This window comes from Carassius carassius, chromosome 47, assembly GCF_963082965.1.
Source record: "Carassius carassius chromosome 47, fCarCar2.1, whole genome shotgun sequence".
Taxonomy (NCBI): Eukaryota; Metazoa; Chordata; class Actinopteri; order Cypriniformes; family Cyprinidae; genus Carassius; species Carassius carassius.
The window spans coordinates 22,450,130-22,522,218 of NC_081801.1; the positions used below are offsets into that span (position 1 = coordinate 22,450,130).

General features: G+C 39.5%; 1 protein-coding gene across 1 annotated transcript; it reads left to right on the forward strand.

The window, feature by feature from the left end:
- The first annotated feature begins 7,978 nt into the window (after positions 1-7,978).
- LOC132130789 (neuronal vesicle trafficking-associated protein 2-like) lies at positions 7,979-37,700 on the forward strand. Its single transcript, XM_059542599.1, has 5 exons — positions 7,979-8,223; positions 8,661-8,819; positions 11,793-11,912; positions 33,950-34,060; positions 36,571-37,700. Exons 2-5 carry the CDS (start codon positions 8,691-8,693, stop codon positions 36,760-36,762), a joined length of 552 nt encoding a protein of 183 aa, XP_059398582.1. The 5' UTR covers positions 7,979-8,223; positions 8,661-8,690; the 3' UTR covers positions 36,763-37,700.
- The last annotated feature ends 34,389 nt before the right edge of the window (positions 37,701-72,089 follow it).

Below are 72,089 nucleotides of genomic sequence, written 5' to 3' on the forward strand. Positions count from 1 at the left end.
AGTTAGGACAGGTATCTCACGTGAAACCCCTTTAAATACACACAGGTTTCTGATGCACATGTTACTCAGTTAGGACAGGTATCTTGCATGAAGCCCCTGTAAACACACACACAGGTATCTGACGCACATGTTACTCAGTTAGGACAGGTATCTCACGTGAAACCCCTTTAAATACACACAGGTATCTGATGCACATGTTACTCAGTTAGGACAGGTATCTCGCATGAAGCCCCTGTAAACACACACACAGGTATCGGATGCACATGTAACTCAGTTAGGACAGGTATCTCGCATGAAGCCCCTGTAAACACACACACACACACAGGTATCTGATGCACGTTACTCAGTTAGGACAGGTATCTCGCATGAAGCCCCTGTAAACACACACACACACACACACAGGTATCTGATGCACATGTTACTCAGTTAGGACAGGTATCTCGCATGAAGCCCCTGTAAACACACACACACACACACACACACAGGTATCTGATGCACATGTTACTCAGTTAGGACAGGTATCTCGCATGAAGCCCCTGTAAACACACACACACACACACACACACACACACACACACAGGTATCTGATGCACATGTTACTCAGTTAGGACAGGTATCTCGCATGAAGTCCCTGTAAACACACACAGGTATCTGACGCACATGTTACTCAGTTAGGACAGGTATCTCGCATGAAGCCCCTGTAAACACACACAGGTATCTGATGCACATGTTACTCAGTTAGGACAGGTATCTCGCATGAAGCCCCTGTAAACACACACACACACACACACACACACAGGTATCTGACGCACATGTTACTCAGTTAGGACAGGTATCTCGCATGAAGCCCCTGTAAACACACACACAGGTATCGGATGCACATGTAACTCAGTTAGGACAGGTATCTTGCATGAAGCCCCTGTAAACACACACACAGGTATCTGACGCACATGTTACTCAGTTAGGACAGGTATCTTGCATGAAGCCCCTGTAAACACACACACACACACACACACAGGTATCGGATGCACATGTAACTCAGTTAGGACAGGTATCTCGCATGAAGCCCCTGTAAACACACACACAGGTATCTGATGCACATGTTACTCAGTTAGGACAGGTATCTCGCATGAAGCCCCTGTAAACACACACACAGGTATCTGATGCACATGTTACTCAGTTAGGACAGGTATCTCGCATGAAGCCCCTGTAAACACACACACAGGTATCGGATGCACATGTAACTCAGTTAGGACAGGTATCTTGCATGAAGCCCCTGTAAACACACACACAGGTATCTGACGCACATGTTACTCAGTTAGGACAGGTATCTCACGTGAAACCCCTTTAAATACACACAGGTTTCTGATGCACATGTTACTCAGTTAGGACAGGTATCTTGCATGAAGCCCCTGTAAACACACACACACACACACACACACAGGTATCTGACGCACATGTAACTCAGTTAGGACAGGTATCTTGCATGAAGCCCCTGTAAACACACACACAGGTATCTGACGCACATGTTACTCAGTTAGGACAGGTATCTCACGTGAAACCCCTTTAAATACACACAGGTATCTGATGCACATGTTACTCAGTTAGGACAGGTATCTCGCATGAAGCCCCTGTAAACACACACACAGGTATCGGATGCACATGTAACTCAGTTAGGACAGGTATCTCGCATGAAGCCCCTGTAAACACACACACACACACACACACACAGGTATCTGTTGCACATGTTACTCAGTTAGGACAGGTATCTTGCATGAAGCCCCTGTAAACACACACACAGGTATCTGTTGCACATGTAACTCAGTTAGGACAGGTATCTCGCATGAAGCCCCTGTAAACACACACACACACACACACACACACAGGTATCTGACGCACATGTTACTCAGTTAGGACAGGTATCTCACGTGAAACCCCTTTAAATACACACAGGTTTCTGATGCACATGTATGACATTTTAATAACTGACAGTAGCCTACATTATAGGCTTATAAGAATCATGCAATGGTGTAAACAAGTGCAGCGCTTTTATTCATATTGTTAATAGGTGGGTTGACAAATATTTCTGGTCAGTAGAGAAAGGTTAAGTTCATCCACTTTTCCTTTACTATAAGTTACAAAACAGTTTATTTTATATTTTTGTTAAAAGTGTGACCGGGGATTTTGTTAAAAGTGTGACCATGGTGTATTCCAATATTTCAGATTGATTTAATGGCGCGATTGTGTAATATATTAGTGTGTGACTTAGAAATAATTCACTTCGACATGACATACATACTCAATTTGAACCTTGTTTCTATTAGCGGCAAAAAAGAAAACACCGACCGTTGGTGTATCCATAGAGACAGTATATAAACAATGTATCCTCGTACACTTAGTGCGCATGACCGGTGACCTATGCAAATTTGGAATAAGAGGAACGCCTACTTTACAACGTCACAATTTTTACGCTGTACTGAAACCCCTGGAAATAAGTGAATCCCTGTTTGCATCCCTGAATATAATTAAGTTCCTAAGTGTTTGGGTGCGCTGCACTAATTTACCCGTGTAGAACGTTGCGTCACATTAGTTCCGCGTTTGGCGCTCGCGTGTAAAATCATATAACTTTTTTTTTTCCAGCACAGGGGTGGCCACAGCGGTGGCCAGGGACATGTCTACAGAGGCACGGGTCTCCCTAGGCCTCCGTGTAGAACCGCCACTGCTGGCAACAGCAAAAAAACTTATAGGCTAACTAGGCTATATTACTTGGTAGATTAATTTATTATTGATAAGACATGCAATTGTTTAATTAGCATTGGTGTCTTTTACTGTAATGTAAACAAGACATTACATAATAATAATAATAATAATAATAATAATAATAATAATAATAATTAGAGAATAAAGAAATAGATGAGGATAAAGAATAGAATCCTCATATACCTTACAAAAACCATGGTTTTAATAAAAATATATCACTGAATCTGATTAGACCGTTAGACCGTACTATGGGTTCAGCTGGCGCAGTGATATTACGCAGCACCTGAAAATAGGCCCCAGCAAACTAGCTGGGGACTATTTTCAGTTGCTGTGTAATATCACTGCTGCTAAATGCGGGTGGATTTCCGCTGTAGCGCTAATTGAGTTCTGTTACTGTATTTATAGACAGCAACAGAACTCAACATTAATGTTTGTCTGGGTCAAGTGGATTTTTTCCAAATAAAAGGGAATGGTTATAAATAAGTAAAAGGGAATTGTACTTGCCCAGTCGGACAATTAACCTGATTAAAACATCTAACTAGGGAAGCCCTGAAATTTCAGCAAGAATGAGTCTTTATTTTATTACATTTGTTAACGGCAATTGATAATAATATATTGTCAGTAAGTCGCGGCAGTTGAGGTGCAGCCTGTCCATGTGTGAGACAATATTGTGGAAAAAAAAATAAATAAAAAATAAATAAATAACACAACTGCACACAGAAGAAACATACTATGCTAAAAATTTTGGTTTTATATTTTTAAGCAACATGACATGACCAAGAGAGTTCTCCATGAAAACCAGTATGGTTGAAAATTTTACATTGATTTTATGCAAGAGTTCAAATGAGTATATTAAGTGACTTACATTTTTTTGCTCGATTTTTTTAATTAAAATAATTCAAAACAAAGGTCACAGCAGAACATTTGTGCATCTCCGAGCAACACACAGTGGGGTTTACTTACTGAAGGATTCAGCACTTTTGAATTGATCATTTGGGTCAATGATTCAATGAGCCATTCATAATAGTGATGGGATTTATGGCTCTTTGAGGGGATCCGGATCTTCGCGATCCGTTCCTTTCAAAGAGCCGTTCAAAAGAACGGCTCTTTTGGCTCTTTTAAATATTTAGTCAGTTTTAAGAAGCCAGCTTGGAGCCATCTCAGTTTATCCTGGACATAATCACTGGGAAGAATGATGAGGTGAGATTTGTAGTCAAATAATTAAAACTCAGATATCACACACCAATATCTGAGTTTGAATTATTCTGAAATATTGATTATTACCTCATTTGTCATGTGTGGACTATATTCCATAGGGTTGCACAAATCCCTCTGCTTAGACAGTGACATCACTATTTTGGATTTACCTTTAGTACAAAGTGTGTGTGTGTAAAGCTACGTTGACTTATGTTATTCATACAATACCTACTCACGAATAAACATCAAAAAGAAAGCCGGCTGCAATGAATTTATGTGCAAAACAGCTTTTACTACAAACACTTCCACACAAGAACATTGTTATCACACATCAGAACATTTTGATAGAAAACAAAAAATATTTAAAGTTAGAATAAATAAAATGGAAATGTCTACATACAATTACTACTGTAAACTTTGCAAAAATTAGCCCCTTCAAGTCAATGAACAATAACAAAGTGGGCTGCAATAAATGTCTGTGCAAAACAGCTTTTTTTCAACGCTCCTACCCAATGACAGAGGCACGCAGGATGTGAAGGACGTGAAGGATGCGTGCACAACTAATAACTAATATCATCACGCTATAAAGGGTTGGCCTGCGCTAGGTGCGCCCCTCCCCCTACAACTGTTCTGTCTCGCGGAGGAGCTCATTTGTGTGCATCTGTGTGAAACACGCATAGGATAAAAGAACGACAGAAAGAACGGCTCCCCTCCAGCCGCGACTCGGCTCCCATCGTTCATGTTTATGAGCCGTTCAAAAGAATCGGTTCGTTCGCGAACGTCACAACTCTAATTCATAAAGACAACTTGCTGCCACCTATTGGCGGTTTTCTTTCATATTTAAAAGTAGCTTATCGTTGTATTTTTTTCCCAACATTTCATATACAGGTGCTTCTCGATAAATTAGAATGTCGGGAAAAAGTTCACAAGGAATGCACTGAGGCTGGGGTCAAGGCATCAAGAGCCACCACACACAGACGTGTCAAGGAATTTGGCTACAGTTGTTGTATTCCTCTTGTTAAGCCACAGAAAACATCAGTGGCATCTTACATGGGTTAAAGAGAAGAAGAACTGGACTGCTGCCCAGTGGACCAAAGTCCTTTTTTTTCAGATGAGAGCAAGTTTTGTATTTCATTTGGAAACCAAGGTCCTAGACTTTGGAAGTAGGGTGAAGAAGCTCATAGCCCAAGTTGCTTGAAGTCCAGTGTTGAGTTTCCACAGTCTGTGATGATTTGAGTTGCAATGTCATCTGCTGGTGTTGGTCCATTGTGTTTTTTAAAAAGCCAAAGTCACTGCACCCGTTTACCAACAAATATTGGAGAACTTCATGCTTCCTTTTGCTGACCGGTTTTTGAAGATACTGATTTTATTTTCCAGCAGGATTTGGCACCTGCCCACACTGTGTTGGTGTGCTTAACTGCCAGCAAACTCACCAGACCTGAACCCCATAGAGAATCTATGGGCTATTGTCAAGAAGAAAATAAGAAACAAGAGACCCAAAAATGCAGATGAGCTGAAGGTCACTGTCAAAGAAATCTGGGCTTCCATACCACCTCAGCAGTGCCACAAACTGATCACCTCCATGCAACGCCGAATATAGATATATAGATCAAATGTATGTAATGTATGTGTGCGTGTATAAATGTATATATTAAATCAGCCTTTACTCCAATTTATGTAATTTATTATAAAACCCTGTCTGTTTACTTAAGTAACAGATATAGGTGTCATGCCATAACATATTTTTAATACGACTGACTTCATATTAAATGTGAATTTAACATTGAAAGTTAATGTGATATAAATAATGCTGCTAATCTTTCATTGTTCAGAAAGAGAGCAAATAACATTTAAATTATTAAAGATCATTTTCACTGACAGTCTAGATTTCAATCACTCTCAGAAACTCCCATTAAAATCACTGAAACTGTAAACACTTTGAAATCAATATCTAAATTAAAGATTCGTACACACACATCTGCACTTTGTTGTTTCTGAAGAGAGAATTCGCCAGAAAGAGGTATTCAGTCAGTGAGCGAGTGAAGGAAGCACCGGCATTTCAGCGATGACTCATCGGAACACCTCTGATTGGCCAATGCTTTAATAAGCTCAAAAGAATCATGTGTGATTGGTTATAATGCGCAGTGCTGTAAAAACACATCTATCTCTAGCTCAGCGCCAGCAAGCGATCACAGATCTGAATTTAGCAGCTGATGATATGACTTGCTGAACGTTCTCACGCCGGTGTGATTGTATTAAAATTAATAAAATCTTAATCAGCTATTTTTTGTCTTTTGGAAGCTGCATTCAACTTGACTCCCCTCTGTTATAAGCCACACGCGTACAACAAACTAATGTCACAGTGGTATCGTGTACTGTAATCGAATGTAGCCCAAGTTATTACCTGTTAAACAGTAGACAGCACACGCGGTGTTCATCTAATAAGGATCTCCATCGCTAGCAAATAATAGCCTTTGCAGATTTGCTTTCAATTCAGTGCAGTTCCAGCCACGTTTTCAACGCTGCTGAATGTGCTGATGTTAAACGTTACAACTCCGAGTGAACCACTTCAGACGCTCAGCGCGTGCGGCAGGGAACTGAACGACTTATTCAAACTGATTCATGAACCAATTCACTCGTTTGCCAATTGGTTTGATCAAGCCTTTGAACAGAATTGACTCAAAAGAATGAATCATTCGCGAATGGGCATCGCTCATTGCCCAGAGAAAAGTAGACGGCGCGTTTGGAATAAACTGAAGCATTTATAACATTTGCATTAAGATAAAGTAACGAGAGGAGCGTCGCCCACAGTAACGAAGTAAAAGTACAGATTTTCCCCAAAAAATTTACTCAAGTAAGAGTATAAAGTACCCATCTTTAAATATACTCCGAAAAGTATTAGTTACCCCAAAAAATTACTCAAGTAAATGTAACGAAGTAAATGTAACTCGTTACTACCCACCTCTGGAATTGAGGCAGTAATTAAAGCAAAATGAGCCCCTACCAAGTATTGAGTACATGTACAGTAAATTAACATACTTTCCAGAAGACCAACAATTCACTAAAAAATGTTTTTTTAATTGTATTTTTTTTTTTAATTGGTTTTATGAAGTATTCTTATTTGCTGAGATGAATTGGTGGGTTTTTGTTTAAATTTGAGCCAAAATCATCACAATTAAAAGAACCAAAGACTTCAGCTACTTCAGTCTGTGTGCATTGAATCTATTTATTACATGAGTTTCACTATTTGAGTTGAATTACTGAAATAAATTAACTTTTTCCATGACATTCTAATTTATTGAGAAGCACCTGTAAACAAATACAAGAGTGGGGTGATTTGAGTCTGAGGGGATTTCTAGACAACCTTAAACAAAGTTGGTGACATGACCACACATATCTGAAGACTAAAGCATTTACTGTGATGGAGAGAGAGCCAAAAACGTGCTTGTGCTTTAAGAGGTTATAATACAAGGCTATAAGGTCAACATGAATGTTAGCTCTAAATTTATGGAAAATACAATTTTACAGTTACAAGCAAAAATGTTAATGTCCTGATAGAGTGATTATTTGTATTTATCGCAGTTTTAAAATGTGGTGTTTAACCGGAGTAAGTTGGTGGGGGTGCATCACGTGTCAAACACCAGAAAGGGGAGCATGCTGCAAAAAGTTTGGGGACCAATGTGATACACTAACCATAGTTTAACATACTATTTGTAGCAAAACTGTGGTTATACAAATGGTAATCAATGCGCCAATATATATATATATATATATATATATATATATATATATATATATATATATATTAATTAGACATGTTAAAAATTGAGAACTAGCCTGTTATAAAGATTGTTCTAGTCATAATGTTTTATTTGACAAATAAAATTTTTGAAAATGCTCATAAATGCTTCATAAATGAAAATGCTACCGCACTTCTCTCAGTTTTTCACTAGATGGCAAACAAGTCAGCTAGCGCTAGTGGTATATTGCGCTTCAGGGTTGGTAAAGGTCGGGCAAAACAAATGTAGGGTTTCTTTTAGATCCCCCCAGTGGCTTGAGTGTAGGTGAGGGTTTGGATGCTGCATTAGGCCACCAGTATCTGCATTTCTCGCACCAGCGCCACGCATACATACACACTCACTCACTTACACACACACACACGCACACATACAGCATCTCCATCTCGACGCTCCACCTGCCTTCATCAACAAGCCGAATTTAAACTGTCTTTGAGGCCGTTTAAAGCGTGAAAATTGACCGCGTTCGGTGAGTACGTGTTTAAAAACATCTTTTCGTCTTTGGCGTTTTGTGTTTGGGTGGGAGATAAATTGTTGTGACTGGTAATCCAGCCATAAAAGGGGCGCGGATGCTTTATTTGCTCTGTGGCTGATGTTTCAGCACCTGGATTTTACACAATATACTTAAATGGTGCAGCGTTTTTTCCTCTTTCATTTTAAAGATCAATGCATAATATTTTACTTTTATTTACAAGCGCAGCGTTTGTGTCTTTCAAAGCATTCGTGTTCGGGTTGACATCACACAGAGACGCGATTGATTTATAAGGTGTGAAGTGGATTTGCATTGTTTATTGATGTGTTAGATGTGTCTAGATTTTTTGTTTTATTATTAAATGTGATCAATATTTGACTTGGAGCCAGGCTGGAATATTTTAAAACTATTTATAAAATCCTGTACATTTATAGGCTGGTGAAAAGTGTAATAATCCTTTAAAGATGGTTAAACTGGGGAGTAATCTACAAGACAAAGGAGCAAAAGCTGTGAGCATAGAGGATGGCTTTCAGAATGTCCCTCTCATCACGCCCTTGGATGTTACTAATCTTCAGTACCAAGCCCCAGACAAGGTAAGGAAAATTTTTCTTTTGATCTTATATAACAGGACATTACCATGCCACTTGTCAGGTCAGAAAAAAAATATAACCTTCATCTATTGTCACATAGCAAAATTTCAAACAGTACTTATGCCTAGAAAGCACAATGATGGATTGACCCTGTGTGTTTAAATTGTTAGGCTGTGTTTTTTTAATTGCATTATCCTTTGATTTTATATTTTGAACATGTAAATAAAGTGCTTGTTATATTTATTATTATAAGATTTCACAGTTTTCTCCAAACATGCCACACACATTCCTCTGCTTTTAAGGTTGGTTTGCCAACCAGAGTGCAAGTGTGCAAGCTGTGACACTTTCTGTGTGTGGTGCTTCAGCCCTCATTTGGGAAGGTGCAATCATTCTTTGCACCTGCTAACTGAAGTGGCCTGTCACTCTGCCCGAACCTGTGCACAAGCCAGCCACTAATGCGAACAGCGTCATATTTTAAGGAGCACACAACCCTCCCCCGGTACTTTGGGACTCTGAGGCTTTATTGGCCTGCATGACAAAGAGAAAAAGACATTTTATCTTTTATCTCAGATGTCATATGGAGGCTTCATGCTCTGTTTAATGCCAGCTCAGAGGTGAAGAGGATGTGTTGGATTATTAACGTCTATATCACCTGGTGAGCCTTTTTTCTTCTTGTGAGAAAGCTAGTGGCTCTCAGAGACTATACATTAATAAACAGACAAAAAAAAATAATAATAATAATATTGGTGGTTTTATGTATATTTGATCACTATTGTGGTCAAAAAATGTCATGCGCAGTGAACACGTTGTAAATATAATTTTTATATTTATCTCACTGTTTTGTTTTTTAGCTTCAATTGTGAGTGGTAGGCAATAATAACTATATGAAGAGGATTAAAGCAAAAAATACTGGTTTTAATTATTATTATTATTTTTCCCTAAACGCCAATATATTTAAAGTTTGCTGAAGAGATCTTGGATAAGGCCTTGCAGGACAATGATCCCACCCTGCTTACTCAACGTAATACTTTAATATAATTCTTATATAATTAACAAAAACTAGATGGTAATTGTGAAATTTTCTTATAAATCAGATGAAAGAGAAGAGTAATTTAACAGAATAATAGCCCTGAGCCTCAGTTGAAAAGATGACAGAATTTGTCCATTTTGTTCAATCTAATGTGCCCAATTATATTTTGAAAAGAAGATCACTAATCATAGCTTCCTGTAAAAAGTCTGTCAGTAGTTCAGTAGTATACAGATGCAAAGGCTGTTGATAAATCTAATGATAAGAATGATATATATATTACTAATTAATAATGCTGAAGCCAGTGGTATTTAAATGACGACTGTAATGCTTTTGAGATTTAATAATCAAGAGTAAAAAAAAAAAAAAAGAAAAAGAAATTATTTTTAGCATCTGAGGTTGCTGTAATGCATGCACTTGATGCAGTTCTGCCACCTCGACCAACTTATGCTGACACTGAAATTTTTAAGCAGGACAAGGATCAGCCCTGCGGGAAATCATTATCTTTCTCTAGAGGTCTGCAGATAGCAATCAGGCAGTAATGACTATAAATTATTTGAAAGCTGTCTTAACATTATTTATTTTACATGAGCCAACTTAAGAACAAAGAACACAGTTTATTTACTGTAATGAGGTGTGTAAATTCATTAAATGGATAGAATAATGAATTTTTGTCAGTTATTTTGACACCATAACTGAAGAACATTTTTAATATTTGAGATATAATGTTGCAAGGATGCGTTTAGTTTTGGGACCACCACAGATGCTCTTTTTTCAGCTTTTAAAACTGTTTACCAATGGGACTTGCTTAGGGAAACATTTGGCCAAATTGTCTTGTTGTTTTCCAGAATCTCGAAACCATTCCATTATCATCAGACTACCAAATTCATCATATGCTAATTGCATGCAAATAACAAGCTGCATCTCATCACAATCTCATCATTATTCAGAGCATTTTACACTCAAATACGTTGTCATATTAGCATATCAGTACAACACTTAAATTGTAGAGAATCAATCCAGTCCAATCCACAGTAGTCCCTGGTGTTGACATGATGGCTTGAATCAGCAGCAAAAAAGACAATGGTCAACCTTGCCTGGAGGCAGAGGTTGCATTCTGGGTGAGTGCAAAAACGGAATAAAAATCCCAGCGATACCAGAGTGCCTCTTTTAGAAGGAGAGAGAAATGGAAGCAGACAAGATGGTTATTCAGGGGGAAAATGAAATGTCAGAGGGTTTAGAAAGGAGACAGATAAGCAGTAATTGCAGAGTTCATGACTTGAAGTGGTTGAGCTTCATCCAGTGGTCTACAGGGCACTAGAACTGATCAATCTCAGGGTTTGTAGAAATCAAGGAAGCAAGAACCAAGGTCAACACTGAGATGTAATCATCTAGAGGTGTCATCCCTCCATCTGTCACCACACATCTAACCTTCAGCGAGTGTTGGGAAAAATTCACATTTGCTCCCTATATGTTCATTAGAAATTTAATTGAATGACAGGATAAGGAATTCACTAAATTGCAATTCAAACTCTTGAAATTCTTTTTTTAATTTTTTTTATTTTATCTAAACCACATTCTCATGTGGTTTGAAACCAGATTCAAATGAGATTTTTGTTGATCAGTTAGTATTGGTGTTTTTTTGTTTTGTGTTTTTTTTTTTTTTTTTACATCTGGCACGTAGTGTGATTTACCCAGTCTGATTTGTCATGACTGAGTGCTTTTGTGGGAATACGCTATGATTTTGGTAAGGCCAATTATGACAACGTTACAGGAAGTCCTGGCTATCTCAGAGTGTCTGTGAGTTCAGTGGTTTTGAGCAATTTAAGAACCAGCATGAAGTGGCATTAAGGTCATTATCGATCGGAAGTTACTGGCATTATGCTACAGTTATCACTGTTTATATTAAGCCAAACTATTGTTTTGATGGAGAAACTCTCTCTTTGCAGGTGGTGGTGAAGACACGAACTGAGTATCAGACAGAACAAAAGTACAAGGCCAAGATGAAGGTTCCAAAGGTGGAGGAGTTCACCATAAGTGTGACTGATGGAGTTTCTGAAAGACTGAAGGTATGGCTGGACTTCCTTTGGTGTGAATTCAGAGAAAGAAATTGAATGTTGAACAATCGGTGTGCAATGATATGTTTGCCATCAGCTCTGTCAATATTTAAATTGGCTTTGGTGGCTTTGCTCTCCATTCACTTGTAGAAGAAACATCATGGCTGGTCTGCAAATGTTATGGGTGCCAGTCTCCAGAATGGGATATATTGAAAAACTGGATTCACCAGTAAGACTGGTGGTGAACCTGTAAAAAAAACAATCTGTAAAAGCATGGATATTCTTGCTGGTCTAAGAATTTTTTCCAGGTTGTATTCCATCTTGTTTTTTTAGAATTTTCTCCAGAACTACAAGAGGATGATAATACAATTATGTTCTAAATCTATTCTTTTCAAGTGGCACTAGTGCTCTCTCTCTCTCTCTCTCTCTCTCTCTCTCTCTCTCTCTCTCTCTCACACGCACACACACACACACACACACACACACACACACACACTAGGGCTGTCAACGAATATTCTAAATTCGAATATATATTCGAATAGTTTTTAAAAAACGAATTTCGAAGGTGAAAATTAATATTCGAATAAAAAAAAAATGTGGAAAAAACGCCCGCGGTAGTAGAGGCGTGGCTGTCTGCTTTATAAGTGGGCGCGCTAGCGCGCCTGAGGGTTCAGGGACAGGTCACAGGAGTCGCACTGTCTGGCACAGCATCACTGCTGAAAGTTGACGCGTCTTCATGGAAGATGACAGCAAGTGCAGAGCGCAACTCGACCGCAGCAGAGAAAATGAGGTAAAATTGTTGACCCGTGAGATAAAGTTGTGTGCAAGCTATTCAAGATACAGTTAGCATACCATTCAACCATGAGGTCACATCTCAAAAATGTGCACCCAAATGAGCATGGCATAATTTGTGGAACTCCAGCTAAACAGTCACGTCTTGACACTTAACGTTACTTTACATCGCTTGCCGCAAGCACTTTGTCTGCAACACGACAAGAGGCCATAACGGATAAAATAATTTTGTTCATTTGTAAGGACATGAGTACGATCAGTGTTGTGGATGGGGCAGGCTTCGGGGAGTTCTGTCAAGCAATGGATCCGAGGTTTGATTATTTATCGTTTCATGTCAAGGAAAAGTTCCATGTTTACCACAGCACAGCTCGCTCGGAGCATTCAATGCCAGTTCTATATGCTGTAAAACTTCAATTAATATTAATAATATTTGTTTCAATCACTGAATGAAGCCTGCTATATTTGGGACAGAATTCGCGACCTTAAATTGCTTGCACAAAACTCTTGATCAGCACTGAAAAATGTGTTTGTTCATTTAAACTGTTATGCGCAGAGAGGGTGAGAGAGCGTGAGGTCTGCAGTCTTGGCCATTAGTTGATTTCCTTGTTTTTGTGTAGGTAATACGTTGTCAAATATGTTTAAACTTAAATAGACTACCTATACAAGTAGTTACGTCTCTTTGTATTATTTTGTCCTGTTATTGACGTAATGCGCGTCATTGACAACATGCGCCACCAGATGTTCGAATAGTTCGAATATTCGTGTTTTTTTTAGAGGGAATATTTGAACGTCATTTTTGAGTAATTTTGACAGCCCTAACACACACACACACACACACACACACAAATAAACGTAGCCTTTGTTTCAAACACTCTTTGCTTCTGCTACTTGGATTGAATCCTGGAAGCAGTACTAGAGACAGTTCTGTTGATAGAATTGATGGCAGTGTGAACTGTTTTCATTAATGCAGAGTTGGAGAATCTGGAGGGACATTTTACCATAGCAGTGAAGGTCATTGGAGAGGCAGGTGAAGAAGACAGCAAACATTGGTATAAAGATTGACTTGCTTCTAAAATGACACTGAATGAACCTGTCAGCTGCCTCAGAACCACAAGGCACTATGAAAACAATAACTTTTACATACACTGTATATTTTCCACAGACACAATCAAGATGTTCTAGTCTGAGATCATCCTTCAACTTTCTGCTTGTTATTTTTAAGCTACCTAACTGGAGCATTCTTGTAAGAGCTTGTTGTAGGAAACTCTTTTTGAGGTTGTTGTCTAGAACAAGTCATTTGGAGTACAGAAAGCTAACTGCAGGGTTATCTCTGCTGTGTGAAAACTTGCAGTTGGATTTTTATCCTATTCCCCCGCTGCACTCCACCAGCTAGTAAAGAAAGAATGTTCCCCCTTATTAAATGTTCAAAACAAAAGAGAGTTGTGGTCTCTTGATGTTTTATGCAGCCAAGTGGAACATATAACCATATCATGTTAAAATAAATGTGCTATTAAGACAACTTAGTTATGAAAAGAGGAGGTCTTATGATTTCTCTTTGATATTAGTGGAGTTGACTGAGAAGTTTGGCAGAGAAAATGTGGGGAAAATTATGAGTTTGGCTCTGATCTCCCAACTATACTAAGTGTCACACATATTTACTAAACACAATATGTTTTTTATTGTTGTTAAAATAATGACATAACTACTAATCTTAGATTTGTTACACTGTTAGTTTTACATTATATTTGTGTTGCATAGCAAAAAATTGTATTCAGTGGGGGAAAAAAGTTGGATTTCAGTGGATAGTGAGAATAGGCAGGGGTAGTTATTTTTAGAGCTTGCTAAGTGTAATCCCTTATTCTAGGTATTTAATTAAGACTTACTTAGAAATCAGTAAGAATTATTAAAGATTTTAACATGGTAAACATGAGTTAACATTTTAAAGGGGTCCCATTATGCTCTTTTACAAAGTCTTGATTTAGTTTTGGGAGTGTACTAAAACAAGTTCTCATACTAGGTTGTTAAAAAAAACATATTATTTTTCACATATTTTACATTATTACACTTCTCTTCCCAGTCTGGCATGAACAACATGAATAGTTCCTGTGTCAAATGAAAGCCCACTTTCTGAAATACGAAATGTGCTGTGATTGGTTAGCTGGGCCAGTGTGTGTTTTCAAGTCAAGTCACCTTTATTTATATAGTGCTTTAAACAAAAAAGATTGTGTCAAAGCAACTGAACAACATTAATTAGGAAAACAGTTTGTCAATAATGCAAAATGACAGTTAAAGGCAGTTCATCATTGAATTCATTGATGTCATCATCTCAGTTTAGTTTAAATAGTATCCATGAAATCATTTGCAATCAAGTCAACGATATCGCTGTAAATGAAGTGTCCCCAACTAAGCAAGCCAGAGGTGACAGGGGCAAGGAAAAAAAACTCCATCGGTGACAGAATGGAGAAAATACCTTGGGAGAAACCAGGCTCAGTCGGGGCGACAGTTTTCCTCTGGCCAGATGAAACCAGCAGTTAAATTCCAGGCTGCAGCAAAGTCAGATTGTGCAGAAGAATCATCTGTTTCCTGTGGTCTTGTTCCGGTGGTCGTCTGAGACAAGGTCTTTAGAGGAGATCTGTATCTGGGGCTCTAGTTTGTCTAGTTTCTAAATTGGTATGTTTCGCCGGGGCGCAAAGAAATATAGAGCTGAGTATCATCAGCATAACAGTGAAAGCTAACACCGTGTTTCCTGATGATATCTCCCAAGGGTAACATGTAAAGTGTGAAGAGTAACGTCCCTAGTACTGAGCCTTGAGGTACTCCATATTGCACTTGTGATCGATATGATACCTCTTCATTCACTGCTACGAATTGATGGCGGTCATATACGTACGATTTAAGCCATGCTAATGCACTTTCATTAATGCCCACAAAGTGTTCTAGTCTATGAAATAGAATAGAAAAGAATGTTGTGGTCAATAGTGTTGAATGCAGCACTAAGATCCAATAGCACAAATAGAGAGATACAACCATGATCAGATGATAAGAGCAGGTCATTTGTAACTCTAAGGAGAGCAGTCTCAGTACTATGGAGACCATAGAGCCATTATATTCAAAGAGGGAACTAAACTTTTTTTTGTGAATTTGCTCAGCTCTTTTGGCTTGGGGCAATAGGCAACCACCTAAGCTCCTAACAACTGAATTTCAACATGCTAACAACCACAGACACAAGCTAGCAACAACATAGCAACAAAAATCTTGCTGGTTAATATTATTTTTCCATGTCCTTGTAGCATTGCTTGCAAAAGTAGAAACATTGTTACCAAAATGGCTTGCTTTTACATTCAGATTTACATTTAGATTTTTACATTTGTCCTAAATAAGATTTTAAAAGACTGATGTAACAGAAAGACAAGCACACACGTTCTTATAAAAGATATCTTGTCCATCTCCAGGAACACAGCCCTGCCGAACCTTCAGGCAGTGTTGCAAACCAATTAATAATCTGTCTGAAAATAATAAAGCTTCTTAATTATTGGACAGTGTCTGCACACACAAAGACACAAATTCTCACGCACAGTGCAAAACAGATATCCAGCTAATCCTTAGACATGGCTGCACAATCCTCAGTTCAGACACACATCCCATAGCTGAATGGATGTCAATCCGATAACAGACATGAGGGACGGGAAGAGAGGATAGGAAAAATAGAGGACATTGAGCTGAAGTGCTGCCCTGTCAGTCTTGGTATCTCTGGGAGAGAAGCAGAATAAAAATGAAAGAGAGGGGTTGGGTGAGCGGGAGACGTGTTAGCTTGAAGGACCACTCACATCCTGGCACACCTACACCACTGCACTGCCTAGACCCTTTGGTTGTTGTTTAGCCTACCATTTTACCCTCTCCAGAGAGAAAATGGGAGGGAACAATAAATAAAAAAGAGGGTAAAAAATAATGCTTCACTGGAGGCAGCTAGTCGGATTTACATGGTAATACCATGATGCAATGTCCAAAAAACATGGTGTGAAGACAATTGCTTGCCATTTTCATATCCATGAAATTTGCATGGAACTCCAAAATAATTCAAATAATACTACTGTTACCATAATACATACCCAAAAGTCCATGGTAATAACTTGGTACTTTTTGTTACCTTTTGGTTAGTGTGAAGCCAGTTGTTTGCCTATTTATGTACCATTGTACTCCAATAATGCCATGGTGGTACATGTGCAACCAGGTAATATTTACTGGAATTTTTATTCAGTTCAGTGCTTTCATTAAAGAACATGTAGCAAATGTATTCTGTCCCTTTAAATAACGTTTTTAATGTGAAATTCTGCAAGTGTTCAAGATGGAATGCTTTGTAGGTGCAGCGTAACTCATCTTGTCATTGACAGAAAGGAGACTGCCATGCAGAGAGATGCATTTGATGGCACACAGTTCCCTTTTGTATAACGCTGCCAATCCATTCTCCCTAGTAATGCAGTAAATTGTCACTGGCCATTCGCTCGATAACAAAGTACCCAATCATGTGGGAGTGCCAGGAGACATAGACGATCGTCACCTACCCTGAATTCAGGAGACCATGCTATACTCCGTTATGCTGAATTGCTTGTTTTGTCCCCCTACAGATGATGGCCATTCATTGAATTTGACAAATAGTTTGCTTGGGCAAAACCATATGTTGTCAAGCAGCGACCCAGGGTAACGCAGAGGGCAGTCACTGTCAGAGTGATTGATCGCGTGGAGTGATGGTGATTGTAGTCTACAAAGACAAGCTGGAAACACTAAACCCAATTATGAATTACAATTATGAATACCACAATTACGTAATCATTCAAATTGGCAATTAATCGTTCAAAGTCCATTTATGTTATTCTGCATGCTTAAGATGCATTTTATTTCTTTCTACATGTTATCTTAAGGGTTTTTCCCATTATTTTACATTTAGTTTTAGTATAACATTATAATACCATTCATATTTTTACTTTTTTATAATATAAAGAAAAAAAAACAATCCGCTGTATAGTTGACATTTGAGGCTTAAAGGGTTAGTTCACCCAAAAAGGAAAATTATGTCATTAATAACTCACCCTCATGTCGTTCCAAACCCATAAGACTTCATCTTGAGAACACAGTTTAAGATATTTTTGATTTAGTCCGAGTGCTTTCTGTCCCTCCAAAATCTATGTACGGTATACTGTCCATGACCAGAAAGGTAATAAAAACATCATCAAAGTAGTCCATGTGACATCAGAGGGTCAGTTAGAATTTTTTGAAGCAACGAAAATACATTTTGGTCCAAAAATAGCAAAAACTATGACTTTATTCAGCATTGGCTTCTCTTCCGTGTCTGTTGTGATAGAGTTAAAAACAAAGCAGTTTGTGATATCCGGTTCGCGAACGAATCATTCGATGTAACCGGATCTTCTTGAACCAATTCACCAAATCGAATTTAATCGTTTTAAACGGTTCGCGTCTCCAATACGCATTAATCCACAAAAGACTTAAGCTGTTAACTTTTTAATGTGGCTGACACTCCCTCGGAGTTAAAATAAACCAATATCCCGGAGTAATTCATTTACTCAAACAGTACACTGACTGAACTGCTGTGAATAGAGTACTGAAATTGAAAAAACCGAGCCGAACAAGATAAAGAACAAAAGATTGACTCGTTCAAGTTTTGGTTTGTAACGACATGAGGGTGAGTCATTAATGACATAATTTTCCTTCTTGGGTGAACTAACCCTTTAATACTATAGAAAAGCACCAAAGGTTGTTTTCAGCTTGTTTATTTTCCTAAAAATATGGCATGCAGTTGCATCAAACAATTGTATAAACATCATTCACTGTAAATTGTGATAATCGTAATTAGTAATCGCAGTTACAATTTCAAGGGAATAATCCACAATTATGATTTTTTTTGTCATATTCACCATATTGATTTTGGACACTTTCTCTAGAATTCTCTGCATCAACCAGTTAATGTCATAAAATGGCCAGTATTACATCACACATATCTTGTATCTGCTGTTGTCATATTCTGTGAAGTCAGAAACGTCGTTAGCATTGAATTAAAAGCTTTACTGGAGTAATTTTTCATGTTAAAATGTGACACTGTATTTGAACTCCTGCGGGACGCACTGTTTTCTGTTCACAACGACAGAGAAGATTTATGACACCAGATGGCTTTTCCTCTGTTTGAACTCTGATTAATCTCACCTTCCACCACTGTTGTAGAATCACATTCATCTTTTTTTTTTTCTATAGCTTTGCAGATAGAAATATCACCTACTTATTGGCGTAGACAGTTAGCATGTTTACATGCTTGGCCTAATAACTCAGCAATAACTCACAAATTTTAATGGTTACAGACTATAAGGTTATAAATGTGTACACCAAAAACTGTTTGGAACACCTAGAGTTTTGTCCATTACCTTTACTTTGCTCTGCATGTAAAGATCTATTTCTGGGTGCTGATGGATTTTTCAGTGTGTTCATGTTGGGATGTAAACTGTGGAAAAATCTTTTATATCTTAACTCAGTTTTGCATAGCATTTTTCAGGTTTTTAGAATAATATGTATTTGGCAGTTGGTAGTGTGTTGTTTTGCATGAGAGCTGTAAGAAATGTTTTTTGGCCCATGGTGCCTGGTGTCATAGGTGTGGTTAAGGTTGGGCAAGATGCTCCGCCCAATAGGAATTTAGTAAAACTGAATTATTAAATTAGAGCATTACAAAAAAAATTAATAAAATAAAATACAATAAAAACAAACCTTCTTGATAAATATAAGCAATTCCAGTGTCTACATGCCTGTCAATGTAAAAAAATAAATAATTATATATGTATATATATATATATATATATATATATATAATATTTAAAATAAATTACTTTTGTATTACTTAATAATTTCAGTGACATTTGTTTTGTTATAATATATAAGTTGTTGTTGTAGACATGAAAATTATGAAATGTACCACCACTTTTTGCAATGGCTGATTTTGTCTTCACATTATGAAAATATTTTGTTCATATCAAGACAACAGGGATATATTCAATGTATCTCTAAAGATGAACTGTAGAGTAGAATTACACACACACACGCACACACACACGCACACACACTTCAGCAACAGAGTTTTACTCACCAGATGAGCAAGTTCAGCTTGTTTCAGCTTAGTTAATTAATAGACGAGAGAGTGAATCTTGCCTAAACAGTCAAGAAAATTTCCTTGTCAAATTTCACTCTAAAATCAAAAGGAAGTTTTGATAAAAAAAGACTATATTCTCTGAAGCCATATGACATTATACATTTTGAGAGCCTTCATTTATTATCTGTTATGATACAAATTTACAGGACATGTCCAGAAAATTTGCCAATACTGGTAAATTTCCAGCAGAATGGCAAAGCATGAATTTCACTGTATATGACTACATAGCAAAATGAGTTCACTTTATTCTATGAAACTGCTGCCTCTCTTGAGCAAAAGCCTCTTACCTATGCACCTATAGGGTGCTTGGGGAGCAATTAGTAATGTGGCACAGCTCTCCCTACTGCAAATTTCCTCTCTCTTTCTCTGTCTTTCAGCTCACACTGTTAGCAGGGCTAATGGCCAAAATGCCCACAGGCTCACTGGTGTGAGATACATGGCCCTAGAGAGGCAGTCTTGTTATTCTGCCATATTGTTGATTCCCCTACAGAAGCCTTCTAGCACTTTGGTAGATCTGAGAAGCAGTTAGCACATCGCAAGTAGACTACACTTGAGAGGAAGTTAGATTAACACTTCAGTACTACTGACAAATACAACTTACCTGTTAAAAAAAGATGCATAGGGCATAATTTTTTGTTTTGTGTTCTCTCTGCAAATTGAACCATGACTTTAAGACTGAGGCACATATACCGAACAGTCATTTGCTAAACCCCTTATCATAAATAGATTTGGATGTCTTGCTACGAGTTGAAAACCTAGTGAAGCTGGTTCAGGATTCAGCATTTTCAGTCATATTTAGTTTAGAAAGTAAAACATTTTATTGCCAGAGCTCCTTTTAGAGTAGTACATTAACATAATAACTTTGAGCAGTAGTGTATATGAGTGATATGATATGCATATACATATACTGTAAGTACCTTATTAAGTGTTCATTTCACATTATGACTGTCAATATGACCTCAAGTTTACTCTAAATAATGAACAATTGCCATAAAATACCTTCTTTCACCCAGCCATGATAAACCCTCTTTGGTACAATTAAAACACTGGAACAACCAAAATGAAAATCAGTGATCTGAAAAGAGCTCTGAAAGACCAAATATGTTTTGTAGTTTTTTGGTAGAGCTGTTTCCTCTGTATCAGTTAAACCAAAAATATCTTTAGAATTCTAAAATAAAAGAGTACTTCAAAAGAGTTTTTTTCTTCTCTCAGCAGCTCTTTTTTCTTTTGCCTTTAACATTCTGATGGTTTCTCAGATTAAATAGTTTTTGTCATTTAGATTGTTCTTTGTCCCCTTCAATTTGGGTATCTCCGAAGAGACCCAGCCTAATTGGCTCATAGTAAGATACAGTAATTGGAGCTGAACATGACATTTCTGTCTTACCCCGAGGAGAATTATTTAATTTGTGTCACTTCTCCTTTAATGAATTGGAAAGAGATTTCTAGCCGTCTAGAGAGCCAGATTGCCAAACAGTGTTTCTGTGTTAATAGTTGTCGAGATCTTTTTGCCATTTTCAAGAACATTTGTTATGAATATTAATTATTCAGGGTAATTAGGCCATAATTAGATTGAACAATTAGCTTCATGGACCAAAGCATAGTTTTGATTTGGGAAAAAAATAGGAAATAAGACAATATTTTATCATTTAATAAATTATTTTAATATGTGAATTAATCTGCATAAATATATTTGTCAACCACTTGTAAACAGTTTTACAACACTTGCCCCACCCCTTTGCTCCTACTAATTGGTCAAGGCACAGTATTTTTAATTATATTCTAGTAAGTGAGAAATAATTGCATTGATTTGGTCAGCCACTGTAGAGCTAGCACCACTATAACGTCAGAAATGGTGAATGTGTTTTACAGAATTCATATGTTTTATACCTTGTAAAAAAAGTATGCTTAAAGTCTGCATGAAATCAAAGCTTAGTTTATTTGCTTTACTGGCTCACATTGCTAGTTTTGATGTAAAATATTAATCCGTGCAAGTTAATCCACTGAAAAAAATAGTTTGTCTTCATAATCTTTAATCAAAATCTGAACATTTACTTCTGTCTGGGATGGCATTCCTTTTCTGACATCCGTTTTACAGCTTGGGCAGAATCCCCTTAAACACACTACTCCCACCATTAGATTGCTATGAGTGAGAGACAGAGAGGAGGAGCGCAAACATAAAACCATGCCCCCTATTCAATATTCCATTTCAGCTGGATATATGTCACTACACTGAAATAAATTCGGCAGCAACTTCCGGTTCACGCAGACTTTAATTCTATTGTTAACTGTAAAAAAAACTGTAATTGCAGATCATAAAATATTAATGAAATAAATGGCCACTTAAGTGCACATAAAGAAGGTAAATTGTCATGATTGTTTCATATAAAGTGCACTTTATGTAAATACAGGTGCATTTCAATAAATTAGAATGTAGTGGAGTTATTCTAATTCTATTCTTATTCTAAAAGTTAATTCATTTAAGTAATTCAACTCAAATTGTGAAGCTTGTGTATTAAATAAATTCAATGCACACAGACTGAAGTAGTTTAAGTGTTTGGTTCTTTTAATTGTGATGATTTTGAAAAAAAAACCACCAATTCACCATCTCAAAAAAATAGAATAATTTGACATGCCAATCAGCTATTCAACTCAAAACACCTGCAAAGGTTTGCTGAGCCTTCAAAATGGTCTCTCAGTTTGGTTCACTAGGCTACACAATCATAGGGAAGACTGCTGATCTGACAGTTGTCCAGAAGACAATCATTGACACCCTTCACAAGGAGGGTAAGCCACAAACATTCATTGCCAAATAAGCTGACTGTTCACAGAGTGCTGTATCCAAGCATGTTAACAGAAAGTTGAGTGGAAGGAAAAAGTGTGGAAGAAAAAGATGCACAACCAACCAAGAGAACCGCTGCCTTATGAGGATTTTAAAGCAAAATCGATTCAAGAATTTGAGTGAACTTCACAAGGAATGCACTGAGGCTGGGGTCAAGGCATCAAGAGCCACCACACACAGACGTGTCAAGGAATTTTGCTACAGTTGTTGTATTCCTCTTGTTAAGCCACTCCTGAACCACAGACAATGTCAGACGCATCGTACCTGGGCTAAGGAGAAGAAGAACTGGACTGCTGCCCAGTGGTCCAAAGTCCTCTTTTCAGATGAGACCAAGTTTTGTATTTCATTTGGAAACCAAGGGCCTAGAGTTTGGAGGAAGGGTGGAGAAGCTCATAGCCCAAGTTGCTTTGAAGTCCAGTGTTAAGTTTCCACAGTCTGTGATGATTTTGGGTGCAATGTCATCTGCTGGTGTTGGTTCATTGTAGGGCTGCAACTAACGATTATTTTGATAATCGATTAACCGGTTGATTCTTTTTACGATTAATCGGTTTATGTACAGTACAGACCAAAAGTTTGGAAACATTACTATTTTTAATGTTTTTGAAGAAGTTTCTTCTGCTCATCAAGCCTGCATTTATTTGATCAAAAATACAGAAAAAAATGTAATATTGTGATATATTATTACAATTTAAAATAATTGTTTTTAAATATATTATACTTTAAATTATCATTTATTTCTGTGATGCAAAGCTGAATTTTTAGGATCATTATCACATGATCCTTTAGAAATCATTCTAATATGATGATTCACTATCAAAGTTGGAAACAGTTCTGCTGCTTAATATTTTTTCAGAACATGTGATACTTTTTTAGGATACTTTGATGAATAAAAAGTAAAAAAAAAAAAAAAAAAAAAAAAAAAAAAAGAAGCTATGTTTTTAAAATATAAATATTTAGTAATAACAATATACACTACTGGTCAGTAATTTGGGGTCAGTATTTTTTTTTTTCTCTTTTTAAATAAAATCAATACTTTTATTCAGCAAGGATGTGTTAAATTGATAAAAAGTGATAGTAAAGAAAATATATTATTAGAATATATATTATTAGAATTTTTTTTTTTATTTTGAATAAATGCAGTTCTTTTAAACCTTTTATTCATCAAATATATAAGACAGCAGAACTGTTTCCAACACTCATAATAAATCAGAATATTAGAATGATTTCTAAATGATCATGTGATAGACTGGATGTTACATGTGACACTGAAGGCTGGAGTAATGATGCTGAAAATTCAGCTTTGCATCACAGGAATAATTTTTTTTTAAGTATATTCAAATAGAAAACTATAATTTTAAGTTGTAATAATATTTCACAATATTAATGTTTTTTTCTGTATTTTGATCAAATAAATGCAGGCTTGATGAGCAGAAGAAAAATAGTAATGTTTCCAAACTTTTGGTCTGTACTGTACTTAAATTTTAGTTTTGCCCATTTTTTTCTCCAAGTAAATTATTAACAAAGGGTCTTTATCATTCAACAGAGACTTTTTGGAGATTTTAACCATTTTGCATTGTCATATCCTCATCAAAAACATACTTGGAGTTGTGTTTTATTATGTGTTAGTAATCCTTTGTCGAACTCTTCTGCAATCAAAAAACTGACGCATATGTACTCTAGCAAATTTCACAAGGAGATTTCAAATAATGTTTTCACCATGGCAGTCTTTAGGGCTCCTAAAGAAGTTTAACATCCCGAACAAAGCTTATTAAGGAATCTTTCAGAACATATTTTCATGAAGAATAAGAATAAAACAGAATAAAATGGAAGTAAATTGCATTTTATTATTATTTTTTTCCTGTAAACACACAGCTTATACCTGGGAAACAGCTTTATAGCTTTTGCTGTGAAATTGTAAACAATCATTCGAATAAAGTGGCAATTGCATGAAACCTGAATGGAACTCACATTTTAAAGTAAAATCCATCACAAGGTTGTCCAGAAAAAAAATGGACAAACAAAAAACCTGCTGTGTGAAAAAGAGCAGTGAATACTTAGAAACAAAGTTCATTTCAAATAGATTTAAACATTTACCTCTCTCATTCAGTCATAATTAGGCTGCAAGACTGAATTATGAACTGGTAAACGACAAACTGATCACAGAACATGTTTATAAAGCTTTAAATGTTTATTGTTAAAAAGCAATGTAATCAGCTTTTACGACTAAACATTTGCAAACAACATCGTACTGGAGAATCTGCACAAATAAAGTCATAAACAATAAAGTACTGCATAGTTTACAGGTTACTCTTCTTTTTTGAAGGCTCAAAGTAAAGTGCTCCCACACTTTGGATGACTTTGATTAGTTTTATCTTCCGCTTTTTTTCTTTTTCTTTTTCTTTCTCAAGCTTACTCCACTGCCGCCTGCCTCAGCCATCTCGTTGAATGATGCAGAGACACTGTGTGGGAAGCATGTGACATGGCTCATTACTGCCACACTTTGGTCACCGCAGATTTAAAATATGCACGAAATAAGCTGCTTATGGCAAATAAGTTATTTAGCAACTAATCGATGACTAAATTAGTTGACAACTATTTTAATAATCGATTTTAATCGATTAAATCGATTAGTTGTTAAAGCTCTAGTTCATTGTGTTTTTTGAAAACCAAAGTCACTGCACCCATTTACCAGAAATTTTGGAGCACTTCATGCTTCCTTCTGCTGACCAGCTTTTTGAAGATTCTGATTTCCTTTTCCAGCAGGATTTGGCACCTGCCCACACTGCCAAAAGCACCCAAAGCTGGTTAAATTACCACGGTGTGCTTGACTGGCCAGCAAACTCAACAGACCTGAACCCCATAGAGAATCTACTTCAGTCTGTGTGCATTGAATTTAACTAACACACGAGTTTCACAATTTGAGTTGAATTACTGAAATAAATGAACTTTTCAACAACATTCTAATTTATTGAGATGCACCTGTAATTTTTTGTCATGCTTTAAATAAGCAGTGTTGATTTAACTTGAACTTTTTTGTGTTATTCAATATTACATTTAAAGTTAATATACACTGAACAAAATTATAAACGCAACACTTTTTTGTTTTTGCCCCCATTTTTCATGAGTTGATCTAAGATCTAAGACTTTTTCTATGTACACGAAAAGCCCATTTCTCTGAAATATTGTTCACAAATCTGTCTAAATCTGTGTTAGTGAGCACTTTTCCTTTGCAAGATAATCCATCCACCTCACAGGTGTGGTATATTAAGATGCTGATTAGACAGAATGATTATTGCACAGGTATGACTTAGGCTGGCCACAATAAAAGGCCACCAAAAATGTGCAGTTTTACTGTATTTAGGGTTCTGGGGGTGTCCGAAAACCAGACAGTATTTGGTCTGACCACCATTTGCCTCACGCAGTGCAACACATCTCCTTCACATTGAGTTGATCAAGTTGTTGATTGTGGCCTGTGGATTGTTTGTCCACTCCTCTTCAATGGCTGTGCAAAGTTGCTGGATATTGTCAAGAACTGGAACACGCTGTCGTATACACTGATCCAGAGCATCCCAAACATGCTCAATGGGTGACATGTCTGGTGAGAATGCTGGCCATGCAAGAACCGTTCAGCTTCCAGGAATTGTGTACAGGTCCTTGCAACATTATCATGTGATGGTCGTGGACATTATCAGGTGATGGCCGTGGATGAATGGCACAACAATGGGCCTCAGGATCTCATCACGGTATCTTTGTACATTCAAAATGCCATCAATAAAATGCACCTGTGTTCGTTGTCTATAACATATGCCTGGCCTTGCCATAACCCCAATGCCACCATGGGCCACTCGATCCACAACACTGACATCAGCAAACCGCTCACCCACACGACGCCATACACGTTTTATTTAACGTTGTTTGTTTGATTGACTCTATATTATTCTGATAATGAACAGGCTGCAACATTTGCAGTGCTGTATTGTGTGTGCCTGAGGCACCTTCGAGATCGAACAGTGGAAAATACACCGTAATTTTTCATCATACAGATCATTTGAAATTGCAGTGTGTTGACTTATTTTAGAATGAGCATTTGTCATCTTGGTTTCGTTTCTGTGAAATTTTTGTAAAGCACTGCACCACACATAAATTAAACCAACTTGGTAGCATATACTCAGTCTTTCCCTCTTGTTTTGTTAATCTTTTAATTAAGTTAAATATATTTTGCATATTCATTCTTTTTATATATCGACTATAATTTAATAAAAAACAAACAGCTTTTCTTATTTTTAGTTAAGCTTAATTTCTGTTGCTTGTCCGCGCTTGTCTGCTACATTCATTCTCTCCTCCGACCTTGAAGCTCTCGCGGTTAGTGTTCATGGCACCAGTCCCGGTGTTTTTCTTCAGTTACTCATGCTATTTCTTGATGTTGAGAGTCCAGTGTCACACAAAGATTGCACTTGACCATGCCTTCTTGTCATTTTCTCTGCTGAATTGAAAATAACGGGATTGTGTCCATGTCACTGATGTAAAATATGTCTCTGCAGTTATATCAACCATGGAATTCCACCAGCAGGAAATAGACAAAATATTTTACTCAGGGAATTTTTTCTCTGGTGCTGTTTGGTAAATTCACTTCTTAATTTTGATTTAAAATGTTGTTGTAAAGTGCATTATTGAGATTGTAACGAGTATAATATTCCACAATTTGTATTAGTAATGTGTTATATTACTGCATTACAGGAAAAAGTAATATACTACTGTAGTGTGGTTACTTTTGTAACTCATTACTCCAAACACTGATAGTGAGAGAGAGAGTGACAGATAGATAGATAGATTTTTAATTATATAAATCAGTTTTCATTGTTAACTTTCAGAATTGAATATATACAGTATACTTTTTACCTATCCGCCATCTTGTATTTAATTTATGCAGTGGCATTCTGGCTTGTCTTTGTGAAGGACATGTTATTTTTCCTTTACATTTCTAAAACAAGCTATCTGCTGTCTAACTTATGGAACCACATTCGCATTCAGGTATGTCCTTAAGATGCTGCCTTAGGCAATGAACAGAGTGAGGCCATATTTTCTTATGAGGGAACAGACTGGCATTGACACTTAACAAATACTAAATAAACACCCTAGTCTTTTCTGTTCCTTTGTTGTCTAATGTGTCACTGTGATTTCCCTCAGCCTCTCCTCACAGTGTTTCACCACTGTGTGTCTGTAGTAAGTGTGTCTGTAGTAAGTGCTTAGGAACAGATGAAGCGTAAGATTACAAAAATTCCACAAGGTTTTTTCAGTTAATCTTAGACACTCTGAAATTCTGGGCAGGAGGAGAGGGTCATTTGGAAAACAGATGTCTGAAATATTATTTATCTATTTAAAATAAAAGCTTGATATCTTTTTTTAATAGTCTGTGGTTAGTCTTGGCACTCGTCTCATAACAGAGTTGCTCTGAGAAAATGAGTCTTCCGCAATCTGAAGCTCAGGGATGCATTGATTTACTTATTGACTGACATCATACTGCTTTGTGAGAACCATTGTTATGCAGCAAGAGTAGATGAAACTGAGAATCTCAGAACCCCTGAGGAAACTGTGACGGATGGGCTGCTCACACATATGGAGTGGAAAGTGGTCTGGCTGTGTTTGTAGGCAATTGTTGCAGTTGCGGAGGCAGCAGGACAATGCTAGGAACACAGCAGTCTCATTGGACCACAGTATCACAGAATACTCATAATGAAAGCACAGGGATGCTAAGACAGATTCCTTTTAGGTTGTTTTGCTTTTATGCAAAAAAAAAGACAATTTAGAATTTTATTTATACTAAACTGCATCGACATTGGGGAAAAAGTGGCATTGTCCAGCTCAAGTCTTATAGTCTTTAGATTTTGACCTTGGTCACATATTGAAAGTGCCTTTTAACGCCACTCACTGGACATTTTACTTTGAAACTGCCGTGATTTGCGCAGTAAGATATGCAATATTAGTGTTGCAGAAACATAGCCCCAGGCACATATTTCCAAAGAGCTGAGATTTATTGTCACTATATGGTTAGAAAAGGTGAATTTATTTTACTGGGTTCATAGGTTATATCCCCTAAAATAGGTGTCCTTAATTGTATTTAATAAGTGTACTGTACGCCAAATGTTTTAAAAGTATATTTTTAAAAAAAGTTTTAGGGTTATGTAAATAATCCAGTTCCTTGAGATGGGAATGAGTCACGGGTGGCCAACGTAGGTCCTGGAAAGCCACAGTCCTGCAGAGTTCAGCTCCAACTCAATCAAACTCACATGAACAAGTTAATCAAGGTCTAAGGATTACTAGAAAGCTACAGGACTGTGGCTCTCCAGGACATGTATTTGAATGTACATTGTGCTCCATCCATTTATTTTTGGGCCTTCCTCGCAGTCGCTTGCCAGGCGGGCTGAGGCGGGAGGCAGTCTTGGCCACCGAGTCATCATGGCTCCGCATGACATGGCTGTACCATCACAGGCGCTTTGTAATTGGGTCTTCTCTGTAATTGGGGCAATGCCAATGGCCCGTCTGAATTCCTCGTTCTGCACATGGTCGAGCAGGGTCAAGCTGAACGCCCATCGGAGCATGCGCATCGCCATGGCGTGCATAGTGTTTATCATGCTTGGGGCGCACGACCATTTTGTATATCTTCGACTTCAGGTGGATCGGCATCTTCCTATCACAAAGCAAACCCGTCACTTGCCGCCATTTGAGCCACACAGCATTCACGTGGCTCGTGCATCAGGCAGTGAGTCGCAATCTGCGGAGATCAGCGAGCCGAGATATTTAAATTTGCCACTTTTCTTAAGGGTGTGGCCATTAACCCTCTCAAGGCAGGCGTTGCTGATTTGCAACAGTTAAAATCTAAAAACCTTATTACTCCAGATACATATTTTATGTATCTGGAGTACTAAAAACTACTACTAAAAGTACTAAAAGTACTAAAAGAGCAGGGGCGAGAGGGCAGATCCCTGGTGGACGCAGATGGAGCTATCGAATCACCCAATCGATGTAGGCCTTGGGGACTCCATGGGACCGAAGTGAGTGCCAGATCAGGTCGTGTGGGATACGATCGAATGCCTTCTCCAGATCGAGGAAGGAAAGGTGGACAGTCTTGTCCTTTTCACAATGTCGCTTCATGAGAAGATGCGGTGCATAGATGGTGTCCACCATACTACAGCCATTGATGAAGCCACAATGGTTCGGCGAGATTGTGATAATGTCCCACAGGCGCTGATCGATGACACACTCAAAGATCTTCATTGCGTGGCAGAGGAGGCGAATTGGCTGGTAGTTGGTGCACTCAGCGACGTCGCCCTTGGCTTTCCAGATGGGCACTGTGGTGCTTGTCCTCCAGCCTTTGGGAACGGCACCGTCGTGATGCCACTTTTGAACAAGTCAGCAAGCAGTTCCACGCCTCGACTGGAATATCGTTCTGTTCTTAATTTTCTCAATCGCTCTCGCCACCAGCAATGGGGCTGGGCAATGGTTCCACACTTGGTATGGGTGGGTGCGGAAATTCGACATTGCTGATATTCCTAAAGTATGCGCTCCAATGACGGAGGATGGGGAGTGGATCGCAGAGGACCTGATGGTTGGCATCCCTGATTTGGATGACCTGGCCGATATCTTGGGTGGCTTGGTTGTGTGCTTGTGCGAGATGATAGATATTGTTGGTGCCTCCAGAGGTGTCCAACTTTTTGTATAGCCGCACATAGTAAGCGGCCCGCTTGGCCATGGATTTCCGCATTTGATATTCACGTCGGTAGGCATCATGCCTGGTCACCCGCCATTGCTTTTAAGCATGTTTCTTCTTGGAAATTGTCTTCCTAAAACTCTCTGTCTGCTATTAATTGTCAAACTCAAATCACTGGTTAAATACCAATGTCATGGTGTCATCTTGTTGTTGTTACTTATAGATATTTCTGGATATTAAGATACATTTGACTAACATTTTAGATTATTCAGGTCAAGACCCATTTGTACATAATTTTTATTATAATTTTTATACATTATTTTATTAATTTATTACATTATTTAACTAATGGCTTTTTTCTGATGAAATGTATTTACATAATATCACATTTGTTCTTGTGAATGATTGTACAGAAAACACTGAAGAATAATGAAAGATAAGTGTAGACATTGTTATCAGAATCTTTGTCCATCCAGCAGTAATAAGTACAGACTTTTACTCAGTCATAACTTTTATAGAAAACAAAGTGGAATATAGACTTCTGCTTGTGAATGTCTAACACTGGATACTAAGTGCTTTAAACAAAGCATAGAATGTCTTTTAATTAATTTGACTAGGTAAACTCTGGTGAAACCTGGAATTATTTAATCCATTATATAATATTAACCTGATACAGTTCTGAATCTTGTTTTTAGGCAGACTTATTTAAAAATCTAGTGTATCCTTACTCTAGACTGGAGCTTGCCAGATAAAGTACTTCTACATTTTGCATGCAGTATACAGCACATTAGACATTCAGTGGAGTGAGACAAAGATGGAAAATTGAAAAGTATTTTAGTATTTTAGTTTATTTTATCTATTGGTGTAATATTTTTTCCATCTGTACACCCATCTCTACATCTTTGGATGCTATGATTTTATTTATAATAAACATCTATTGCCTCTATACATGCAGAATCAGCATAAAGCATTAATACTCCAAGCACTCCAAAGAAAATGAGCCTATTGAATAAATCCACCCTGGGGATTATGGTTTTCTGAACATAGATTAATCTGACCAAACAAAAAAGCAACACTGGGGACCTAGAAAAACTTTGTGGTGGTGACAAACAGGAAAACAGCTGGTGGTATGTCTTGTGTGACACAAAAACATTGACATTGGAGTATGAAAAGAACCTAATTTGATCTAAATTTTGGGCATTCTTTTATTGTGGATGGGGATGAATTTTTATTTTTTTTATGACAGACTATTTTAATGGAGACAGATTAATAATAGCATTAATGCCAGTATTAATAATTATTAATGAATAATTATTATTTTATTTATCCTGCAAACAACAGCAGGTGCTCAGAGTGAAATGAAAAAGTTATATTTAAATACTTTTCCCATGAAACCATAACCAAATTTCATGCAAAAAAAAAAAAAAAAACCCTTGAAAATGTCCCATCGGGGGGTGGCTTAAAACACTAAAGTGGTTCAAATCTAGATGCTACTCAGAGCGTGAAAGGCACCCAGCCATTTTGGCTCTTGTCCCACCGCTTAGCAACATGGTACAAATTGGGCCAATTTTGACCAAGGACATCAGACTGTACACTTGTTTAATCTGTGATAAAAGAATTAATAAATGGAGAGAGAAAAAAACAGATAACAGTTGTATGATTCTAAAATTAATCCAGTTGATATTATGACATTTTACCTCACTTTTCGTTTCCATCAGTCATCTCTAGTAATGTTGTTCTTAACTAGTGATCTGCTTAACTGTGTGCTTCCATATCCTAAAAAGAAATAGATCCTCAGAAGTAACAGATCTGAAATGCTCTTATAGCCACCCTGTGAAGTGCATGTACAGTTGATTTCCATAGGGTTTGACATTAGCATGATGATAAGCTAACAACATGAAAATCGAATAATGTGACAAAACACATATATAACACATATACACTCATCTAAAGGATTAATTGAACAGGTGTTCCTATTAATCCTTTAGATGAGTGTATATGTGTTATATATGTGTTATTTATAATTCCATTAGCTTTCCATTTGTTCCTTTAGAACTAGAGTAGTTTTATTTATATGCAGAGTAATCTATTTATTGGCTGATTCCCATGTTTTTTTTTTTTTTTTCAATATTGTTCTATTCTCATGACTGTCTTTTCAATTATGACCTTTTTGCAAATTCAGCTGTAGTTCCTTATGTCACTGACCATTTGATCCTAGATTTAGATTTATGTATTTGGCAGATGCTTTTTTACAAAGCGACTTACATTGGATTTAAAGATAACATTTACATTTTATTGGTTTCTTGCTTTTCGGGAATTGAACTCATGACCTTAACATGTTCTAATTTTTGAGCTACAGGAAAGTGTAAGTTTTTCTCAGTCGCTTTGGTACATTTCTCGAATCATCCTTGAGATTTGCAAAACAGTAAGTGCATAACTCAAAACAACTCATACAAATAGCAAAACGCAATGGATTACCTGCAAAAGCCAATCTCTTGCTCAAATTCCTCAGTTTGTCTCTCAAAAATAAATATCTGTGTCAATGAACATGTCAGTGCCATCAGAATGACAAGTCCTTGTGTCATAGTTTATGGATAAAACAGTCAAATTGCTTAGTCATGTTGTCAATATAACAGTGTACTCTGGAGGGATGTTCTGATGTAAACTACTGTATTGAACAGTATGCCATATGCTTATGTATGCCATATATCCATTTCAAAAGTACAAATTTACACATTACTGTATGTGGGATATTGATTGAAAGAGACTTCCCAGTTACACTTTTACTTGTGGTCTGACCCCAAAAAAAAAAAAAACTTCACAATGCCATTGTGATATAGAAAAGGAAAAAGAAATATGGGCACAAAGATGAAAATAAGTCAATTTTTAGAATTTGTAACTCTTGTGTTGTCCTCTGTCTATACAGTATAAGCTTTCTAACTGAAGATTCATGAGATGAACCTTTGAGCTATTTCAGAGAAATGGTTTATCACTGGTTGATCTACATCCTCTTCATTAGTCAAGATTCACTTGCACAATTCATGCCAAATTGACACAAAGTCTAATAATAATGTGTAAAAATAAAAAGTTTGCTTTGCAGTTTATGACAACTAGATGAACCATTTTGCATTTAATGACTTATACAATGAACTAAAGAGTAGATGTTTTGAGCGGTAAGACTGTTGCACAGAAAACTGTATTATAAATTTTGAGCGACATGACATTAGCAACTGATAATGTAGGAAACCGCAGATAAATGTGTGTAATCAATTGCATGAATGTACAAAAGCAATCAAAACTTGTTTAAAAGAATGAGAAACTGGTTTTATGATGTGTATAAATTACTAGATGATTTGGGGGTTGTACAAGTAGTTTTGAGAATTTCATTTCTGATTTGAGAAATGCACCAAAGTGACTGAGAAAAACTGTAATCTTGACTACTTGCTAGAAGGGCACAGTAATGAACTTTGTCTTTTTTTATTACTTTTTTTATACATATACAGGTGAGCATCCTCATCATACTGGCCTTGGCCTTCCTGGCCTGTATAGTGTTTCTGGTAGTGTACAAAGCCTTTACCTATGACCACACCTGCCCTGATGGCTTTGTGTATAAGGTAAGTAGATGAACACAACATTTCTTCATGTTCTTCATTTATTAACCTGTTAACTGTCACTCAGATTTTTGAACATAGGTTTGAAAACCTAATTTGGAAGATGTATGCAAGCAAAAAATAATTAATGAATGAATAAGGGGCCGTTCACATATCGTTCCTAAAAACGCGTGAAAAACGCTAGGCGTGCCGCAATCCATATACAGCTATGATCAGCTGTTCCTTCATCTTGGCTGAACTTTCAACATTGTTACGGGAAAGGATGAAGCTGAATGTTTAGTTCTTGTCACATGACCCGCAGTGCACTTGCGGCATTCAGAAAAGTTGAGATGTTTTTAACTCGATGCAGTGCGGACGCGCCTGGAAAAAAACGGGCGCGTCGCACCCACTGATATATAGATCAGTGGTCGCACCACGTCGCTTCCATTATGAACGTGCATACCGCGCGCCTACATTGGAAAAACGAACTTGAGCACGCAAAAGATGCGATATGTGAACGGCCCCTATGAACTGCAGTCTTTTACAGTACTTCAAATATGCCTTGGAGAATCACAGAAAGTGACCGAATTCAAGAACATTGTTACAGCATCTCTCAAGCAATGAATAAACACCACTAACTTGGAGAATGCACTGAAAACTCCTCTTCTAGCGTCTGCCCTAGACCCACGGTAAAAACATCTGAGGTTTCTCGATGAAAACTTGAGAGAAGTAAGAAAAAAAAAACTTTTTTGAACATTATCAGAACATTTTCCCTGATGCGAGTGGTGCGGATGCAGCCGCCGCCACCAACGATGAAGAGGATGCAATGCCCACTCATCGGCGATGATTACAGAGAGTCCAGCCGAAACGAGTGGGAACAGTTCTTGCTGGAGCCATGTATTCCACCAGATGAGGATCCCATTCAGTGGTGAAACGAAAACACGAAGCGATTCACAAAACTTATTCGCTTAGCACACCGTTATTTGTGAGTCCCGCCAACGTCTGTGCCGTCAGAGCACGTTTTCTCCGCGGCCGGCCTTATTATTAACAGACTAAGGAGCCGACTTTCCCCCGATCATGTTTACATGCCCGTATTTCTTAACAAGAACATGTAAAACAATAGAAAAAAAGCAAAAAAGATTTGCTGACAGTTTCAAAGTTTCAAAGTTAAGTGTAGGCTACGTTCTACAATAGCCTAATTGCTGCAGGCTGCTTTACGTTTTTTCTTTGGTCACCTTTTTTTTGTTTTTTCTTTTTGCTTTTAATCTGTACTTTTGTTTGTTTGCACGCATTGTTAAAGGTTTTCAGCTACAAAACACGATGTGTAATGTTCAAGCTTATTGTGTGTAAGCTTGTTCAAAATTACGGAAACAATAAATGTTTCTGAAAAATAACGTCTGTCTCATTAAACTTAAAACAAATATTCGAATATTCGTTTTTTGTGAGCTCAAATATTCAAATGTGATATTTGCAGAAAACGCCCATCCCTAAATTGTAATATAGTGAAGTAAATCGAGGGGCCCAGTGACAGTTAACAGGTTAAACTACAACATGTCAGCACTAAATAAAACACTTCACCTGTGCAACAAATATCTTTGGAAAATATTTTTACAGCCGTTAGCCAATTATACACTCATTATTCCACTCATTATTTCAAAACTGTTTAAGCAATTAGTTAAATTAAATAGCTTCTGTAATGATTACTTAATTTAACTAAACTATTAATGTCTGAAAATAAGGCAAACTTGAATTCTCATATGTTATGAATAATAGCAGTCACTTATAGATAAATACTGCATACATACACTGATGATAAATTCATATAAATGTTACAAATAGTACAAATGCTTACTTTGTTTTCAGACTAATTCCAAATTTAAGGCCACAATGTACACTTTCATGACTATAGGTACACAGCGTGTCATTCAACTGTCATTTTGCATTATTGGCACACTGTTTTCCTAATGAATGTTGTTCAGTTGCTTTGACGCAATGTATTTTGTTTAAAGCGCTATATAAATAAAGGTGACTCGACTTTACTTGTCAAAACTTTTTAAAAGTGTGCATTGTCAAATTACAATTTTTACTTTTAAGTTAATTTAAAATAATTTTTCAATAATCATTGTTCTTGAATATAGTTTTAACTGTAGTAGGTTACTCGATGTTGCTTTTATAGTTCATATTTTCAAATGTACTAAATTGTAACTTCCTCATTACAGATGTATAATTACAGTACAGTTTCAGTAGAAAAAACTCTTAAGTATATTTTAGTTTACCATAAATATAGTGCATTTTAACCATATTTCAAACACATCTGAAGTAATTATGAGATTACATATAAAGATCATTTGTATATCTGCTTAAATTATTACTACATTAATGTATAAAGAATAATAGATGTGTGTGATGCACATTTGCCACGTTGACGCATTGAAATAATACAACTGAATTAATAATACTGATCATATGCTGACATCAAATTTTGAGTCAACATTCATAGCTCTAATGTTACATATTCCCGACTTTTCCTACAGCACAAGCGCTGCATCCCTGCCTCACTGGAGGCCTACTACACCGCCCAGGACACCAATAGCCGTGGCCGCTTTTACACCGTCATCAGCCACTACAGCATGGCCAAGCAGACCACCTCCCGCTCCGTTTCTCCATGGCTTCCCGCTGGAAGTTCCCAGCATGATGTCAAGCCTCCCAAAACAGACAGCCAATGAGATTCCCCACACTGCTTTTTAAAGAGTTGTTATTATGTTCACCTGCATCATGCAATTCCCTAATTCCACAGTATTTCCACCAGCTCATTTGTTTCTTTTATGACCTGTGTTTAATTTTTAACTGCACAGTTTCAATCTTATATGAATTTATTTATTTGTATTTATTATTATTTAATTTTGTTGTATTTAATACTTAACTATTGTTTGTACAAAGGCATGACTCTGAAATCTTGTCGAGCAGTTTTCCCACAATGTCTGTGAGTGTTAATGACCCATTTTGAATACAGAATACCCATAAGCCCCTTATGTAGGTAACAGCAATTTTGAAAGGCATGATAAAACAGGGAGTTTTGTGCTTTTATTTCTGAAATGGCAGAAAATATACATACGTGCTCACATTAGATTATGAAAACAGACAGCCTACTTGTTAGAATCATTCTTATGTACAACCTATTACAACATGTTAATAAAATATTGATATAGGCCATCAATAAAATGGCAAAAGAACAAATTGTACTGTACAGAATGTTATGGTTCCTACTTTGAACCTCAATGTAAATAACTCATGAGAGCAATTACCTATGATGTGTATGTTCATCAGACACAATGTAATAATCTCACGGTTTCTCAATGGATGGAGCTGTTCAGAGCTTTGCGACTTGCTTTAGCTAGTGTCTATGCTTGCATTTAACCAGAGGCGAAACCTTGGACTCCTGAGATGATTTGGTGAAATGTCTCATCTGAATTTCTGCCAAAGCTTGATTTTCTGCTATGTTTGGTCACAAGTGTGCTCTTTTTCCATTTTTATATTTGTTGTCAGAAAAAAAATTGATTTTTGAAATCTTGTGCTGTTGTTTGTTGAGATGTAGCAAAGCCTTGAGTATTTTTGATTGTGTATCCTTTAGGTTCAAACTAATAAAGATATACAAGGTGTCCAATTGTTGAATCGTTTGGCTCTTATTGCATCTTTTGGTTCTTGTTGAATAGTAGATTAGCACTGTGTGTGTGTATAATAAAATCAAGGTTTAATGTTGTATTTATTGTCTTCCTTAGGAGAAATTAGTTTTGGATAAGAGAACGTCTTAGTTACGTATGTAACCCTCGTTCCCTGAAGGAGGGAATGGAGACGTTACGAATGGGATCTCGCCCGAGAGCCCAATCACCTTTGAGTGGTACAAAATGAGCCAATGGTACACAAAGTACCTTGGTCTGCGGGATTTGCATCGCGAGCTCCGCCCCGCAGAGCGGGAATATAAGGAGCAACGCGAGCAACTCGCATTCAAGTCTTCCCTGAGGAGACGAGCCAGTGACCCGGCCGTTCAGCGGAACAGCAATGTGGCAAGGGGACGTAACGTCTCCGTTCCGTCCTTCAGGGAACGAGGGTTACATACGTAACCAAGACGTTCCCTTTCAGTCGGTCACGTTCGACGTTATGAATGGGGTCCCTTACAAAACGCCACATGGCTGTCTTCCAGCGAACCGTGTGAGTGATAGCAACTGTCGTTTGTGGCCTCTAGGGACCCGGAGGTAGAGGAAACAGCTCTTTTAGTGAAGGTTTGGGTACCACCGTCCGCAGGGCCAGTGGCGGAACAAAAAGAAAACGAGAACAAAGGATTCTCCTCCGGGGGAAGGAGTGGTCCTGCTACCATCTCCTGACGAGCTGACGTCTCCAACTCTGGGTCGCCCGTCTTAGAAACGCCGCTTGGCCTGGCGTTTGGCAGGCTTAGGGGCAAAGATGGGTTGCGCTGCCCTTCTGCAGCCATCTCCTCACTGCGGCCGGGGTGAAGGCTGCTGCTGTGGCCGAGCGGGAGTGGAGGAGGCCGCAGGGGGGTTCCCTCGGCGACGAGCAGGCTGAGGCGGCTGCGCCGGCAGCGGGGTGGAGGCAGCAGTGGGCTGCCGGGGCAGGATGTGTCTGATGGCTCTCTACCATGTCGCCGAAGAGGCCATCCTGGGAGACAGGGGAGTTGAGGAGCTGAGCCGGATCAGACTCCCTCATGTCTGCCAGGTTTAGCCATAGGTGGCGCTCCTGGACCACCAAAGTGGACATCACCTGACCCAAGGAGCGCGCAGTGACCTTTGTCGCCTGGAGAGTGAGGTTGGAAGCAGTGCGCGCCTCCTGCAAAACCCCTGGGTCAGCACTGCCCTTGTGCAGCTGCCGGAGCAGCTTGGCCTGATAGACCTGAAGTGAGGCCATGGCATGCAGGGCAGAAGCAGCCTGGCCCGCAGCTCTGTAAGCCTTAGCCACAAGCGTGGATGATAACTTACAGGCCTTGGAGGGCAGCTTGGGACCACCAGGCCAAGCGGAGGCGCTCTGTGGACACAGTTGCATAGCAATAGAACGCTCCACCGGGGGAATCCCAGCATACCCCTTGGCTGCCCCGCCATCAAGTACCAGAAGTACCAGAACGGTTTCGGGCAGTTAAAGGTGCCTTCCATGAACTGGTTACCTCCTGGTGCACTTCCGGGAAGAAAGGAACCAGAGGGGGTTGCTGGCGATCCGCATGAGCAGCCCCCAGGAACCAATCATCCAGCCTCGAGCGCTCGGGACAGGGTGGAGGATTCCACTCAAGCCCGATGCTCTCTGCTGCCCGGGAAAGCACGGATGTCAGATCGGGATCGGATTAGGACAACGCTGGCACTCCTGAGGGAGGCAACGCAGCTGAATCCTCATCTCCCGAGGACTCAAGCCCGCCTTGTGCTGCGGCGATCGACATACGGTCCTCTACATGAGCCCTGAATGAGATGTCAGGAGCCTGAGAGGGTCCAGCAAACTCATGCGGAAACTCAACCTTCTGCGGCGTATGTGAGGGGGGTGTGGCCCGATGAGGTTGGCTCGTCGGGGAAGCCCACACAGTAACCCTCAGATCACCCTGGCCACCAGCCGAAGTAGCCCTCTTATGAGAAGAAGAGCTAGAACGGGTTGTTGCAGAGGGGACTTATATGTTTTAAGGTAATCGAATCTCGATCTCAACGCCGAGATGGTCATGTCCCCGCAATGAGAACATGAGCCATCCTCGAACGCAGTCTCAGCATGCTGGAAGCACAGACACGTGACACAGCGATCGTGGCCGTCACAAGGAGCAATGTATCGACCGCACCCAGAAACACACGGGCGAAATGACATCTTTAAAAAGACGAAAATGGGTCCGTATCTCTTTTGTGAAAGAAATTTGCTCTTTCAGAGGTGTTGAAGTGCTCAGGGGAACGCGGTAGCTGTCGCAGTAAACCCAGATGAACCGTTGAATCGCGCCGTCACATCAACACCAACACCAGCTCTTGCTTGTAGCACTCCGGTGAAAGCAGCTTATGATGTGCTTGGCTCCGAAGCAAAAGCTTGAATGTGAGTTGCTCGCATTGCTCCTTATATACCCGCTCTGCGTAACGTCGAACGTGACCGACTGAAAGGGAACTGCTGCAACATACACACACGACATTAACAACCATTTTAATCCTATAATCCTACATCATAAAAACAATACCATTTAAATAAAAAATTAACTAGGTTAAAACACACACCAACATTCAGCAAACTTTATTTAATATACATTAAACTGTAAAACATTTTATTTAGTTGCATTAAATTAACATGGAATTAAGTGTCCAAAATCAGTTAGTATAGTAAGTGTACTTTTTTTCACTAGGGCAAGTCATCAAATAAATTTGAGGAAAAACACAGACATCTTATAAGAAATAATAAAAGACCATAATTTGCTGTCATAATGGCTTTATTTGGTATGGTCTGTTTGATTTCACACATCACATACTACAGTGGTCCAAAAGTGCCCTACTGTTATGCTATTTGTTCATTCTGAGATAGTCCTATATTCTGTTCAGTTTTACTGTATATAAAGGAACAACATGGATATTTAGCTAATTATCTCCTTTTGTGTCGCACAGACAAAACATATAAATAAATAAATAAATTTTAAGGTTTCAAAACAACATGTCTTTAAGTCGTCTGAGCTTTAAAAGAGCAATATAATTTACTTGATTTACTTGAAAATAACTGATACCTGAGTAATTCATTAATCATAATAGCAACACAGCAATATCCCTGTAAACTATGTATCAGAAATACAACATTTAACTGCTGAAAACAATGTCCAGTGACTTGACAAATCTATCATAACTCATTCCACTGACTCAAGATCCTAACAATTTCTCTCCTGGGTGGGTTGGAGTCTCATATGTGTGAAGCACAGCAGTCATACATTAGACTGACAGCTGGTTTATTTCTGCTTGGCTAATTAGCAGCCCTGTTCATCTTGTCTGTTCATAGCTCTCCTTCACCTCACATTCTGTCATGCTGAGAAGACTGAGCCACATCCTGAATGTCAAGATAAAGATCGAAAAACAGATGCCAAAGATGCACCCAATCTGTTATTAATTGACTATAGATACTAAACGAGGATAAAATTAGATGATTTGTTTCTCCTAGACAGCAACAATATTAAAACGAGAAATTGAATACTTCTGCATAAATTAAACATGAAATAAAATCAATTCCTTCCTATTTCTGCAGTCATAAAAATGGTTAGATATCTTAACCCAGCTATTTTAAACTGTTTGATCACATTCTAGGGTTACTTTTATGCATAAAAAGCTTATGCAACATTGATAGGAACACTGAGATTAAAAAAAAATAAAAAATTAAAATGTTTACTTTTTTTTGTAAAATATAAAAAATAATTATATTAATGCTTAGAGTATTACAACATCATCATTGTAAATTTTTTGTAACATTAGAATTTTTTATTTAGTGCAATATTTTGTCACTGAAACATTTTATTGTCATTTTCACTATCAACTGCAATTAGATTTATATTGTATATCTAAGTTCACTGTTATCCCACTGGTCACTATTGTGACCATCAGCATGTTTACTCATTCTATGTCCACACTCAACAAAACTAAATATATGTGAATGCATATATTTATACTAGGCACCCTAAAGATCACGTGTACGAAACATCTTTGTCATATATTTATGTTAAGACACTTTACTAGCCTTTAGTTTTGGAGCTTTGATGCAGCCATCATCTTCTCTAGGTGCAAACAGGAAGTAAACTGCTCTGGTCATGTGACAATTTGCACTAATCACGTGAAACTGCGCATATTTAATTGAGACCCTTTATTTTTTCCATTATTGCAGGAAGGTTTTTAGAGCTTTATAAATGAAAACCTTTTTTTTTTTTCACAGTCACTATTGTGACTGGTGGGATTAAACTGGTTAAAGACAAAAAAATTCCACAAAGAGCGAACTGCTTATAGGATCATATAACTTGTTTAAAACAGCTTGTGGTGGTAACTGGTGTAGCCGCATTGTCTCCCAGCTTGGCTATATATATAATAACATATGCAATTATATATATTTTATATATTATTTCAGAAAAATCTCTAATAAGTATTTACCATGTCTGACCTTTAATGCATCACAAATCTGAACTGATTTCTAAAATGAAAAAAAAAAAAATTGGTTGGGGGTGTCTGTATTGTTAATTTTATCATAATCATAGGTCTTCATTATTTCATTGCATATGCATATTTTTAAGTTAATTAAGTAGGACCTGAGTATATATTTAAATTTATTGCCAATTCTATTGACCAGCATTTTTGGTAAACTAAATATACATTGATGTCATTGAAACTTGTATGTCATTTATTTAAATATATTTATAATTACAAATTATAATGATTATAATTGTAATGAAGTTGTGAAATCAAAATATATTTATTTTAAATGTAATATTGAATAATACATGGAAATTAAAATTTAAAGGTACTTAAGTACTTTACATGCTTTAGTACATGAAGTCATAAGTACTTCTTAAGAAAACATAAAAACTTATGATATCAAAGTGCACTTTTTAAAAGAATTCTTAAAAAGTTTTACTTCATTAATATTATATGATCTGCAAGTACAGTCCTTTTAAATAAACTTTTAAGATTTGAGTACAATACAAGTGCACATTCAGTACAATTGAGTGCACTTCTTTTTCACAAAGGACAACATAAATATAAATAAATTTATGTTTTAGCAGATAACTAATGAAAATATAACAAACCTATAAAAATATGCACACGACTGCATTTCCAGACACTTAAACAAAATAATCACATTCACGGAAAACACAAGAGCATGGAAGTGCCTGGGAGAAACAAGACCAGTTATATTAAGGTTTAACAAACTGTGATGTTGCACTGTTACTATGGAGGCAGCTAAAGCATCAAGCTTTTGTGTCTCACCACAACCTGTGGCAATCACTTGTGACGTATGTGCTGTAAAGCACAGTGGAAAACAGCACATCCGTCTTTATAAGTATTTATTTGAACACTAAGTGATGAAGCAAAATGTATTTAAGTACATCAGTGTAATCAGTCTAATGCCATCACAGTAGAAGCATTATAGAACTGAGATATGTCTTTATCAGAGATTCTCTGGCTTCCACTCCATTAAAAAAAAAAGCCCTAGATAAGTGTGTAAATATCATTTCACATTGGTGCTTGTAATTTACAAAAAGAAAGACCATTGCTGTCCCTTTGGTTTTCATGAATACATAGGTACTGCGACAGATCCAGTTGGACTTATTCAATCTTTTTTAGTCAGATTGAGCCTTGCAACCAAGCTTGTCAAGATAAAAGTCTCTTTCATCAGTGTAAGAAGATGAATCTGACATACTAGGACTGCAGAGCCTATGGCTTAAGAATGGATTTGCTCCCTCAAGAGGTTACAGCAAATTTCTATCTGAGTGTGTGTGTGTGTGTGTGTGTGTGTGTGTGTGTGTGTGTGAATGCATGTGTCCTGCTGTGCTCTTGTCACCCAAAAGCTGTTGCCTGGCCACAAGGAGGGAGGTAGCAGGCCACCCGCCATGACTAAGTAAAGCAAGCAAGGTTAAAACAAAATCACAGAACACCACAAATTTAATGGAAGTGAAGGTCCACAACACCTTGTTTTGTTTTATGACTCATCTCAACAGGAAGCTCTCTCACTGTGCTGATGCCGACCCCCTCTAACAGGGTCCCAACAGATTTCTGATTGTGACATCTGTCACCTCATTCTAGGCGAGAGCGTAGTTTGGTGCTCAAACGTAGCACAAGCTGTTTCATTTTACATAGTCAGAACTTGACAAATGCTACTGCCATTTCATGTACATACTAAAGTCTACATAAAATAACATTCACAACCCAAAACTTGTGATGTAATGAATTTCACCATGAAACAGAATATCAACGGAGAAAAAAATAAAAAAAATTTACAGCGACACTTCCCTTGTGTATATGTAAAAAAAAAAAAAAAATGCACTTAGTAATGACACATTAAGTTTTCGATCATCACTTTTTTTTATATAATCTTTTTGTTATTCTTTAAAGAAGTACACTTATTTTGATGGGTTGGCTAACATATTATAGCACATATAAAGTAGTTGATAATAATATGAACTAGTGTGTTATTTGATTATATTTGAAGTTAATATACTATAACTAAATTGCAGCTTCATCATTACAAATGTACGGAGCCCCGCACATGGCATGCAGGAAAAAAAGTAAGCTAAATCGTTTACACAGTTTACTATTTCGTTCCTTCGATTTATAAATTGTCCGCACAATTTACAAATGTTCTCCTTCAATTTACTAAATTGTGTACGGACGATTTAGCAAATCAAGGGAACTAAATACTAATCGTGTGCACGTTTTAGTACATCGAGGGAATGAATTAGTAAATTGTGCACACAATTTATTTATTTTTACTTGCATGTCATGTGCAGGGCTCCATACAAATGTGTTAATACAAATATATTTAAATACATGACACACACACACAAAAATTATTGTATATGTTAATGTTCCACAAATTCTTGTTAGTATATGGCAATTTACTTTAAAGATATTTCAAGGACTATAGGAGTAAGAAATTGCATATTAAAATTAACTTAAGTACTACTTTAATGGGTCAAAAATGTGCTAAGTTTAACTAATCATAACACAACCTATGCTCGTGCTTTTGCTTTGGTATTAAGAACTCCAACATTCCAGAGGCAATAATGCTTAAATGTCTTTGCTTTTAAACCAAATGTGGTATAATTCAGGCACAGCTATTAGCAAGGTTGTTCTGCCCTCACATTACTGGCACAGTAGAGAAAACTGTAAAAAAATACATAATTATGCCAATGTTCACTATAGTGCCCCTTGTGGTAATGCTGACAATTGCGTTTATGTGTTTTGCGTTTCACATAATTGTGAATAGTTTTTTGTCAACCTAAGGCCAGGAATGTTTATTTGGAGACTAAATGAGGTCAGTTGTGATTAAATGTCTGCTAAGTATACACTAATGAAGCTGTCTATTAACTTACAAATGTCAGGCTAATAAAAAGCACACTAGCTAAAATTTATAATTGTAGCAGCTATGACTTGTTCTAACATAAAACTCTAACCTCACACGACTTGTCCTTGAGAGTATTTATTTACTTATTTATTTATTAAACATGTCTGGTTCTTCCCACCTTTTGAGTAATTCTTGGCTCTCTATTTTGTCTTTAGGGATCACAGCAGGGCACACTTATGGCTTGTGTGTAATTTTGACGTGGCCAACTTTTCCAGGGATGTTTAATTGCTCGCCCTGTCTACCTTCCTACCCATAGGCATCATGTTCACCAGTCGCACTTAGGACTACCATTATGTTCTCATGCATGCATTATTCAAAATCAGAGGATGGTTTATATACATCATGCTTCTTTATTGAGAATGGGTTGTTTTTACAGACTTCAGTCTGAATTTAGTCTTACTTGAATTTAGCTACTTCACTTTGCTTTGTAGACAGAGTCTGGAAGGGCATAATTGACAAGAGTTTACTTTCTCGTGGGGGAACGCTGTCTTAGGTTTAAAATCATTGGTGTACCCGTTAGCCAAACACATAACGTTTGGTTATGACGTATGTTATGCACCGGCTCAGCCGGCTCAAACTTCCGCTGTAAACACAGGTATGTTGCGAAAACAAAACCATCGAGCAAGTTTTGCTGCCTCCTTAACCTGATCCTCCATGAGAGCAACTAAGGGGGACACAATCACAATTATCGCCTAGCCAGACTTTGGCCTCCCCAGTTTCTTGCTGACGATCAGTAACAGTTGATAAATTAAAGTTTTCCCAAAACCTGTTGGGAGTTAAAACAAATTTTAAATATTTTTTTATCTTTGGTTGTTTAATAGGGCCTAAATGATATTAATATAAAATATCCCATGATGTTGTTAAGCCTTCTAAATGCCTATTCACAACAATTATAACTATGAAGTTGTAATAATCATTCTAATACATTGACAATAGGGAAATAACTTTCAAACACCATACCACAACATAACTTTAACAATAATGCTGGAATGTTGGAATCACTTCCAGAATATTTTTTCCAGTTAATGATTTCCAGATAACAATCTCATAAGTAAGAATCCATCTGACTTAAAACAGTGTGAGCATTTAAAGTGGCAGATGATCGCTGTGTGTTTGTGTGTGTGTGTGCAAAATAAACAGAATGTTATGTGTGTTAGTGTGGATGCTAATATAGCTATTTTATCTTTATAGCTGTAAGCATTGTTCTTGGTGTAAATGTGCCTTAAAGCTCTTTTCAAAAAATAAAAAATAAAATAAAAAACAATGAGACTAAATAGATATAATGCATTTTAAGGCATATGTATAGCTGATGACACAAAGCCTGGCCCAAGCAGTGGGCATTGCAATTGCAGAAAATAGTCTTTTTGGTTTCCAAAAGCTTTCTGTCCACACTAGTGTTTTCCAAAAGCTTCTTGTCCATACCAACATGTGAGACATTTTTTCAATTACTTTGCTTGTATATTTTCGAATACCTCCATTTTTAACAGTCCACACTACAATATGAAAACAGTTCCTCTCCAGCTGAACAGATTCTGGCAAATTATGTCACAAAGTTTTAATGGCATTTTGATGCTAATGTGTGAATGGTATTGTTCAACAACATAAAGCCACTCCATGTGTGAATAGCAAATGTGGTGCATTTACTGCAAAACTCCATTTTGTTGCATTTTAGCAGGTTTAATGTGTGAAAGTGTCTCATGTAGATAGCAGACAGCAATGCAGCTCAGTAGACTTTATACTTTTCCAACCTCTATTGCCTTATCAGAGCCTAGCAGGGCTATTAAACCAAATCTAGTGGGGAAACAATCACTACTACTACAGCTCTTTTACACTGAATCTATTCTGAGACACTGGGTCCTCTCAGTGTCTGAACTAAGGTAGTTGTCTTTGTGTCAGCTCTTAACAGTCCTGCTCCATTCTCATTAATTAGAACAGTCGATTAGCAATTAAAACAACTGCTAATGAGACCTTTTCCTTTTCTCTCACATCTGGGTGTATCAAGTCTGAGTTAGGAGAACTACAACATTCCTGCCAAATTCAGTAGAGATGGTGGAAGATGTTTGGTTTCGGGCGACTATTGGTTGCTTGATGTAAAATTATTGAGCCTATCACAGCTAAAGGCGGAGCATATATACCTGCTTTGTAATGAATCACGTCACGGAGCTTCCTTGTTTTCCGGTTCCGCATGCTGAGTGGCATGCGGGAAATTTGTGTGTTTGGTCCCTCGTATGGCATGTAGGAAATCGAGTGCTGTTTTCCCATGGCTGACGTTCTTAGAGACTCCACAGGTAGGAACGTGGTTGTTTAATCTTAGTGTTTAATCTTTCTTATAGGGCAGTTATAGCGTTATTTCCCTGTCAAATGTCGAGAGCGCATAATTGTAGCGCGAAAGTACATTAATATAATGCGCGAGCGTCAATCTCTCTGCTCGCACGGGGAATATAATGTGCGCGAACCCGAATCTCTCTGCTCGCGCGCGGAATATAATGTGTGGAGCGTGAATCTCTCTGCTCGCGCACGGGAACTGGGCGCGCTCTCAGATACACGTTGCTCTTGTAAGAATTTTCTCTGGGCTCGCTCAGAGAGTATGCCTGCACTTAAAACGTGTTCAGTGCAATCGCGAATCTCTCCTCTTCGCTTAAAGTAAGCGTGTATGTGCATAGACTGCGCCGCGTGGGTTCGCGCATAGCCAAGTACTCTTCTCTTCAATTTCTTTCTCTTTGCTCTTGGCATAAACGCTGTCAAAACGGCAACAACCAATCAGAAATAGGCTTCAATGACTGACCAATGAAAATGCGACATCATACATGGAATCTTATTGGTTGATATTGAACCGCACATGGAACACATGGAAAACACATGGAAGTTCACTGAAGTTCAATCAAGACGATACATTTGACATATTTAACATCAAAACAAATAAAACTGGTTACCTGAGATCGTCGATTCGGCGGATCCATCTCTGCTCGTCTTGATTGAACGTCAGTGAATTTATTCCATGTTATGACTGATGTTCAGCTGGCTTTCTCAGATCACATTGCTAAAACTGTCTGATTCTGCAGATTTGCTTTATTCAACATCAAGAAGATCAGGCCCTTTCTTTCGGAATATGCTGCACAACTCCTTGTTCAAGCTCTTGTTCTGTCCAGGCTGGACTATTGCAATGCCCTCTTGGCAGGTCTTCCAACCAGTTCCATAAAACCTTTACAATTAATCCAGAACGCGGCAGCAAGTTTATTTTTTAATGATCCAAAAAGAATACACGTAACACCTCTGTTTATCAATTTGCACTGGCTTCCAGTAGCTGCTCGCATAAAATTCAAGGCATTGATGTTTGCCTACAAAACTACCACTGGCTCTGCACCTATTTACCTACATTTGTTACTTCAGACTTATGTGCCCTCTAGAAGCTTGCATTCTGCAAGTGAACGTCACTTGATTGTGCCATTCCAAAGAAGCACAGTCACTTTTACGGACTTTTAAATTAAATGTTCCCTCCTGGTGGAATGACCTCTTCAACTCAATCTGAGCAGCTGAGTCCTTAGCCATCTTCAAGAATCGGCTTGAAAAACCCATCTCTTGTGTGTGTGTGTATATGTGCATATATATATGTGTGTGTATGTATGTATGTGTGTGTGTGCATTCGAATTCGTCATTTGTCCATATCAGATCAGGCTTCCTTTTTATTCGATCAATTGGAGGGGGAGGCACGAGAAGAGATTCGTTACCGTCCTGCTAGTGAACGAAGTGACCCTGAGAAAATATTTGCTGCATTGCGTGAGGTTTATGGAGGTTCTGAGTCCCATGTGGCCTTGCAGGAGGCTTTCTTTTCTAGGAAGCAACAAGAAGGGGAGACTTTGTTCGAATTTTCCCTTGCATTGATGAGTCTAATGAAAGTCTAATAAAAGGTTAAACAACATTCGGCCATTGTGATGGATGTACCCGTTTTATTGCGTGATCAATTCGTGGAACATGTAGTTGACGGTGCGCTTCGGCGAGAACTTAAACAGTTAGTGCACCGTCAACCGACCGTTACTCTATTGGAAGTACGGGGTGAAGCCATTAGATGGGAGCGAGAGGGAATGCCAGGGGGTGTGAGGGGTCGCAGCCAATTAGTTCCGATGTCTTATGGTCTCCAGTATGGGGTTCAAGGAGAGTTGCATTCTGTTGTAGCTGCTCCTCCCAACCTGTCTGAAATGGGTGAGTTGAGAGAAATGTTAAAAGCCCCACAGAAACAGTTAAATCAACTGACACAAAATTTTGCTCGGTTTCAAGACTTTCGTTCGCGTGACCGTTCCCCGCGTTATGGCCCAGTAATTTGCAGACGGTGTCAACAGCCCAGCCATTTTGCTCGAGATTGCGAGGGCCCACGAGTACCTTCACGTCCACCAATTGTGGGCCCTCCAATGGTGGGCCCTCCAATGGTTCCTTTGCCTGTGGATGGGCGCCGTCAAGATCGCCAGCCATTGGGAAACTAGTACCCGCCGAATTGCAGAGCCACAAATCGGTAGGGGAGATCATTGGCTCAAATTAATTGTCTAGCTCTGATCCTAATTCTCACCTAATCTCTTCATGCCCACATCTTGTTGTCGGTATGGGAGGAGTGAAGATACCTTGTCTCATTGGTACTGGCTCCATGGTTTCTACTATAACGGAAAGTTGTTTTATTGCTAATTTTGCACAATGTGGGCAGGAGCGTTTGAGGTTTTGCCAGTGGTTGCAGCTTAGGGCTGCAAATGGGCTGGAAATCCCCTACATTGGCTACCTGGAGCTGGATATCGAGTTGTGTGGGAAGGTAGTGTTAGGATGTGGAGTGTTAGTGATTAAGGCTCCCCTGGGTGATATGGGTGTCCAAGTTCCTGGGCCCTCATTTATCAATGGTCCGTACGGACAGATTTGTGCGTAGTGAGTGCGTAAGAACAATTTCACGCAAAGTGTGGGATTCACCAAGTTGTACTTATACGTAGAAATGTGTGTAAATATAAGCACACCTCTGAGCATGCTTACGCAGATAATCTAATGGTAGAATAGCGACACTACACATAAAAAGCATTTAAGAGTGTCACAGTAAGCATTAAGCAATCCACATATGTCCTGTGTTTCCTTTAAAACACTCAATTTATAATTTGTCTAGTTTTAAACACGATGCTTAATTGGTGTCAAACCCTATAAAAGACAGATGTGAAATATATTTGTCTCAGTGCAAAGGCTTATCTTGCGTTATTGGAAGACTTGGCAAACAATGCGCTCCGCAGAGAGAGCGTTTTCCAAGATCGCGCTGATCTGCTTGGCGAGAGCACAGAGTGGCTTCTAAGTAGGTACCGCGTTCCCAAAAATGTACTGCTGGATTTGTGTCGTGATTTAGGACCAGTGTTGGAGAGAGAAACAAATCGCTCGAAAGCCATTCCCGTGCACATCCAACTCCTGTCCACCCTTGGATTTTTAGCTACTGGCACATTTCAGCGTGAGGTTGGAGACATATGTGGTAGCCTATATCCCAGCCATCAGTGAGTAGGATCATGCCGGCAGTGTTGGATGCAATTATTTCCTTGGCCCCAACCTGCATCCAGTTCCCTTATCGAAATCCTCAACAATCCGCAATAAAACGGGACTTTCATGCCATTGCTAGATTCCCAAACATAATTGGAGCTATAGACTGCACCCACATCGCCATAAAAGCACCATCAACCAACGAATTTAATTATGTAAATAGAAAAGGGTTTCATTCTGTTAACGTGCAAATAATTTGTGATGCAAATTTGTTGTTATTAAACGTCGTTGCGCGGTGGCCTGGGGGAACACACGACTCGTTCGTTCTGCAGAATAGCTCTGTGGGTGTGCGTCTCCAAGAAGGCGCTGTTGAGGATGGCTGACTCATTGGTGAATTTAAGGCTACAACATGTTTAAAATGCTAGTGTAGGGCTATGTACAATTACTTAAAACTATTTCATCATTAGGTGATCAAGGTTACCCGCTAAAGCCATGGCTAATGACCCCCCTAACCAATCCGAGGACCGAGCAGGAACAGGCGTACAACCGTGCCCATGCACGCTCAAGGAGCACAGTTGAGCGCGCAATAGGCCTGCTGAAAGGATGATGGCTGTGTCTGTCAAGCACGGGAGGGACACTGCAGTATCAGCCAGAAAAAGCATGCAAAATCATAATGGCTTGCAGTGTGCTACACAACTTGGCCATCAGACAGGGCATCCCTCTGCAGGACCAGAAGGCCCTATGCAGTGCCCCTGCCACCTCCTAATGCCGCTGGCATTCAGACAAGACAGGATCATACAGACATTTTAGGTAAGTCTGGCCATTGGTCGAGTGCAGAAACATTACAGCGATTTCATTTTGTGTTTTGCAGCTTCTTGGAAACAAATAACTGAAATCACATTAGTCAGCGGTTTATGGTTTATTAGCAATTGTATTTGCGCAAGAGGCAATCTGTTTCAGAGACTCGTTGATTTGAATCAATACATTCATTATGTTGCTCAGTTGATCCTTTAGGTCATTAATGGATTTTGTTGTTTCCTCTTGATTTTGTAGCACCGCCTCACTCAGCACTCTTGGCGCACGGCGCATGGAAGGGGCAATGGATGGGTCCGGCTCCTCAAGCTCCTCAGGCACAACAGGTGTCGCTATTAAGGAAACACATGTTCACATTAATTTGAGTTTATCCTATGAATGATTTCATTAAAAGTTTACAAATTGAAATAAAATGTATGAAAACACAATATCCTATTCCAGTTGGTTTATTTTACCTGCACCCTTGGGTGTTAGATGGCCCGGTTTGTTCTCTCGCAAGAGCATCAGTGTCACCGTCCTTAGCAATCCCGGACAGAGCCGTGTCTCCGATGATGCAGGCTATGCGGTTGTCCAATGGGGAAAGTTCCGTTGTTGTCTGTCCTCCTCCAGTTGCGGACATTTCTCGTCTGTGTGCTGTGACACGTTTTTTAGCCAATACTTTAATATCAAACCATTTTTTTTTTTTGGGACAGTTCTCTCCTCAGACCCAACGGAATTAACTGCATTGGTGACATTCTCCCATGCAGCATTTTTTCTTTTATTTGTAATTCCTCCTGCAGTGAATGAACTAAACAATATCTGTTGGTTGGATTCAACTTCATTTACAAGTATCTCTAATTCTGTGTTTGTGAAGTTCCTCTTCTTTGCTCTCTTTGCCATATTATTGTAGTGAGGAAAAAACACAATCACGTAATTTTTAAAGGGAAGTGTTGTCACCATATATGGTTAATTGGAGGCGTTTCCGAATGCTAATGACCATGAATGTGAACGAGCATGGTACTTACGTACATGTGGTATTTATCAACAATGATTGCTTACTCATGTGCGTAAGAACTGCGTGCGCACGTTTGATAAATGCGGATTTTCTTGTACTTAGGCACATTCTAAATTTCATTCGTTGGACAAAATATAGAACCTTTTCTACGCGCTGTTGATAAATGAGGGCCCTGGAGTTCTAGGGATGAACGTTCTTAGTCGTTGTTACCAGGAACTTTTTGGGCAGCATGGTTTGTCCCTCTTAAGGGAAGTCGTGGCCTAATGGTTAGAGAGTCGGACTCCCTATTGAAGGGTTGTGAGTTCGAGTCCCGGGCCGGCAGGAATTGTGGGTGGGGGGAGTGCATGTACAGTGCTCTCTCCACCTTCAATACCATGACTTAGGTGCCCTTGAGCAAGGCATCGAACCCCCAACTGCTCCCCGGGTGCCGCAGCATAAATGGCTGCCCACTGCTCCGGGTGTGTGTTCACAGTGTGTGTGTGTGTGTTCACTGCTCTGTGTGTGTGCACTTCGGATGGGTTAAATGCAGAGCACGAATTCTGAGTATGGGTCACCATACTTGGCTGAAGTCGTGGCCTAATGGTTAGAGAGTCGGACTCCCAATCGAAAGGTTGTGAGTTCGAGTCCCGGGCCGGCAGGAATTGTGGGTGGGGGGAGTGCATGTACAGTTCTCTCTCCACCTTCAATACCTTCAATACCATGACTTAGGTGCCCTTGAGCAAGGCATCGAACCCCCAACTGCTCCCCGGGCGCCGCAGCATAAATGGCTGCCCACTGCTCCAGGTGTGTGCTCACAGTGCGTGTGTGTGTGTTCACTGCTCTGTGTGTGTGCATTTCGGATGGGTTAAATGCAGAGCACAAATTCTGAGTATGGGTCACCATACTTGGCTGAATGTCACGTCACTTTCACTTTAGTTTACCTGCGGTTTCAGGGGCCCCTGGTCTTGTAATGCAAGCTTTGCAACACTGTCAACTGCAGGCTCAACCTTCTGGCTTAATGAGTAAGGTAAGGGTACGTGGGCATAAAGCAAAACGCATTTCAGGTGGTATGATGCAGATCGTAGCGGCCACATGTTCTGAACATTGTTCAGGGAACACAGTGTTGTTTGAGCCTGTTGATCCAGGCCTTCCTGCTGGGTTGCTTGTGTCTCCAGCCCTAGTACAGGTTTTTCGGGTTACTGTTTACATGCCTGCCATGTGCGGACTGGAGATGCTCTTCTCTAACCTGGTGCAGTCCTAGGCACCTTGAATGCTGTTCAAAGTCACCTTTATTTATATAGCGCTTTAAACAAAATACATTGCGTCAAAGCAACTGAACAACATTCATTAGGAAAACAGTGTCAAAGCAAAAATGATTGTTAAAGGCAGTTCATCATTGGATTCAGTTATGTCATCTCTGTTCAGTTAAATAGTGTCTGTGCATTTATTTGCCATTAAGTCAACGATATCGCTGTAGATGAAGTGTCCCCAACTAAGCAAGCCAGAGGCGACAGCGGCAAGGAACCGAAACTCCATCGGTGACGAAATGGAGAAAAAAACCTTGGGAGAAACCAGGCTCAGTTGGGGGGCCAGTTCTCCTCTGACCAGACGAAACCAGTAGTTCAATTCCAGGCTGCAGCAAAGTCAGATTGTGCAGAAGAATCATCTGTTTCCTGTGGTCTTGTCCTGGTGGTCCTCTGAGACAAGGTCTTTACAGGGGATCTGTATCTGGGGCTCTAGTTGTCCTGGTCTCCGCTGTCTTTCAGGGATGTAGAGGTCCTTTCTAGGTGCTGATCCACCATCTGCTCTGGATGCGTACTGGATCCGGGTGACTGCAGTGACCCTCTGATCTGGACACAGACTGGATCTGGTGGCCACGGTGACCTCGGAACAAGAGAGAAACAGACAAATATTAGCGTAGATGCCATTCTTCTAATGATGTAGCAAGTACATAGGGTGTTATGGGAAGTGTTTCCGGTTCGGGTTTACCTAATTAATGCAGCCTAAAAATCCTTTAACGGATTTGGATATTAAAAGCATCTTAGTACGTTATGTGTATGCCAGGTTAAAGAGATGGGTCTTTAATCTAGATTTAAACTGCAAGAGTGTGTCTGCCTCCCAAACAATGTTAGGTAGGTTATTCCAGAGTTTAGGTGCCAAATAGGAAAAGGATCTGCCGCCCACAGTTGATTTTGATATTCTAGGTATTATCAAATTGCCTGAGTTTTGAGAACGTAGCGGACGTAGAGGATTATAATGTAAAAGGAGCTAATTCAAATACTGAGGTGCAAAACCATACAGGGCTTTATAAGTGATAAGCAATATTTTAAAATCTATACGATGTTTGATAGGGAGCCAGTGCAGTGTTGACAGGACCGGGCTAATATGGTCATACTTCCTGGTTCTAGTAAGAACTCTTGCTGCTGCATTTTGGACTAGCTGTAGTTTGTTTGTGTCAACAATTGTGTCAAACGCAGCACTAAGATCCAATAAAACTAATAGAGAGATACACCCACCAACAGATGATAAGAGCAGATCATTTGTAATTCTAAGGAGAGCAGTTTCAGTACTATGATACGGTCTAAATCCTGACTGGAAATCCTCACATATACCATTTTTCTCTAAGAAGTAATATAATTGTGAGGATACCACCTTTTCTAGTATCTTGGACAGAAAAGGGAGATTCGAGATTGGTCTATAATTAACTAGTTCTTTGGGGTCAAGTTGTGTTTTTTTGATGAGAGGCTTAATAACAGCCAGTTTGAAGGTTTTCGGGACATATCCTAATGACAATGAGGAATTAATAATAGTCAGAAGAGGATCTATGACTTCTGGAAGCACCTCTTTTAGGAGCTTAGATGGTATAGGGTCTAACATACATGTTGTTGGTTTAGATGATTTAACAAGTTTATACAATTCTTCCTCTCCTATAGTAGAGAATGAGTGGAACTGTTCCTCAGGGGGTCTATAGTGCACTGTCTGATGTGATACTGTAGCTGACGGCTGAATGGTTGCAATTTTATCTCTAATAGTGTCAATTTTAGAAGTAAAGTAGTTCATAAAGTCATTACTGCTGTGGTGTTGGGACATGTCAACACTTGTTGAGGCTTTATTTTTCGTTAATTTAGCCACTGTATTGAATAAATACCTGGGGTTATGTTTGTTTTCTTCTAAAAGAGAAGAAAAGTAATCGGATCTAGCAGTTTTTAAAGGGTCATTCCACCCGTGGAGACATGAATGTGTATTGAAAGTGGGTCATATATGTAGTAGAATAGTATCATTTTTATTTTATTTTGGTCCTTCTGGGCCTATAAAAGGCAGAAAATAACTTTTTAGAGCTTGTGGACTGTAGACAACAATCCCCATAGTGCATTGCAATGCTCAGCTCCGCAGGCCACTCCCACTACTCCGCCCATCAATGTGGATTATAGTTGAGCTCTCCTCTACGCTACCGATTGTAAATTATTTGGCACAATCTGTTGTGAAGAGTTATTTTGCGACCCAATTAATGTTTTTGTGACAAAATGGTGTGCACTTGCATAGTACCGGGATGTTGTTCAAGAACAAGGAAAAGTATTCACAGATTCCCGAAAGATACGGACTTGTGCAAAAAGTGGCTACGGGCTAACGTTATCAATAACCCTAAGTTCGGTGAGGACACAACACTTGAAGCACTAAAAAATCAGACGGTGTGCAGTTTACATTTCAAGCCCGAAGATTATGCGCCTAACCCCCTAGGAATGAAGAGACCCGCGCTTTTGAAAAACGCAATTCCTTCAGTATTTTCCTTGCCAGACAACGACGACGAAAAGCCAGGAACGTCGGGAACCACCAGCTCTAGCAGCACTAAACGCATTTGCCTGGAGGTAATGTTATTTCTGACTAGACTCTATTAGCAGCTAGTGGCTACTGAGAACACACACTGACATAGTCGTCTGCTGTAAAGAAATACATCTCCTATGATTTTTCTGTTTACGAACTAAATATCTTGTATGTTTTGCTCGCTTGTTGTTTTAATGTGTCTGCCTCAGTAACTAACGTTACACTTGTCAAGAAAAGAGTAAGTAAAGTTAGTATGTAACGTAATAATGTAACGTTAGACACTTAGCTAAAAGTTATATATAAGCTTGCTATTATCGATGTAAATCAACCATGTTTTACTGTGTTAGTTTGACGCTTTTCATGTTTTTTTTAGCTGCTCGTCGCTGTACTGTGGCTCATAAAGGTAGCCACGAACAACCGTTTCTAACATAACTTCATCTAAATCAAAATCCTCCCCAATGCATCCGTCTGAAAAATCAGTATTTTCCTCCAAGTTTCGCCCGGTGAAATCAAACGCACGGGCACTGATCTGTGATAGGTCTGTTAGCGCATTAGGTACAACCCCCTATGGGCAGACTACTTGTGCTTGTAGTCTTTACAGAAATCCACCCTTTTTACACTTCCTCCTACAATGACGTCAAATGACGATTTTTGCGTCATTGTAGGAGGAAGTGAAAAAGGTAAATAGTGGATTTCTCTCGTCTCAGGGGAAAATGAGAGAATGTTGCACAACCATTCAATAGTATGACTGGTTTTCTAACAATGGACCTCTTAATGCAAATGGGTGGAGTGACCCTTTAATGCTTTTCTGTAGGATATGTTACTTTCCCGCCAAGCAATACGAAATACCTCTAGTTTTGTTTTCCTCCAGCTGCGCTCCATTTTTCGGGCTGCTCTCTTTAGGGTGCGAGTATGCTCATTATACCATGGTGTCAAACTGTTTTCCTTAACCTTCCTTAAGCGTAAAGGAGCAACTTTATTTAAAGTGCTAGAAAAGAGAGAGTCCATAGTTTCTGTTACATCATCAAGTTGTTCTGAGGTTTTGGATATGCTAAGGAATTTGGTTACATCAGGAAGATAACTTCAAAAGCAGTCTTTTGTGTTAGAAGTGATGGTTCTTCCATACTTGTAACAAGAAGTAGAATTTACAATTTTGGCTATATGAAGTTTGCACAGAACTAAATAATGATCTGAGATATCATCACTTGGCTGAATAATTTCAACACCATCAACATCAATTCCATGTGACAGTATTAAATCTAGAGTATGATTTCGACAATGAGTAGGTCCTGAAACGTGTTGTCTAACACCAATAGAGTTCAGAATGTCTATAAATGCTGATCCCAATGCATCTTTTTCATTATCAACATGGATATTAAAATCACCAACTATTAAGACTTTATCTGCAGCCAGAACTAACTCGGATGTAAAATCACCAAACTCTTTAATAAAGTCTGTATGGTGCCCTGGTGGCCTGTATACAGAAGCCAGTACAAACATAACAGGGGATTTATCATTAACATTTGTTTCTCTGGATAATGTTATATGAAGCACAATTACTTCAAACGAGTTATACTTGAAGCCTGCCCTCTGAGAAATCCTGAAAACGTTGTTATAAACTGAAGCAACACCTCCACCTTTGCCTTTTAGACGCGGCTCATGTTTATAACAGTAATCTTGGGGGGTGGACTCATTTAAAATAATGTAATCTTCAGGTTTTAGCCAGGTTTCTGTCAAACAGAGGACATCTATATTATGATCAGTGATCATATTATTTACAAAAAGTGTTTTCGTAGAAAGGGATCTGATATTCAATAAGCCAAGCTTTATCATTTGTTTATCCATATTGCTTCTGTTTTGTTATTTGTTGAACCTCAATTAAATTGTTAATCTTAACTTGGTTTGGACGTTTTTTGTTTTTTCTAGTTCGGGGAACAGACACAGTCTCTATAGTGTGATATCTAGGTGAAAAAGTCTCTATGTGCTGAGAATTAACTGACCTCTGTGACGGGAGGCGGCTAGCAGACGGTCGGTTTAGCCAGTCTGTCTGCTTCCTGACCTGGGCCCCAGTTAGTCAAGTATAAACACTAAGACTATTTGCCATATTTCTAGAGAGAAGAGTGGGGCCACCCCAGGAAGGATGAAGACCCTCTCTTTTAAACAGGTCAGGTCTGCCCCAAAAGCTCGTCCAATTGTCTATGAAACCTATGTTATTCTGTGGGCACCACTTAGACATCCAGCCATTGAGTGATGACAATCTGCTATGCATCTCATCACCATGGTAAGCAGGGAGGGGACCAGAGCATATTACAGTGTCTGACATCATGCTTGCAAGGTCACACACCTCTTTAATGTTATTTTTAGTGATCTCCGACTGGCGAAGTCGAACATCATTAGCGCCGACATGAATAACAATCTTACTGTATTTACGTTTAGCATTAGCCAGCACTTTTAAATTTGCCAAGATGTCAGGCACTCTGGCTCCCAGTAAACATTTGACTATGGTGGCTGGTGTCTCTATATTCACGTTCCGTACAATAGAATCACCAATAACTAGAGCACTTTCATCAGGTTTCTCAGTGGGTGCATCACTGAGTGGGGAGAACCTGTTTAATGTTTTGATCGGAACAGAAGAGCGGTGTTTTGAACCACGACTACGCTGCCTCACCGTCACCCAGTTGCCCTGCTGCAGGGGCTCTGTTTCCGGAACCGAACAATGTACAGGAATCCCTGAGCTAGACGCATCCAAAGCCGTATCTAGAGCCCTAACATTCTTACTGTCCTCAATTAAAGTTTGGATGCGTGTCTCTAATTCTGAAATTTTCTCTGTCAGCCTAACTATTTCCCTGCATTTATCACATGTGAATCCCTCATCAGCGACAGAGATAGATAAACTGTACATGTGGCAAGAGGTGCAAGTAACAATGACGGGAGAAGCCATTACTCACCGTGCTTGATGAAAATTCTTACTGAGGTTGTTTGATGAACTTGTGAAAAACTGGAGCGAGAGTAGAAAAGAAAACAGCGATAGGTTCGAATGAAAACGCTAATGACAAGCTAACGAGTGCTAACGCTTTGCAGGTGTACTGCACTCACCGATATAAAATAAAAGTGAACGATCAAAGTTAATCTGATAAGATTGATCGATAATATCAGAAATATGGTGTGAATTAAGTTATATTTTACCACTTTAAAAAACAGAGAGTGATAGTAAGATAAAGATTCTAGAGAAAAAATAAAATAAAAACAGCTACACGGAGCTACGATTTGCTACATAAGGCCAACAGGAAGTAGGGAAAACACTGTCCAACAGCGACCTGCCTGCGGGTTCTTGCCTGTTCTTGTGTCTAGTTTACCCCAAGGAGTCACTGAAGTTAAAGTGGTGTCTGCAACAGTTGGCTCGCAGTCATCACAGACTGGGTCCACTGTGCCTGAACAAATCGATTCTATTGATTTAACTGTTTTGAAACAGAGTGACCAGGTTCAGGTGAGGATGTTGCTTCAGAATTATCAGTCAGTGTTTTCAGCCCATGATGGCGATTTGGGTTGTACCAATTTACTCTCTCATGATATTCCTCTTCTAGAGGATACTCCGGTTAGGCAGAGGTATCGACGTATACCACTTTCCGAATATGATGTTGTGAAGACCCACATCAGTCAACTTCTCGATGCTCAGGTCATAAGGGAAAGCTGCAGTCCCTATGCTTCCCATATTGTTCTCGTTAAGAAGGACGGTAGTCTGCGCATGTTTGTGGACTACCGTCAACTGAATGCGAAGACGTGAAAAGATGCATTCCCTTTGCCTCGAATTGAGGAATCCCTAGATGCGTTAACTGGAGCTCGCTGGTTTTCCACTATGGTTTTGGCCAGCGGGTACAACCAGGTTCCGGTCACCGAGACAGATAGGGCTAAGACTGTCTTCTGCACTCCTTTTGGTCTTTTTGAGTGGAATTGTATGCCCTTTGGGCTTTGCAACGCTCCCAGTACATTCCAACGTCTGATGGAGAGATTGTTTGGAGATCAGCAGCAGCAGTCTTTGCTCTGCCATCTTGATGATATAGTCGTGTTCTCTTCCTCGGTGGCCCAACATTTGGAGCGCTTGGAAGTTGTTTTGAGTCGATTAAAACGAGAGGGTTTAAAAGCAAATTTAGGCAAGTGTGCTTTCTTCCGACAACAGGTGAGGTATTGGGGGCATATTGTGTCTTCTCAGGGGGTGGCTACAGATCCTAGCAAAGTTGAAGTGGTAGCGCAGTGGCAGCGCCCCAATAGTCTTTCGGAGTTGCGTTCCTTCCTGGGTTTTGCAGGCTATTACCGCTGGTTTGTAGAAGGGTTCTCTAAATTGGGAGGTCGCCGACCACAGAAACAAGCAGAGCGGAATTTTACAAGTATGTGGACAGCCCAGTGCCAGGAAAGTTTTGACGCTCTGAAGAGTAAACTTATTACAGCCCCTGTCTTGGCATATGCTGACTTTTCTTTGCCGTTTATTTTAGAGGTGGTTGCGAGTCACAGGGGTTTGGGAGCTGTGCTCTCTCAGGAACCGGAGGGACAGGTAAGACCTATTGCTTATGCAAGTCGTTGTCTTAGGCCCACTGAGCGCAATACTTCCACCTATAGCTCAATGAGGCTAGAGTTTTTGGCGCTCAAGTGGGCCATGGCAGAAAAGTTTCGGGAGTACTTGTTAGGGCATAAGTGTACTGTTTTTACTGACAACAACCCTCTCAGTCACTTGGCTTCAGCTAAGCTTGGGGCGATGGAACAGCGTTGGGTGTCCCAGCTTTCAGCTTTTGACTTTGAGGTGCGTTATCGTTCTGGCAGGAGCAATCGCGCAGCTGATGCCCTTTCCAAGCAGCCTCCACTAAACGGTGGGGAAATGCTTGGAGTACTCCCATTTACCTCAGTTCCTGGCTCGGTAAGGCAGGCAGCAGAGGCAGAGTTGGCCTCAGTGGCTACCAAACCCGTGGCTACTCAATCTGTTGTGACCACTCTTCCTGGTTGTCCGTTGGTGGATATTAAGAGTTTGCAAAAGGCTGATCCGGTGATTGGGAAAATACTGCCATTTTGGAGGTGTAATGAATTAAACCTTTGTTATCGTCGGGAAGAAGGAGACGGGAACCGGCGGACAATCAAACAACATTTTAATAAAGCAAAATAAACACAAAACAGCGCACCAGCCCCTCACGGACGACTGGTGCGCGCAAATAAAAACCAAAACACAACTAAAAGCCCAGGCCTGGTCCTCTCTCGTCCTTCACTGTCGTCGCTCCAGTTTTATATCCTTCCATCTCCTACGTGGGACTCGAGACCGGCGGTGGGCCGCAGGTGCCACTGATTTGCCCAATCACTGCCGGCCCCTCGTGTTCCCACGTCCCTCGGCCCCGCCCCACTCGCCACAGGAGGCGTGGAGTGTTTCCTAGTTTTCAAGAGCGTCAGCTGCTATCGAAAGTCACGGTGACTCTTCTTCGTCAATTGGAGCGTTTGGTTGAACAGGAAGGTGTTTTGTATCGTCGTGTTTTCCGCCCAGATGGGAGGGAGGAGATCCTTCAGCTGATTTTGCCTTCTGTTTTAAAACTGAAGGTGTTAACAGGGTTGCATCAGGAACACCGAATTGGTATGGCAGAGGTGCTATTGGCCAGGAATGGCGAAGGACGTGGCTTGCTGGTGCCGAGAGTGTGAGCGGTGTCAGCTCGGTAAGGACGTACAGCCAGGTGCCTCTAGCTTTTTGGGCCACTTGCTGGCATCTAGGCCTAATGAAATCTTGGTCATTGATTTTACCATGCTTGAGCCTTCTAGTTCAGGCACAGAGAACGTTTTAGTGATGACCGGTATCTTTACCAAGTACACCTTGGCGGTTCCCACACGGGATCAATGTGCAGAAACTGTTGCGTGAATATTGGTAGCGGAATGGTTTTATAAATTTGGTGTCCCCGATCGCAAACACTCTGACCAGGGCCGAAATTTTTGAATCTACATTGATATATAATAGCGCACCTGTTGGGCGACGGGTACACCGGTCACTTTTAAAGCTTAGAACCCAGCGGGACCCTGATCTAGTCATCCCTGTAAGGGATTCGCCAGTTGAACAGATCATATCATCGGGGCGACGATACAAGAGTAGAGGGGGTGGAATGTGACAGTATAGATGTTTGGTTTCGGGCTACTATTGGTTGCTTTAAGTAAAATTATTGAGCCTATAAAAGCTAAAGGCGGAGCATATATACCGGCATTGTAATGAATCACGTCATGGAGCTTCCTTGTTTTCCGGTTCCGCATGCTGCGCGGCATGCGGGAAATTTGTGTGTTTGGTCCCTCGTATGGCATGTAGGAGATCGAGTGCTGTTTTCCCATGGCTGACGTTCTTAGAGACTCCACAGGTAGGAAGGCGGTTGTTTATAGCGTTTAATCTTTCTTATGGGGCAGTGGGTAAATCAAAATGCCCTCTGTTCTATTTACAGTGTGTGCATTGATTTCACACTTTGGACTGCCGTGACTGGATTCCTTGCACCCCGAACGTGCAGTGTATTCTGCAGAGTAGCGGGGAGGAATCCATTGTTGGGGTTACCTGTCATTCGTCCGTGGATCACGGAGCGCTGCTGTTTTGCTGCTGTCTTAACTAGATATCAAACGAAAGGACTTGCGTCTATTTGATCCCACTCTGGCTGCGGCCGAACAATAAGTGTTTTAATTACGTATGTAGGTCGACAGGAGGAATATCACCGCTCTACAGTTGGTGTGCGCGTGTGTGTGCGCGTGCGAGTGTGTGTGTAGCCTACCCGTGTGTGTGCGTGTATGTTTACAAGGGGAGTGTTGTGTGTGTTGGTTGGTAATTGTATTGGTTTCTTTCAAATGTTTATTGTTAATTTTGTACTCTCGTTTTTACAGTGAACTGTATTTAATCCTATGTATGTGATTGTTTGATTTCATTAGGGGTTGAGTGTCCAAAAGTAAGGGGGTGGGGCTTGACTCATGGATTTTATGTGTGTATGGACACCAGTGTGTAAAGGTGATGCTTATGTTATGGTTTTGGTTTTCTTGTTACTTACTGAGTGTTGTGGTGCTGATTGAGTCCCTCCCCTCTGCTGGCCACACTCAGTCCTGTTGTCTTATTTTTGAGTGTTACCCTTTCGAAGTGTATTTATTTTCTATTGATGTTGTGAGGTGTGTGTGCTATTTAGCGCTGTAGTGTTATTTTGATTATTTTCATTGTATTGTCTCTGTCTTGAACTTTATTATAATTGTGTCCTTTAATAAAAACAATTATTTATTCATCCACGACTCTTGTCCTATTAGGGGAATAAATCTGTGCAGCCTATTTCAGGTTGGTTTTCCTGGGTTGAGAATTCCCAGGTGGCGTAGTCATTACACTAGATCTTTAGTCATTCCTCTGCATGCCATATATATATATATATATATATATATATATATATATATATATATATATATATATATATATATATATATATATATATATATATAAATAATATAAAAATTTCTTTCTTCGACTTAATGTTAATTACATTTAACATCTCGGTTACATATGTAACCCTTGTTCCCTGAAGGAGGGAACTGAGGTGACCGACTAATTGGGATCTCGCTTCAAGAGACCAATCTACTTTGAGTGTAAACTAAACGAGCCAATGCCATTGCATGCAATTTATTGCATCCAGCTGCTTCTGATAACTAGTGGTGGAAAGAGTACTGAGAATTTGTACTTAAGTAAAATTACTTCTACTTAAGGAATAATTTACTTGAGTACAAGTAACAGTACTGAAAAATAATGACTCGAGTAAAAAAACAGTAAAGAGAGTAAAGTTTGCTGAAAAACTACTCAAGTTACTGCATTACAAAGTACTTTAGTATTATTTTTCTATTTCTACCCAAAATGAGACGATGTGAGAATTATGGAGCAGGGTTAACCCTAATCCTAAAACCCATGTACTTTAATGTCTGTTTCACAAGTGAGACCCAGGAAATCCCTTATGGACAAATGCATGATATCACTACAGCTGAATAATATGCAAATAGAGATGCTTTAACTGAAGAAATATGGAAGACAATAAATACCCAATTGCAATACAATGCTAATTGACATGACTTGTATCACAGTAAAGATTATTATAAATAATATTTTCTGTCCCTCTGTTATAAGAAGCAACATTGAACCACAGAAGGTAACTGTTTTAAACACGACTGATGTTATAAAGTGATTTGGAGCAAAACATGATATCAGTCTCATAAATTGTAAAGTTTGATGCTATGTTAAGCAAACATACTACCAGGAGCAACTTATTTATTACTAATTTTGAAAAGTATACCAACAGTATAATATTATTTGGTTGTTTTAAAGAAGGGCAAAACCAAAGAAGGGTATAAGTGAGAGTTAAAAAAAAAGAAAGGGTTTAAAACGGTGTGAATTGAAATGTGCCATTATAAAAGAACGTGGTGCATGGGTACGGTTGGTATCGTTTGAATTTTTACGATTCCAATTCTTGTCAATTCCTAATTTTGATTCCAATTATGTAATAGTAATAATAATAATAAGAATAATAATAATAATAATAATAATAATAATAATAATAAAAAAATCTTAGGCATAATTCACATTTATTCTAACTTTTATTGCGAAATATTTCCTTGTTAGCTGAATACTATGAATAAAAATCTAAAGACTAAAGAACACTTTGGCCATGTCCACATGTACATGGGTATTTTTATAAACAGCTCCCTTTCGAAAGGGAACTCCACGTTGCATTCTCTAGAGGGCACTAGTGGAATGCCTCCAGCATGTCCAGTGTCTGAAGTGTGAATGAAAAAACGACAATGAACTTGACATTGGCAGGTGTAGCCCATGATGTAATCAATAACGCGACTGCGGGTATAAAAGGGCACCTATGGAATACAACATCCTCTTCTTTGTCTTTAGGAGATCTGTTTGTTTGAAGCATGAGTAAAAGGTGATATGGAAACATCCTCTGACAAGCACTTTAGAAAGTGTGTTCCCCATGTCCACGTTTTGTGACACCGGATGATACACACAATATGTACGTTTTTTTTGTCTTGGAGAGGATCATGCACGTTCTGTTCTTGAGGGAGCAGAATGCGCGGCTTGCAAAGCTCTGTTCATGCTTGTCCCTTTTCTTGAGGGAATTAGGACAGGTGTCAGCGCTCCGTGGTTCAGGACCCGCTGCAGCCGAGGCACAGCAGAGACTGAGATCATGGGGCTTACAGGTTGAGCTGGTGAAGGATTTTGAATGAAGTATTTCTCTCTCATTGTTCTGCCAACGATGAGGGTGATCTGCTGGATGTGGATGTTCTTTAGGATCATCTGATCCAGCAGAAAGTGCTCTGGTAAATGCAAGCCTAGAAGAGCAGGATGTGGTTGATGAAGAATGAGGAAGAAAATTAAGCATTGGAACCCTCTCAGCCTGCCTGCCCCACATACGGTAAATTGTTAGAGGTTATGTTAGAGGGCGGCCTTGATAGACAGTCTTTATGTTGAGTAGGTTTGGCCTCCTCTCGCTTAAGAAAGTAATTCTGCTGAGGCCTCTGCTCATCAGAGCTCTAGTTAGACAGTGTATTCAAGTGTTCTCAAGGCCACCTTGATAAACAGCTACAAGGACTGAGCGTTGTTAGGCTTCCTCTCATTCAAGAGGGTTATTCTGCTGAAGCCTTCACTCTCCAGAGCTCCGCGTAGGCAGCATTAAGGTGTCGGTTTTTTTCTTTTGAGCCTCACTAACTGTTTAGTGTTGAGTGTAGCCAAGTCTCCTCTCATTCTGAGAATCGTTTGCTAGACCTCCACTCTAGAGCTCCAGACTTTGGTGGGTGACCTAGTCTATGACGTCGGCAAGTTTTTAACTTACCTGTAGGAGGTTTCCGCCTCGTGCTCTGGCCAAAGTGAATTTGTTGGGGCAGGGATGATGTTCCTTTAAGTCTTGACTTAAGTCTTGAGTGAATCCAAATGTTTGGGCCCTCATCCCTCAGCATGGTGACATTGGTATACCGTTACCCTAGCACCTCTAGAGAATGGACCGTGCAGTTCCCTTTCAAAAGGGAACGTCTCAGGTTATGCATAACACAGTCGTGTTATTGATTACATCATGGGCTACACCTGACAATATGAAGTTCATTGTCGTTTATTAATTCATGCTTCAGACACCAAACACGCTAGAGGTGTTCCCCTAGCACCGTCTAGAGGACGCAGTGTCTCGTTTCCTTTTCTCAGGGAATCATGGTTCCCTATCTGTTGGTCACTATGAGTTATGTCGAACGACATATGGGGTCTCACTTGGGAGGCCAATCATCTCTGAGTTTAAGAGAAAACGCCAATGAAAATTGGCTAGTGGATTTAACATACCTGAGCCACTCCCCTTGCCAACGGGTATAAATAGGGCGACAGGTGCATCCACTCATTAGATTTTTGCTTCGGAGGCGAGTAGTTGATGTATCTAATTTGTACAAAGCCTTCATCTGTGTGTTCGAGAGCTGTACCTGGTAAGGTGTGACGGCGCAGTACAGAGGTGTCCCTGTGACGGCGATTCCCCTGGGTGCTTCGGCTGAAAGAGCAGTTTCTAAAAGAGCAAATAACTGACGATTCGCGTCTTTTTCAAGATGCCGTTTCGTCCGTGTCCTTCTGGATGCGGTCGTTTCCTGTCTTTGGTTGACAAGTGTTGTCTGCAGTGTCTGGGCGTCCAACACGCTGAGGCTGCGCTCGTGGATGATTCATGTGTCTATTGTGGGCGTATGAACATGGCAGCACTGCGATTGCGTCTCTCATTCCTCAAGGGGAGTGCAGCAGACCCCTCTGTCGCCACCCTTCCGGTTACTCCGGATCGAGCAGTGGACCGCAGGCTGGCGCTCCGGAAGATCTGAGGGTTACAGTGAGAGCTTCTCACCACCACATCGCTGCACCACTGTGGGTATGTCGACTGTCCCTTTGGTGCCACTTGTACAGGGTTTGAGAGCGTGGCTTGCGCTGCCCAACCCGTCACGCTGGCTCATTCTGATGGTCCGACTCGGTTACACGATTTAGTTCGCCCGGCGACCTCCCAAGTTCAATGGCATCCTAGAGACTTCGGTAGCAGTCCGGGATGCCTCTGTCTTGCGTGAGGAGATTGCTGTCCTGCTGGTGAAGGATGCAATCTAGCCGGTCCCTCCAGCCGAGATGAGGACTGGGTTTTACAGCCTTTACTTCATCGTACCCAAGAAAAGCGGTGGCCTTCGGCCTATCCTGGATCTGCGAGTCTTGAATCAGGCCCTGCACAAGCTCCCGTTCAAGATGCTGATGCAGAAACACATTATCAAATGCGTTCAGCCCCAGGACTGGTTTGCAGCGATCGACCTAAAAAGACACATACTTTAATGTCTCAATCCTCCCTCGCCACAGACCGTTTCTGAGGTTTGCATTCGAGGGTCAGGCATGGCAGTACAAGGTCCTTCCCTTTCGGGCTCTCCCTGTCCCCCCGTGTCTTCACGAAGGTCGCGGAGGGCGCCCTTGCCCCACTCTGGGAAGTGGGCATCAGGATCCTCAACTATCTCGATGACTGGCTCATTATGGCCCGGTCCTGAGAGCAGTTGTACACATGATGCTGTTTTGTTTATAGTTCTTTAAGCTACTTAATTTTAATTGGTTTATAAAAATTATTTTAAATATTATGCACTTTTTTCTTATGCTTTGAATAAACGTGTATTAGTAATATTTTGCCCAATGCGCCCTCTTGTGGCCTCAGAAGAGAATCCAAAAGCTTTTCTTCACCCTAACTGAAATTATGCATTTTAAATTCAAATATAATTAAATTTTTTTATAATATTTAATGGCAAATTCAGATTTAGTTTTTCAGCCATTTTGACAGCCCTAGTCTGGAGTCTTTATGTTTCAGGGGGGCAGGGTTTCATTTTTTTTTGAAGCATCCCTGGGCGCCGCCATTGGCTAGTGGACTCCCACCTGCTGTTAGCATTCCATTGACTCCCATTCATTTTGCCATCACTTTGACAGCGAATAACTTTACATCTGAGGCGTTTAAAGACTCAATTTGTCCATTTTGACAGCCCTAGTCTGGAGTCTGTATGTTTCAGGGGGGCAGGGTTTCATATTTTTTTTAAGCATCCCTGGGCGCCGCCATTGGCTAGTGGACTCCCACCTGCTGTTAGCATTCCATTGACTCCCATTCATTTTGGCATCACTTTGACAGCGAATAACTTTACATCTGAGGCGTTTAAAGACTCAATTTGTCCATTCATTATTTCTAAAGAAACACGAAAAGGTATAAAAGTCCCCATTACCTTGTATCTTATGTTGTGGCCCCATAGAAGCAGTTTTTGTAAAAAATAGGCTAATGATTGCGTCATAACCTGCGATTCTCTGTCGCACAGTAGAGAAATTACAGTTTGGACAGGAGGAGAAGCTCGCAGGCAATCTTTTACTGTCTATGAGGCAATCGGGGGGGGGGGGGGTGTGGAGGCATAAAGTCAAGGGAAAAGCCCATAGAAGGTCCATAAAAGCAACGGGACAAAATTATTCAACAACGCCTGCAAGATTCGGTGGGAGATTCAGATTTCTCTTGGCACAGCGATTAGAAGACTTACAGGTTGCTCACGTGACATTTACGTCATCAAGCTCAGTTTGAGTCTGCGCTGTACGCTCGACCCCAAGGAAGTGCGTGCTTCTAACTGACTTCACTTGTCTCCGTTGAATCCAATGGGGTCGCTGTGTCCATTTCTTTTACGGTCTATGGTATGTTTGTGCACGAAGCGTAGGTATCAATCCCTCTTTCAGAAGGAATCTTTGCACAACTCCAGCACTGAACTGACCCCTCGTTTCATTGTGAGGCAGTCTGGCATAAAATGTTAGCACAAACTTATAGGATTTTTCAGAGTTTTTTTCGAGACATTTCCTTCACAAATTAAATTTGTCCACTGTGTCTTCAGTAGTCTATGGAGACTCCTATGTTCATTCGTGCATCCCAACACACAAAACTTTTAATGGCTCCTTTGTGCTGACGTTGAATCTTCAGAAGCTACAGCAAGAAAACGGTAATGGCGGACCACTGTTTCTCACTCAGGGCTGTGTACTGTATATGCTAGGGCCTTTCGCACCGCTTTAGTTCCAGAAATATATGTACAGTACTAAAGTACTGGTATAATTTTGTGCTAACTTTTTTCCTGTACAATTTAATGTGTTGCATTCGCATCAACCATGTGTACTAGAACATAAACCGGTCGACAGCAATGTCATTTGTGCTTTGCATTCAACAACGTTAACAAAGAATAATAACGTTAACAAAAGGAGGATGGAGGACGCAGTGTTTTTGTTGTGTCTCGTGGGTTTCACAATAATGGAGATGGAATGTTGACGTATACGAAAAACGTTTGAAAAAATGGAAAGGATTAAAAATCTTCAACGACAACTGGCAGTGGTACAAATCATGGTGGGTGAAGGCGTTTTCGAACGCGTCTGGCCAATCAATGTCTACTTACTGTACATAACCGGTTAGTACCAGTTGTGCTGATTAGACCCTCCTCCAGAGTAGGAGCTAATTTGGTTCTTGAAAAAGGCAGTCCGGTACTAAAACCTAGTTCCTGCTGTGCGAAAACGCCCAAAAGTGTTTCTGGTGCAACACGTGACCAAGTGCTGTGAGCAGCCTTGCGCCGGTGTTCTGAATATTCGGCGTTTCCCGTAAAGCAGCGGATCTCAATTGCAGTCCTCGCGCCGCACTTTTGAACGTTTCTCTTGCCGCTTCAGACATTTGTTCTATTCGAACATAAGTGCCCTGCGAAGTGGACATCACAGGATATTCAGCCATGATTCCAGTTCGAAGCGAACGTAGCTATATGTTCTAATCAAAGTGCATTGAAGTGTGCAAGACGTGAATTTAAATTGTATTGATTTACAGAGGTATATGATGTCACAGTTGTCCATGTTTAAAGACGCTGCACAGCACAAATCAGTGAATGAATGTTTAGATGTGAGGTAAACTTCAACAGATTTCCCCTGCTCAGGGAGTAGGGAGCAATGAACAATTGGAACACAGTTCATGCACGGAGTTCATTTCTAACGAGCTGATCATCCACAGACTCGTTACGTTGTCCCGTCTTTAATTGCCGAGCACACGACTGTATGTGCACTCGCGCCTTTGATAACTGTGCACATCGTTTTGTCTGACTGTACATCTAACCAGTGTTGGGAAGGTTACTTTGGAAATGTAATAGGTTACAGATTACAAGTTACCCTATTTAAAATGTAATAGTAGTGTAACTTTTTTTAATTACTTTAATAAAGTAATGTAACTAATTACTTTTGAGTACATTTTGATTACTTTTATAATTTCTAATGAATGTTAATTTGCAACTGTTAATCATCTTCAACCATTTTACACCATGCAGGTTTAACCTTAAAGTAGTGCTCAATACTGTCAGACTTTCATCATTCTTCATCACCTGAATTAAGATGATCACATTTGAACACATCCACCACACAATCAGACTTTAGTACTGCCTTTTACTTAGAGATTGATCTGAAGTTCAAAGCAGATTTAAAATCAAAAGAAATAGTTTATAGATACTGTTTTTGAAACCAAATCTTTGCATAACTACAGGCATCTAACTGCATTTAACAATGGTTTGGGGAAAAATAGTTAATAAAAAAAATAAAAGCATATACATCAACTCAAATAAGGTTATCTAATAAGCATGTGTCCTATTTTGTGTACTAAACTCCTGAAACATTGGTGTCTTTCTGAAACACTGCTGTCTCTTTGTATATGATATGATGATAGTTTCTCAAAATAAGTAAAAAATGCTCATGAAGTGACTATTCTAGAGATTAATTTCCATGAGGGGCGGACTGGGAAAAAAAATAGGCTGGGAAATCTCACACTCATAAACCCACAACCCATTCTGAAACATGGACAACCCTATTTTTTTTTTTGGACCTGACATGAAAAAGATTTGAATCCTTAGGTTGGGGGACATGCAACGTAATTAAGAGTTTTCTCGTTGAACTGCACCTTCACTTCCATTATCCATCCATCTCTCTCATGACTTTAATACTGAAGATTTTTATTTGACTTTTACCATGTTTTGTAAGTGCAATTTTGTTTTTTTGGCAAATGAATTACCACTTGTATTTATTTTTACTACAAATTCCATAGTTAAACCACGGTTAGTGCCATACCATAGGCTATATTAATTTTCCTAAGGGTTGTGTTTTTGTATCCACTAGCTCCCCCTAAACCTATGATAAAATATGATGATTTGTCTGCTAACTTACTACTGTAACATTACAATAGATAATAATGACGTCGTTTATACAGTATTTTGAGTGAGTGTGAGCAATGTGCTGCTGCTGCTGCTTGACTAAGTAAACAAAGACAAAACTACATTAGCATCTTTACAGATGAAACTGACCTGCACCTGAAACCCTGAACAGAAGTGTCGCTTCTCTGCTCCAGCTGTGCGCTTACACAGTTCACTCCGGTCTCTCTCTCTCGCATTGATTACTCGGAGTCTGATCCAAACCGTTCGGCGGAGGCGCAGAGAGCGCGCGAGCCCAACCATTGCAAGTCACGACTAACCGATTCATGATTAATTAGAGATTTAATTATCGAATGGCGGATTCGGAATTAATCGCTTTAGTATATTCGGCCTGCAATTATACAATAACAATATTAAAGTAGAAGGCCAAATCGTCTGCCAGGCCACCGGGAATAGTCCCGGTTCTCCCGATGTCCAGTCAGCGCCTGATTTCCACAGACACGCAGAACGTGCAGGATTCATATTCAGTCTTTTTGCGGCTTAATATTCACAGACATCAGTCCAAATCGGGTTTTGATTCAAGTGTACTGACCTAATTTT

Excerpts from the sequence above, each read along its gene's own strand:
- LOC132130789 (XM_059542599.1), top strand. The coding sequence starts at position 8,691 with ATGGTTAAACTGGGGAGTAATCTACAAGACAAAGGAGCAAAAGCTGTG. Across the intron at positions 8,820-11,792 it reads AGTACCAAGCCCCAGACAAG|GTGGTGGTGAAGACACGAAC; the intron begins GTAAGGAAAATT and ends CTCTCTTTGCAG. Across the intron at positions 11,913-33,949 it reads GAGTTTCTGAAAGACTGAAG|GTGAGCATCCTCATCATACT; the intron begins GTATGGCTGGAC and ends ATACATATACAG.